Source organism: Cnephaeus nilssonii (assembly GCF_951640355.1).
Source record: "Cnephaeus nilssonii genome assembly, chromosome: 13".
NCBI classification, from domain to species: Eukaryota; Metazoa; Chordata; class Mammalia; order Chiroptera; family Vespertilionidae; genus Cnephaeus; species Cnephaeus nilssonii.
The window spans coordinates 1,589,687-1,647,109 of record NC_137084.1 but is presented as its reverse complement, the minus strand read 5'-3'; the positions used below and the strand labels follow the sequence as shown (position 1 = coordinate 1,647,109).

At 59.0% G+C, this 57,423-nt stretch overlaps 1 protein-coding gene across 2 annotated transcripts; it reads left to right on the top strand.

Annotated features, from left to right (window-relative positions):
• The first annotated feature begins 8,560 nt into the window (after nt 1-8,560).
• On the top strand, nt 8,561-53,681 carry AP2A2 (adaptor related protein complex 2 subunit alpha 2). 2 transcript variants are annotated; one of them, XM_079788198.1, is made up of 22 exons: nt 8,561-8,775; nt 27,272-27,340; nt 32,386-32,528; nt 33,124-33,317; nt 34,256-34,385; nt 36,617-36,718; nt 37,771-37,879; nt 39,710-39,857; nt 40,936-41,104; nt 42,023-42,160; nt 42,594-42,776; nt 43,255-43,352; nt 43,617-43,848; nt 43,917-44,084; nt 47,393-47,553; nt 48,292-48,374; nt 50,222-50,312; nt 51,025-51,147; nt 52,317-52,433; nt 52,513-52,582; nt 52,670-52,804; nt 53,372-53,681. In XM_079788198.1, exons 1-22 carry the CDS (start codon nt 8,709-8,711, stop codon nt 53,447-53,449), a joined length of 2,808 nt encoding a protein of 935 aa, XP_079644324.1. In that variant the 5' UTR covers nt 8,561-8,708; the 3' UTR covers nt 53,450-53,681. The 2 variants fall into 2 exon arrangements, with proteins under 2 accessions (XP_079644324.1, XP_079644323.1); XM_079788197.1 differs by having other exon boundaries at nt 39,707-39,857.
• The last annotated feature ends 3,742 nt before the right edge of the window (nt 53,682-57,423 follow it).

Genomic DNA, 57,423 nt, shown 5'->3' with positions numbered 1-57,423 from the left:
CTCGCCTCCGCAGCTCATGCTCTGCCTCGAAGCCTGTGCGCCTTGTGCGACGACAGCGCTGCAGCCAGGTGTGACCACCAGGGGGCGCCCGAGGCTCCAGATCCACAGCCTGGCGTGGGCGCGTGGAGGAGGGGACCGCGCAGGACCGGCCTCACCGGCTTCCACAATCTTCTCTCTTGGACGCGGGAATCGCCTCTGCAGGCTTTCCTCCTACCCTTCTGGTGGCCGCCCCCCAGCCTAGCCTGCCTCCGCCGTCCCCCACATCTCCCTGCGGGAGTGCCTCTCAGCCCCCGCCTTCAGTCATCATCCAGGGGCTGGTGGTGCCCACACGCTGCCTGGAGCAGGGACACAAAACCCCACATGCGCTGTCTCTGTGCTTGCCTCCAGGAACAGCGGCACCATCTTGCAGGTGCAAAGAGAACCTCTGTCTCAGCTCCCAGAAGGAGGTGTCCGCCCTGGCGTGGCCGGAACGCAGCCGTGGCCAGCAGTTTTACTCACTTGACACAAGCGAACAGATTCCCCACCCATCCCTAGCCGTTCGCGGCAGTTTCCTGCAGAAACCACACAGCTGGTCCCCACCCTGGCCCTGCCCGGCAAGGCCAGGACCACTGCTCAGCTGTTTCCCCATTTCTGCTGCGTGGGAGGCTTCTCCTGGAACGGAACTTTGTTTTCTTCTCTTCCCCATATTTCCTGCCCGTCTTCCCGAGGGTGGTTCGGGCTGGTGTGTGCTGACGCATGTCACGTACCAACTGTCACGTGTCACCGGGCCACTCTGCTCTGTGTTCCGGGCACCCAGCTCAGCCCCGAGGCCTGACCTTTGGGGTATTGATCCCAAGTCAGGCAGAGCTCCGGAGAGGCCCCCACGAGCTGTGCCGGAGGTCCTATCCGTTGTGCCGCCCCAGGAATGCCACGCAGCATCACGGGTCTCCCACTGAGAAAGGCACTTAGTCATGGGTGCCATTGGCTTCAGGGGTCTTTGGCGCTAAAGCACGGTACAATCCACTCGGGGTTCACTCGGGGCCAGCACTGCAGACCCCAAGAGCAGTGGGAGGGCCAGGGAGCCTGGCCCCTGCCCCCTCTGCAGAGGCCTCACCGGGCAGCATTCCGGGGGTCCTGACACAGCTGTCCACCTCCCAGCGGCCACGGCTGGTGCCAGGGCGCCCCCTGTTGAAAGCTGGAAGTGGGTACACCTCGGTCCGCCACAGGAAGACTTAGAGGAGGCCCGGAAAGGCTGCGGAGAGGTCGCCTCAGAGCGGCGGCGTCGGCAGAATTAAGTGGAACCTGGACACATTGGCAGTTTGTGTTCCCGGGACATTGGAGACAACCCGGGGTTCAGCACACGCACAGAGTCAATCTCACGCGTGCGTGAGCTCTTCGGGCGCCGAGATTTTGTGCTCCGTCCAGACAAGCTGACGTACTTAAGGAGGAAGTAAGAGAGACCTCCTTTATAAGTTCGTTTCCGAACGCTGAAAATGCCCAAAGGACTGAGTTTGTGGAGGGGACCAAATACTATGCGGAGGCCCCTTACAAATGACTTTAAAGTCTGCGAGGCTTACAAAGGGCGTAACCGGGTTTGTAACACGGAACTCAACAGGTTCAGAAGTTAGGTTTTGAATGTACAACATCCATAAGGCCTAACTATTTAAATTTAAGGGAAATCTGAGTGTAAGCCCCCGTCCAGGCCGAGGTCCTGGCTCTGAGCTGTGAGCCCGGCGGGCCCCCTCACGCGGCTTTCCTTGTTCCCGCCGTGTGAGGGCAGAGGGCACCAGAGGTCAGAGAGGGCAGGCAGGCCTCGGGGAGCGAGCGGCCGGCAGAGACAAGCCCTCCTGCTGCAACTGGACCCTTTATAGTCGGGGTGCTGGCCGGCCGAGGGTCCCGGCCGGAGGCTGCCTCTCCAGGACGGCCCCATGGCGTCCCTGCGCTACTACGGGGAGCCCAGATGTGGCTGGTGCCTCGAGACCACACCACACCCTGTGGCTGGGGAGCGTCTGTGAGCCTCCCTCGCTGGCCAGGGCTCCTGTGGGCCTTTCCCACTTGCTGAGCCAGCACAAGGCGAGGCCCTTCCCAGCGGAACAACCATGACTTGTCCTGTTTTAACGGAGGCCTTGGCCCAGGGTGGCCCCCAGGGCAGGGCCCAGGCCACTATCACTGGCCATGTCCTGTCACCCCTGGACCCTGACCCAGTCCCGCTTTGAGGCCGGAAGCCCAGGAAGAGGAACACACACACCAGGATTTCCTGCTGCCCAGCGCCCCCCGCCCGCGCCCACGGGGAGACATCCTCCCGGGGTGCTGGGAAGCCGAGTCCAGCGAGGAGGGAGCGGCGGCGGCACCTTCCCCCCGCGGCGCGGCTTCCGGATGGAGCTGCAGGGCCAGCGCAGCAGACTTTCCGTTTGCGCCCCACGTGTGGCCCCGCAGCCCCTCTGGCTTCGGTCGGTGACCGTGACGGGCACCGTGTGCGGTGGGTGTCGGCCCGCAGCCGGCAGGCGCTGGGCCGAGGTGGGCGTCTGCGGGGGGCGGGGGGCCCTGCCCGGGCTGGGCGCCGCGTGGTCAGTCACAGGCTCATCTTACACCTCTCCTCTTTCCCCCCAACCTTAAATGCCGTCACCCGGGAGGGACAGCGTGCGTGCCCAACGGATCCGAGGGGCAGCATTTCGTGGGGTGAACGGTGGACCCCAAAAGGTTGTCCCTGTTCCCAACCCCAGCTCCTGTGAGGCCACTTTGCTTGGCAATGGGGTCTCTGCAGATGTCACCGGGGCCTGGGATGAGGTGGCCTTGCATTTAGGGCGAGCCCTGACTCCCGTGACTGCATCCTCATAGGAGGAAAGAGACGGAGAGCCTCGGCCCACAGACTTGATGGGGGACCCGAGCTGGTGGGGGCAGGACTGGGGTCACGCAGCCCCCAGGAGCTAGAAGAGAGGCGGGAACAGTCTCCCCAGGCCCTGCAACGCCTTGATCTCGGACTTCGGGCCTCCAGAGCGGGGAGAACCAATTCTGTGGTTTGCGGTCACTCTTACAATGGCCCCAGGACGCTGCCCTGGCGATGCCGAGGCCTGACCCGATGTTTCCACGTTGTCTTCTCTCCCAAAGGGGGTTTTCTCAGGCTAACCTTGTTGTTGTTGTCAATCTTCACCTGAGAACATTTTTTCCCATTGATATCCTATCTAATCAAGAGGGAATGTGCTAATTGACCATCACTCCGTCACAAAGATGGCTGCACCCACAGCTGAGGCCAAGTTCCCATAAGGAGCCTTAAAGAGTAATCAGCAGGGACCTGAGGCTACGCCATCCCCCACCCCATGGGGCTTGACAGGGGACCTCAAGGTGCGATTCCTGTGCTGGTGCTGGGCTAGGGGACCTCAGGCTGCTCCCCCCGCCCCAGCGCCAGGCTGGGGGACCTCAGGCTGCGCCCCCCCACCTGGCGGGGCTTGATGGGGGACCTCAAGACACGTCCCCTGCCCCGGTCTGGGCTGGGGGACCTCAGGCCACGCCCCCCATCCTGGCGCTGGGCCAGGGGACCTGAGGTTCCGTCCCTTGCCCGGTGGGGCTTGACAAGGGTGGGACTGGCCAGGTCTGCATCTAGCCCAATGGGGAGGGGGGCCGGCCAGGTCTGGGTCTCATGCGATTTTGAGGCGCATGTGGGTGGGTAGGGACTTGACTCTGGGTCCCGTGGTGTGCCCCAGACTCTGACAGGAGGAAGGTTTTCATATACATTTTACTAATTTTCTCTCATCTCTGATACTTCTATTATAGAGAAAGGGCAAATAGCAATATTAAATTATTTCCTCTAATTAATCCCCTTTTAATGTGCACGAATTTCGTGCACCGGGCCACTAGTGTGTGTGTGTGTGTGTGTGTGTGTGTGTGTGTGTATTTAGTGAGAGTGGAAGGGAGGGAGGCAGGGAAGGGGGCGTGAGAGAAACATCGCTGTGAAAGAGACACATTGATTGGCTGCCTCCTGCATGTGCTCCCACGGGCGGGGAATGGAACCTGCAACCCAGGAGTGTGCTCTTGAACGGGGATTGAACCCACAACCCTTCGGTGTGTAAGCTGATGCTCTAACCACTGGACGACACTGGACAGGGCAGGCTAATCTTTTTAAAAAATATATATTTTATTGAGGAAGAGAGAGAGATAGAGAGTCAGAAACATCGATGAGAGAGAAACATCAATCAGCTGCCTCCTGCACACCCACTGGGGATGTGCCCGCAACCAAGGTACATGCCCCGGACCAGAATCGAACCCGGGACCCTTCAGTCTGCAGGCCGACGCTCTATCCACTGAGCCACACCGGCCAGGGCGGCAGGCTAATCTAAAAATGGCACATGTTCTGCCCTGGCTGGGTGCTAGTGGTTGGAGCATCGACCCGTACACCAGAAGGTTGTGGGTTTGAGCCCCAGTTAGGGCATGTGTGGGAGGCAACCAACTGGTGTTTCTCTCACATTGGTCTCTCTCTCTCTTTCTCTCTCTCAAAAATCAATAAAAATAGCCCAGCTGGTGTGGCTCAGAGGTTGAGCATCGACCCATGAACCAGGAGGTCACGGTTCGATTCCTGGTCAGGGCATCTGCCCGGGTTGCGGGCTCCATCCCCAGTGGGGGGCGTGCAGGAGGCAGCCGATCCATGATTCTCTCTCATCACTGATGTTTCTCTCTCCCTCTCCCTCTCTCCATTCCTCTCTGAAATCAATAAAAAAAACATTAAAAAAAGAAGAACTTGACGTTCCTTGGAAACAGGGTCACTGCAGATGGAGTGAAGCCGTTCACAGGGCGGGCCCCGAGTCTAAAGTGACTCGAGTCGTTAGAAAAAGGGGAAATTGGGACTGAGGGCCGGGCACGGAGGGAAGATGCCGTCTCTGAGGAGAGGCCGGGCCTGCCCCTCCCGCAGCCCCGAGGGGCCAGCCCTGTGACCCCTCCAGCGCAGACATGCAGTCTCGGCGGACACACACAGGTGGCCATCTCCCAGTCCCTCTCTGCATTAGATCCAGGAATTTCTGGCATCTCAACCCTGTTTGTTTCATTTTAACACATGTTTTTATTGATCGCAGAGAGGAAGGGAAAGGGAGAGAGAGACACCCATGATGAGAGAATCATGGATCGGCTGCCTCCTGCACGCCCCCCACTAGGGATCGAGCCCACCACCCGGGGAATTGAACTGAAGGGGAATTGAACCGTGACTTCCCGGTTCATAGGTGGATACTCAGCCACTGAGCCACACCGGCCACCCTCACTCCAACCCCTAGGCCAGGGGTCCTCAAACTTTTTAAACAGGGGCCAGTTCACTGTCCCTCAGACCGTTGGAGGGCCAGACTATAGTTTAAAAAAAAAACAACTATGAACAAATTCCTATGCACACTGCTAAGTCGGCTGCTAAGCAGGACAGGCAGCGGCGGCAAAAACACCCGGCGGGCCGGATGAATGTCCTCGGCGGGCCGCATGTGGCCCGCGGGGCCGTAGTTTGAAGACCCCTGTCCTAGGCTGCCCGTGCCTGCTCAGCTGACCCAGGTGCTGGCTGGGCTGTCTGAGGGCGACTCCCTGGGAACACGCCCCCTCCCCCCAACCCCCACACTCTGCAGGACTGAACCCCGCCCCCCGTAGTCAGGGAGAGCGCTCTGCCTTTCCCCTCTGGGTGTGACTTTGTGTTGGGACCTGACTCTCCCAGGTGTCAAGGGATGGGCCTGCCAGGGGACTTTGAGGGGACTGAGTTTTCTCTTACAAAGGAACCCCTTCCTTGGGTGTCATGACCGGGTCTTCAGCTACGGAGACAGCTTCATCCAATGAGGGGAGGCTGGTGGGGTGGGCGGGGGGGGGGGGGGGGGAAAGCAGGGCGGGGGGGTCTTGCCCGGGGATCCTCATTTCCCCATTGATGGCCTTGCAGCTCCCTGGGCCCACGCGTGCCCCCCAGCGCCAGCCAGCTTTCCTGTCAGACGTGGGGAGGCGCAGGCTCAGTGCCTGTGGCTGTTTGGCAGCCATTGGATCCAGCTGTGCGTGGCTTTGGGCTCCGCTCCGGGGCTGCAAGATGACAGCCTCCGGGTGAGCAGTTAGGGACCTGGCTCCTCACTGCCCTTCTTCAGGTCCAGCTCGGCCTGAAGCCCCCTTCCCCGCCCCCTCCCCCCTCCCCGAATTGTTGAATTCCTCCCGCTGCACATGGGCCATGGCCTGGAGGCTCTTGGTCCGGCGAGGCCCTGGGCCCCGGAGACTGGCCCTCCCCAAGCATGTCATTCCTGGTGACCACAGGGAGCCACCCGGTGCCAAGGACTGCCACCTCCTTGTCCCTGAATAGGCCTGGGTGCTCAGGCCTCTAGCCGTCCCTGAACCAGGCCACCAACTCCAGTTTTCTGGAAGGGTCACCGTCGGAAACCCATTTCACAGATTATGGGAAGGAAGCCGTGTTCCCGCAGACCCCACCGGAGGCCTGAGGAGGCTCAGGCGTTGGGAGGAGCAAGGCACGGCCAGCTGCCACCGCAGGACACCCCCAGGCCCGCTGGCCGCACTGCAGGCTTGGGGCTCCCCGGCTTTCCTTTCCTCCTTCTCCATGCAGTTGCTGGGCAGGCATCTGTGGGGCCCGCACCTCCCGGTGGAGAGATTTGGCTCCACCCCGCCCTCGGGAACCGGGCTGTGACGGCAAGGGGCTACAACGTAACCCATGTCCAGTTGACACAGTTAAAGAAACGCAACTGTCCCCGAAACCGGTTTGGCTCAGTGGATAGAGCGTCGGTCTGTGGACTGGAAGGTCCCAGGTTCGATTCCGGTCAAGGGCATGTACATTGGTTGCGGGCACATCTCCTGGTGGGGGATGTGCAGGAGGCAGCTGGTCGATGTCTCTCTCATCGATGTTTCTGGCTCTCTATCCCTCTCCCTTCCTCTCTGTGAAAAATCAATAAAATATATTAAAAAAAAAAAAAAAGAAATGCAACTGTTTCCGCGCTCAGTCCAAAGGGGCCTGACTGAGCAGAGATGTGGGCTGGGAGGGCCTCGCGGGCTCGGGCCCGCAGCTGGATGGTAGTAAGTGATCTGGAGGGCTTGCCCGGGCCGACAGGTGTGGGGCTTCCTGATGGCCACCTGTGTGTCTCCTCAGGCCCTGAGATCCCCCACGCATGTGCGTGCGTGTACACACACACACACACACACACACACACACACAGACACTCGCTTCCCAGGAGGTTTGGGAAGCCCAGAATCACCCCTGAGAGGAGGTGGGTACCTGCCCAGCCCTAAGCCTCTCCTCCGAGGAGACCTCCACCGCAAGGCGGGACTGGCACTCTGTCCACGCTCCTTGTGGCCCTGGCTGCGGGGGGTGGGGGTTGGTGGGGGTCTGCTGCTGAGTCCCCTGGTCTCCTTCTGTGGGGATGCAGGGCCTGGGGGTCTCCCTGAAGCCCTCTGCTGGCCCAGCTCTTTTTTTTTTCCTTTTAAATATATTTTTATTGTTTTCAGAGAGGAAGGGAGAGGGAGAGAGAGAAACATCAATGATGAGAATCACGTACCGGCTGCCTCCTGCACACTCCACACTGGGGGTTGCGTCTGAAACCCAGGCATGTGACCAGGAGTTGAACCGTGACCTCCTGGTTCATAGGTCGATGCTCATCTCTGCCCTGGGACACGCTGGCTGGGCAGGCCCCGCTCTTTGGGGGGCCTGGGGAGGTGGTGAAATTGCTGCTACCTAACGATTTGGGTCTCTGCAGGTTCCGGTTTCCCTCAGGGGTCCGGAGGCCCAGAGCCTGGGCGGGGCGCCTGGTCTGTGGGAGGGGCCTGCCCCTCCTCCTCCTGGCCAGAGTCCACCCAGGCCTGACCTCTCCCCGGGAAGTGAGGACGTGAGCCGGGGGGACAGAGGTCTCCCTGGTGGGGTGGGGCCACGTCCAGGTCAGGGCCAGCTGAGTCCTGATGAAGAGGAGCTTCCTCTTCAAAGCCATGGGCTTCACAAAAGGCGGGCGGGGCAGGGCCACCTGCTCTCCAAACGGACTCCCTGGGCGTCCATGCCAGCCAAGGCCCGTGCCTTGCTGCGGTGTGGGCCACAGGGGCTGTCCTCTGCCTCCACCTCCCTGGGGTGCAGAGGCCACTGGCCGCAGCAGTGGCCAAGGGCCCTGATTGGGCATTGAGGGATGGGACTGCAGCCGGGCCCTGCGGTCACCTGCTGCTGTCATGGGGTGGGGGCGAGCAGACCTGTCCCTTCAGGTAGGGCTGGCTCTGCAGGGCTAGGGCGATGTGCATCAAGAGCTCAAAGCTCTGCACACCAGCCGGGCCAGTGTGGCGCAGTGGCTGAGCGTGGACCCATGCACCTGGGGGTCGGTGGTTCCGTCCCCGCTCAGGGGGCGTGCAGGAGGCAGCCGATCGATGTTTCTATTTCTTTAAAATCAATACATTAAATAAAAAAGGCTCTGCACACCTACCAGCCCCCCAAAGCCGGCAGCCAGCAACCCGAACCCGCGGCTCCCAGCGCGCGCGCGCCCGCCCGCGGCGTCGGCCTGCAGGGGGCGCCCGCGCGCCGGCCTGACGCGCCCGCCCTCAACGTGCGCGCCCCCGCGCCGGCGAGCGTGCGCGTGCGTGCGGACGCGAGCGAGCGTGCGTGCGTGCGCGCGCGCGGCGGCGGCGCCCTGAGCGCGGCGCCGGGAGCCTGAGGTGGCTCGGCTGAGGCGGCTCCTCCGCGGCGCTGCCAGCTTCCCGCTCCCCGCTGCTCCCCCCGGCCTGCCGGCCAGGCCGCTCCCCGGGGCCCCAAGATGCCGGCCGTGTCCAAGGGGGACGGGATGCGGGGCCTGGCGGTCTTCATCTCCGACATCCGCAACTGTGAGTGGCCGCGGCGGCGGACCCGGCCGCGGAGGGCGGGGGGCGGGGGTCCGGGGGCGCCGACCTAGAGGGCGGGGGCCAGGAGGTCCGGGGGTGCGGACTGAAAGGGCGGGGCTTCGGGACTGGGGTCCGGGGTGTCGACCTAGGGCCGGGGGTCCGGGGACCCGGCGGTCCGGGGTGCGGACCTGGGGGCGGGGGTCCGGGCGGGCGCAGGTCGGGGTCCTGGGCGCAGACCCGGGGGTGCCAACCTGGCGGGGGTCGGGAGCGGGCGGCGCCGGCGGGCTCGGGGCGGGCGCTCGGGGGCGCAGGCGGGGCTGGGGCCCGGGCGGGGTGCGGGCGGGGCGCGGGCGAGGCCCTGGCCGCGGGGCGCCGAGGGTCCTGCGGGGCCTCCGGGCGTGATGTCATCCCCGCGGCCCTCCCCGGGGATGGAGCCTGGGCAGCCCCCGCCGCGCGGGCCCCGTGCGAGCAGCTCTGCGCCCCGTTTCCCGGGCGGAGGGGCTCACCCGCCAGGGCCCCCACCGCGGCCCGGACACTGCCCACCGGGCCTCAGGGACACGCGCGTCCCGCGTGGGAGGACCCACCCCCAGCGGGGGCCGCGGGGCGGGCGGGGGCCCCCAGCAAGCCTGGGTTCCGGGGCAGAAGCCCTGGTTTTCAGGGGAGCCCTTCCGTTTCGTTGGAAAATGAACGCGGAGCCGCCTCGGGTTTGGGAGCGGGTCCGTGACCTCGTGACCTCGGCACCTCGGCCGGAGGCTGGGGCGGGGCGGCTGAGACCCGCCTCCCGCACCTGCCGGCCCGGTGCTCCCGCAGGTGCTCCTGGAGGTGCTCCCGCAGGTGCTCCCCCTTCGCTGTGGACCCGGTTTCCACGTCACAGTCACCGGGGCGTCTGGTGCAGCTGAGCTGGCGCCGCCCGCAGGGCCTTCCCTGGGCTGTGACCCCACCGCCGCCCTCATTTTGGAAGAAATTGGCGGAGACAGAGCTGAGGGCAGGGCGAGGAGATGGGACCCGCCGCCCCAGGCCCGGGCTCTGCGCGCCCGACCGTCCGTCTGTCCGTCTGTCCGTCCCTTCGTCCGTTAGACCAGAGGGGGCCATCGGGATGTTTACACGTGGTCCTGGGCAGACAGTTACCCACTAAGCATCAGCCTGCGGTGCAGGTCAGACATGTCATGAGCTTCCCCGACGCGTGGCAGGGCCGGCCACGTGGCTTCTCGTCCTTCTGTGGCCCTGGCAGCGTCCCAGCCCCGGACTGGAGGGTGCCTGCAGGGGGTGGGACGCCGGGTGCTTGCCGACTGACCTGGGCCAGCCTGGCTCCACTGCCATCGTCTGCTGTGCGCCGCCCTGGGGGAGCAGCAGCCCCGCCTCTACGCTGGGTGCCTCCGTTGTCACAACCCAAAATGCCTCCACACGTCGCCTGTGGGGCCAAGTCGCCCTGGTGAGAGCCACTCGGGTAGACCGGTGAGGAAGACTTCTATAAGAAGGGGTGCCTAGTCCCTCGTGGGGGGCCAGGGCCAGCTCTCGGTCCCTGAGAAGCACCCGTCCGACCACGCTGCCGGTCACCCTCCGGTCACGGCGCTGCGCTTCTCCCGAGCAGGGCCGTTCAGCTGCTGGTGCTGGGCCCATCCACGCAGCTCGCCCGCAGGTGGGGACCACGTCTGTCTTGCTCATCCCTCCCCTGCCCGCACGGCATCTGGCGTGACACATGTGCCGGGTAGATGAACGGACGAGTGAGCCAGAGATTTCACGGAGGAGGTGACTCTCAGGCTGATGGTGACTGAAGGGCAGGCGGCGGGCCACGATGTGCATGGACAGCAGGGGATTAGCATCTAAACTAGTGTGGGTGGGGGGCTGGAGAGGGGATTGGAAAGAGAACCCCGGTCAGAGCTGGTCTGAACTTGACCCCCGGGTGGCAGGGAGAGGGTCTTGATTCTACGAGCTCACTGTGCTCTGGTGAGGGGATGTCGGAGTGCCAGGCTCTGGAGGGATGGCACTGAGCTGCCTGCAAGGGCTGGGCTCCGACTGCCTCTCACCAGCCCCATGACCTGCAGCCACTGGCCACTGAGCCTCAGTTTCCTCAACAGACGGGGTGAAGCATCACTAAGGTCTGTTCCAGCTCTAAAATCGCAGCTCCCTTCTGTCTCTCTCTCTTTAAAGGATCTCATGAGTTAGCATCATTAAAAAATGTTTTAATTGACTTTTAGAGAGAGAGGAAGGGAGAGGGATAGAAACAACGATGAGAGAGAAACACAATTGGCTGCCTCCTGCATGCCCCCTACTGGGGATGGAGCCCCCAGCCCTGGGAATTGAACAGGTGACCTCTTGGTTCATGGGTTGATGCTCAACCCCTAGGCCACACCACTGGGCCCTTCTGTCTTTCTGAACAGCTTTCCTCAGTTACCCCCTGGGGGACCTCACGTTCGTCTGCTTCTGGCTGACTGGCTGGGGACAGGGCACCTCCAAGCATGGGAAGGGTGAGTGGCCCCAGCATTTGTGGCACAGGGAGTGAGCCAGCCCAGTGCCTCCATTCGCTCGACCCTTCCTGATAGACTGCCCCCAGAGCCCCTGGATCAGCTCATGCGCGCTCAGCGTGTGGGAGCGAGGGAGCTTTTCTCTCTTTTTTAATTGGCGGTAAAAAAAACGCTGCTGCTTTTATTTAGTCCCAGTTTTAAAATATTTTTTTTATTTGTTTATATATTAAAAATATTTTTATTGATTTCAGAGAGGAAGGGAGAGGGAGATAGAAACACCAGTGATGAGAGAGAATCATTGATTGGCTGCCTCCTGCGTCCCCCTACTGGGGATCGAGCCTGTAACCCGGGCACGTGCCCCTGACCGGAAGCGAACACCCTTCAGTCGCCGCTTTAGCCACTGAGCCAAACCGACCAGGCTTATAATTCTTTATTTTGAAACAAATACAGATTCATAGGCTGTTGCACAGAAATGGACAGGGAGTTGCCTTCACTCGGCCTCCCTAAGATAGAAGTCTCACTGACAGCACAGTTTCAACACCGGGACGCTGACACTGACACGGGTGCATTCACACTTCACCAGCATTAGTGCACTGACATGCATCGTGTGTGTGTGTGTGTGTGTGTGTGTGTGTGTGGTTCATGCGCTTTATCACGTGCAGCTTTGCGTGCTTTGTGTAACCCCGCTCCATCAAGATACAGAGCTGTTTCGTCATGGCAAAGCTCCTGTGCTCCCCGTGTAGCCAGACACCCCCCGCCCCCCAGCCACTGTCTGTTCTCCTTGCCTGCATCCCTCCCCAAGGGGCTGCGTGAGGCTGTGGTGCGCCCTGTGAGGTGGGCTCTTCTCACTCAGCACTGTGCCCTGAGGCCGTCCAGGCCAGTGCCCTGACTGCACCCCTCAGGCCATCTCGAGGAAGACAGCACTGCTGCGATTGGGAGCGTGACAGTTACTGCTGCTCACTCAGTGACGTGGGACGGCTGTTGGCTTTGACGTGTGCAATGTGGCGAAGGAGAGTCATATGCAGTAGTCGACCCTTGAACAATGCGGCTGTTAGAGGCGCCGACCCCGTGCAATTGAAAACCTGCCTCTAACTTTTGATTCCCCAGAAACTGAACCACAGCTGTCCCTCAGCATCCCAGGGGGATTGGCTTCCAGACTCGTGGGTACCCAGATCTGCGGATGCTCGAGTCCCTCATGGACAACGGTGGAGAGCCGTGTCTAGTCGGCCTCCGCATCCGTGGATTCCCGCTGTGGACGTGGAGCCCAGGGACACGGAGGGCCGACGGTGTACGTGTTGAGAGAAGTCGTGTTAAGTGGATCTGCGCTTGTTGTTCAAGAGGCACCGGCATCACAATGAACGCATGGCCTGTGCGCCGCCAGGCCTGCCGTGAAGGGAGACGTGACGGCCTTCATTCTTGTGAGACCAGCCCCGGTGCCAGCGGGCAGGACCTGCCGCTCGTCCCCCAGCTGGGTGGTGCGGCCACGGTGCGGGGTTGCGCTTGGAGGCGGTTTACTTCATCCCTCCCGGCGCTCCCGAAGATGAAGGGAACACGTGGAGGTGTAATTAGCCACTTGGCAAAACCCTGACCTCTCAGTTCCTGGAGAAAGCATGCGGTTTCGCGGGTTCGCTGCGGGCGCTGCTGACCCGGCGGAGGAACCCTCAGTGCTCCCCCGCTCCTCCCAGACGCGCTCTGGTCCCTGCGTGTCGGCTGGAACGGCAGCTCGGTGCGTTGCATTTCAGCATGACTAAAGTTTAAAAAATGTTATTTGTTCATGAGACCATTGCATGAGTCAGACATTGGACATGGAGAAACCGAACATAAAAATTTAGATTCAGCGTAAACTTCCGTGTAAAAATTAAAGTCGGCTCTTGATTTCCCTGCGTAGTAATAACCATCAGGATCAGGATTTGCCAGTCTGCTTTGTAACTTTTGAAGTTCGGAAAAAAAAAGAAGTAAGGTTCATTTTAGTCTTGACTGTATGGTTTAAAAATGCTGACTTTTTGAAAAAGAATGCTCCTCTGGCATCTTTTCTTTGCACTCATGCATAATCTGCGTTTCTTAGAAGCTGATTAAGGAAGTCTGTGACGGAGGGGGGGCGGGGGGCGCCGCGGGGAGGAAGGAAAGGTTTGGTCCAGTTGGACTTTGCTGCCCAGGCTGGTGGTTGCCGCTCCCAGGAGCTGCCTGCGTGTCCTTCCCATGTCCCCCCGGCTGCTTGAAGGGAGATAACTCTTTTGTGACACGTGGACATGTCCTGGCGATAAGTGTTCTCACGCCGCAGCCTTAGAATTGCTTTTCTTTCCTCTTAAAATGATTTCCACTCTGTTTTTTGGCAGCAGTATGTGTCAGGGTTTTGTTTTCGCAGAGTTATTGGAAAGACCATCTTTGTGGGGTTCAGTGGCATGTCCTTGGCTTTCACAGTATCAAATAGAGTCGGACCGGAGGGGAGGGTTTGAGGGGTTTGCACCAGCGTGACTGGGGAGCGCGACTCTGGTGTCCGCTCCCGGGACGGGCGCTGCACTCCTCGGGATCTTACTTGCTCCTCTCTGCAGGTTCTTGGGATGAGGCCATCCTCCTGTAGCTCAAATTTCAACACTTGGAGGGCTCCAAACATGAAGCGCCTGTTTCTGTAAGTCTGGTGGACTGGTTTGGCCAAAAGGCTGGCTCTGCACTGCCCCACAGCTGTGTGGCCGCCCTGGCTGGCGGAGCTCACCAGGGTGCTTTCAGGATGCGCCAGGGGGCGGGGAGGGGGGGGTGATGGCCACACACCCACACACTGTGCTTCCTCCTAAAGCCTGAGCGTGTGGAATTCTGGGACAGATTGGGCTTAGGTTTTGGATCTGGAATGCCCCTGGGCCTGTTGTGTGACCTACTGTGTGGGGTTCAGAGAAGTGTCCCCCTAAGGAGCTCAGACGTGCACTCACCTTGATCGAGCACCTCCTGAACATACAGGGGAGAAGGAGGCTCCAGGTGGACGAGGTGGGCCCTGGCCCGAGGGGTTCTCTGATTTAGAGGTGGGCAGGTCCTAGAGGGAGGGATGAGGGAGGCGGCACCAGGTCAGACCTTGGGGTGCTTCCTGTTTGCCTGTGGCCTTGTCGCGTTCTTTTTCTGTGGAAGTGTGTCTAGCCCCTTTCCTACCCCATCCAGTGTGATGACACGGATGCAAGGTACACAGGCACAGCCCTCGGGTCTCGCCCTCACTGGTCAGCACGGTCGGGCCTGACCGAAGAGCAGTAGGCTTGGTCGTGAACCCAGGGTGGGAGCTCTGTCAGCCACAGAGGGTGCGGCATGGAGCAGGTTAACTGAGGTTCCAGCTTAACGTGAACGGATGCTACTCACAGGCAAACAGAGGTCACCTGGTGGCTAAGACTCGGATGGCAAAGCTGTATGTACCTGCCGATTCTGCGTTCGCCTTCTTCCAGTCTTCCCGACTTTGGTGTGGAAGCTGACGTGGTTGAAATGTCATGAGACGCAGTGTGTGCCGTTGTGTTGAGGAGACTTTCTGGTCAGAAGTTCAGGTTGGTGCTCCCCATGGAGGTGGGCGCTGAGGCTGAGCTAGAACTGGCTCTTGTGCTGTGGTCCAGGGGGCGGGAGGGTTCGGCCCAGAGGCAGGAAGTGGCCTGTTCTCCACCGGAGACTGAGTTGGGAAGAGGACCCAGAGTGTGGCGATAGTGAGGGGCACGTGGGGGAAGGGAGACGAGTCCTAGCCTTGCCCACGTGCTGCCGTGCCCACAGATGCAGCTGACTCTGGTCCCACCTGCCTTCACACATCACTTCCTGCCAACCCTGCATCGTTTTCCTTCAGCGTTGTTGGCAGAGAGGAGCGAGGTGGGGCACCGTCACCCAGTAATGAGAGTGTAGGCAGTGGGGTCAGAGAGCTTCTGGGTGGGTCCAGTGCCTCTTCAGTGGGGGAGGGTGCTGCAGATTTAAGAAGGGCAGGGAGGCCTGGCCGGGTGGCTCAGTGGGTTAGAGCATCCTCCCGATGCACCGAGGTTGCAGATTCCAAAACCAGTCAGGGCACATACAAGAAGCAACCAATGGATGCGTGAATCAGTGGAAAAACAAGTCAGTGTTTCTCTCTCTCTCTCTGTCTCTGTCTGTCTCTCTCTCTCTCTCCCTCTCTCCCTCTCCCTCTCCCTCTCCCGCTTCCTCTCTCTCAAAAACATTTTATTTTCAAAAAAGAAACAGAAGGGCAGGGATGTGTCCACACGCACCCTGGGCCCCAGACGGAGAGGATCGCCTTTGTGGTGAGGCCGAGACCCTCTCCCCGCCGCATTCCCTGGAGCTCCCTCAGCCTCCGGCGGCGCCTCAGAGCTGCTGGCTGTGCTGGCTGTGGTCACACTTCCCCAGGGGTTCGGACAGCCCCTGGTTCAGTTCCCTCTCCCACCTTTGCCCCTGGGGCCTGCAGAGCCCGAGGTCTCTGCCCAGTGAGGTGCGGTGGTGCAGCCGTCCTGGTCCTGGTCCTCGGAGTTGGGACGCTGACCTTTCTTCCCACCTGCTGGTGTGGTGTGCCTGCGGGTGGCTGAGCTGCAGGCCAGCATCCCCGTGGGCTGCCTGGTGTTTGTTTCGCACTGTAGGGTGCTTTGCTTATCTTTAAAACCCTTCTGGTAGCCACACGGGCTGTTACTCAGGGGGTGCCTGGAGCACTGAGCCTCCTGAGGCTGTGCGGAGCGGGATTTAGGTTTGCATTTTCTGTGGCCAGCCCTCCTCCATGTGATGTGGTTGAGAGAGCAGCTTAAAAAGCATTAAAAACAACACTGAATTGATGTTGAATGTCTTTTAAAATAGCCAATAGAAAATTATAGCAAGAAAATGACTGTTTTGGAACATTTTTGAATTGCATTTATTGCTATTGAAAAATACAGTTCTGTAGCTTTCTCTCTCTTTTTAAAAGTTGATTTTTAGAGAAAAGGGAGAGGGTTAGAGAGATAGAGATATCAATGAAAGAAAGATCATCAATCAGCTGCCCGCTGCACGCTCTAATCATTGAGCCACCGGCCAGGGCGGAAACCACCGTTTCATCTCGTCTGTGCAGGTTTGTCGTTGCCTGAGGTGGGAGGGTCAGTCCTGTGGTTAGACTGGCTTCCGAGGAGCGTCTGGGCTGGTGTTGGAGCAGGAGACAGGCGGTCACTGCGGCATGAGTGCAGGTCAGCACCAGGTGGTCACTGCCACACGTGTCCTTACTGTGGCAGGTGTGCTCCCGGCACCAGCCCTTCATGTATGCATCTGAGCTGCATGGGATACTTGACATTAGTATTGTGATTCTCTCTATGGACGGGGAAACTGAGGCGCAGGAGCCCAAGGCCACCTGACTGCCTAGGAAGTGGTAGAGCCCATGGAGACCCACGTCTCTCCGAACCCCAGTGCTGGGCTAGTTCTGCCGGGGGGGGGGGGGGCAGCAGGTGGGTCAGGGGAGGACTGAGCTGGCGAAGCTGGTGTGGCGGGTTAATGGGAATGATGGGAGCTGTGAGTCTCACGCACTGCGTTTTGCTGTAGAGGAGAGAGAGGAGCTGCTGACCGCTGAGGGCAGAGGGTGTGGCTCTGTGGCCCCAGCGGCAAACCAAGCAGCGCTCCGCTCCGTAGTGCAGGTGGGAGCCGCCCACTTGGCTCAGCAGGACCTGCCTGCAGTCTCCCCAGGTGTCTGTGAGCCCGTCCTCTGGAGACTGGGGTGTGGCTCCCGCCCAGTCCCTGCTCCCTGCGGCAGACTGGCCCCCCCTTTCCTTCTCAGGCTCCCGGAGGCCCTCCAGTGAACCCCTTTCAAGCCATGGCTTTCTGACATCAGCCACATCTCCTGCCTGCAGGCAGTGACCTGTGGGTAAGGGCTCATCTGATTAGACCAGGACGCCCACGCCCACCCACGAGGCCTAGCTGACTCCCTGCTTTAGTCACATCTGCAGGGCTCCTTTTGCCCTGGCAGCTAACTCACAGCATCCTTGCCTTAAGGTGAATGCACTCGTTCAGCAAGCTTACTGAGCGCTGTTTTACTCACTGAGCGAAGCAGGCAGCGATACCCTCACGTGTCTTACATTTAGTGAGGACAGTGAAGTAGAAAGTGTAACAGAGTCCCTTACAAACGACATGCAGAGGAAAATACAGCAGGGAAAGGGGGCTGCCATTTAATAATGTAACCAGGCTCAGGTGTGCCGGCCCTGCGGTGCTGGCCGCTGGGTAGGGAGACCAGTGTGGCTGGAGCAGGAGTTGGGAGAGAGCTGGGTGGAGGGGAGAGGCAGGTGGCGGGGCCTGCAGGAGCCAGTGGAGGGTGAGCAGGGGGCCTAGCCTCGGGAAGGGTCCTCTCAGGCTGTGTTGAGGGCAGGGGAGGGGAGGGAAAGTAGGAGGCAAGTCAGGAGGCTCTGAACCAGGTGAGAAAGGTGAGGACTCCTGGGAAGTGGGGGACTAGAGCCTGTTTGCAGGCTGATGAGGAGGAAGTGGAGCGGTGAGAGAGGCAGAGGGGCAGGTGGAGGTGGGAGGAGGGAGCAGGGTCCCCAGCTGCCAGGGAGGGGCAGGAGGTGGAGGAGAAGCAGTTAGAGCTGGTGGGCCTCCCTGGGCTGCAGGTGTGAGGCCAGCCTGGCGACTGGGGTGTGGGTTCCCCGGCGCCTCGCTGTGCAGGCTCAGGTGCCAGCTGGCCAAGAGCTGCGTTTGGCAGGGAGGGGTTTGCTAAGCAGATGCAGAGATGGAGGAGGAGGGTCGGGCTGATTACGTGCTGGGGTTGAGGCTGGCCAAGAGGGGCTGAGGATAGGGAGGGAGAGACATGGTGGGTCGTAGGTCCTGGGGGCAGTGGGTGTTCAGAGTTTGCTTACCTGGTGGAGGAGCTGAGAGGCTGGGGCTGGTGGGACACCTGCATTGGGGTGTGCGGGGGTGACTGTTGGAGGAGCCGTGGTTGGCGGTGGGTGGGTGGTCATGTGCCGGAGTATTTATCACGAAGGTGGCGCTCCTCCCTGGGTGGGAGAGGGGTGCTGTAGTGGTAACTGGGCAGGTCTTCCCAGTTGCATGCATTTTGTCATTTTGTTGTTCTAGTCTTGTCCCCAATTAAATGTTTTAAAAAACTTAAAGTCCGAGAATGTAGTTTAAGCAGTTGACTGAACACATGACCCTCCTCGTCCCATCCTGGCCCTCAGAGTCAGTCATTCTCATATTATAGCCCTTTCTTCTCTCATCTTTAAAATGTGATTGCTTACCAATTCTAAGTTACATGTTCATACGGCCTCCGAGTGTCCCCCCAGTCATTGTTTATTGACTTCGTACTGTGCAAGATGAGGCTGCCAGTTCCCTGAGCTTCCTTTCCCGCTCTCTAATGCAGCGGAGATCATCCGGCCCGGGGCTGTGGAAGGCCTGCAGAACCACTGGGTCTGGCCCTGCCAAGGCATCGGGGGAGTTAATGACGTGTTTGGCGTTATACAGCAGGCTCATGTTTAAGTTGGTAATTTTGTGTGGCCTGTGAATGATGTTATAACTATCCAAATGGCCCTTGGCAAGAAAAAGGCCCCCCACCCCTGCTCTAATATGTTGCAGTATTTGATCTCATTAATGAATAGCATTTAATTCGTGTCTTAAAATACCCTTCTCAGCTGAGAAGGGCTCAACTTTTAATTTCTTGGAGTTAGCTATTGCCTTTGGCTTTGTTACTTTTTGAGGCACCTGTTGCTCTGCAGCCCCGTTTGGGACAGGACTGTGAGAGCCTCTGTGTGGGGGGACAGCCAGGCAGCCTCAGTCCCCACCCTGGTGGGAACGCCCTGCTGGTTGGGCTGCTCTGGGACTTGCGGCCACCAGGAAGGGTCTCGCTTTTGGCTGGACCTTTTCTTTGGGGACCCAGTTGTCTGTGCTCTGGGCCTGTGCGCATCTGTACTCAGAGGGGGTGCATGTCCTGGTGCAGCTGCGAAAGATGATGCAGGAGCGGAAACTGTTTTGAGATTTTGCATTTTTGAAAGTATTTATTCCTTTCACACGGTGTTGGCTGGGCTGGAAGTCCAGGCTGGAAGTGGCTCTCCCTGGCCCAGCGGTCTGGATGCGAGGACGCTGTGCTAGGCGTGGCCGGACGGCCACACTCACTCTGGAAACTTGTGCTCTGGGTTTGGTTTTTGTTTTGTCTTTTGACAATTTCCTTTCACCTTCTCTTTCTCAGTAATCTGATAACAGTAGAAATTCAGCCTCTTGCCTTACATTTCTGATCTTTTCCTCTTATTTCTCACCCTCTCTCTCTGTGGTGCTCTGTTCCCCAGGCTCTCAGCTTCGTCCTCTGGCTCTTGTTTTGGATTTTGGATTTCTGCTCTCACTGTCTTAATTCGAGGGCTTTCTTATTGTCGGAGGCTCCTTCGGTGGCATCTGGTCCTTAAAGCCGAGTCTTCTCTTGTTCTTGTCGGAGTGCTGGCTGTTTTGGAGTGTCCTCTGCATGGCCTCTGTGCGGGAACCCCTCTCTTAGGCTTGTTTTGGTCTCTGGACGCCCGTTGGTTGGTGTCCGTCCACTAATAGGTGCCAGCGCCGGCCAGCATGTGCAGGGCTCCGGCACGGTGCCAGCTGAGGGTCTCTGCAGCCTTCCTCGGAGCAGCCCGCAGTCTCGCCTGGTTGGGGGTGGGTGGTGTAAGCCTGCCGCTGTTCTGGAGGGGCGTCTCCATCAGTGAGCCCGCCATGCAGCGTGCTTTCCCTGGTGCGCTGCCTCGCACCCAGCCCGGCGCCCAGTCTCACTGGGCTTGGCACTTCTGTGTTCCCGCTGGGGTTGCGGGGAGGGGCCTGGCTCAGGGTCTGGGGCGGGCCCTGCTGCTCCTTCCATGGACGTCCAGCCCGTGACGTTGCTCCTCAGGCACCTGGCACCTCCAGTTCCCCATCCCTTCAGGTCTCTGTCCGAGCGGATTTGCTCTTTACCGACCCCTCTTCCCTCCTGCAGGCCGCTGGTCCCAGTTGCTCTGTTAGGCTGTCACTTATCGCATGACCAGCTCTGTCCATGTCCAAAGTTGTGATACAGTCTTCTCCTTTTAAATATGGTTTTGACTAATTTTCTATATTACACACACGCACATACGCACACACACATACACACCTTCATGACCATAAGGCCATTATTTATACTTCGGATTAATCACTGCGTGAGAGAAGGCCTTGGGAAAGAATAATTTAACTTTTCGTACTTTTTCTTTTTAATTTTTAAATGAAGTAATAACACCTTTTATTAAATCTAATTTGGACAGCAGTTCTCATTGTAGAGCTTGTTCGTGTGTTTCTAATGGAATTTTAAAGAGAACATGGGATTCTGGGGCATTTACTCTGGTTCTGACCTGAAGCAAGCAAGCGGAGACCTCGTTTCCCGCTGTGCAGAGCGGGGCCTGCTCCTGTGGGTTAGTGCGCTCTCTGAAACCCAGGAAGCAAAGCGAGGAGGTGGGCGTCGAGAGGGCTTGTCTCCTACACACCATCTGGGTGGCGAGCAGTTGCTTGTCGGTAACGGGATACAGTGAATGGAAGTTTCTCTTTGTGGTTACCCAGTATTGATCGCCACTGCTGTTGATAATGAGTCACCAGAGGAGCTTGGATACCTAAGTTTCCAGAGTTACTTTAGACCCTGAACTTCACCTTTTAAAAATAGAAATGTCTTTTAGAACATGCTTCCTGATGGACAGGGGACGAGGGGCCCCAGGAGGCCTCTAGGAGTGCTGCCTTCTGAGGGGAGAAACTGGGTGGCGAAGAGCTGGTTCTGCTCAGGGCGTGGGGCCAGTGCAGCTGGAGTGCGGGGGGCGGGGGCGGGGCAGACACGGAGCCAGACTGCTGGGCTCTCAGGCCTGGCAGCGAGCCTGCGCCTCTCCGCGGGAGTGACGGCTCTGATCATATGTACAGGATGCTTGGCTTCTCCGTGGGGAGTAGTAAGGGAGGCCCAGTGGAAGGGGAGGCTGCTCCAGTCTAGATAAGAGGTGTTGGTGACAGTGGAGGTGGTGGGGATGGAGCAGGCCCTTGGAGGAGGGGTGGGCGAGGCTCTGACAGGCGGCCGGGGGAGGAGCTCAGAGGCACTGTGTGGATTAAAGAGCAGAGATTGGCAGAACGATTTAAAAAACACATGCTCCAACCATACACTGTGTTCAAGAGGCACTATAGATGAAAGACACAATGAGAGATACCAGAAGAGAGCCGAGCGGCTGTGTTAATATCAGACAAAATAGACTTTAAGGCAAAAATTGTTTTTAGGGACATAGAAGAACATTTTATTTTATTTTTTAAATGTATTTTTATTGATTTTAGGGAGGGAGGGAGGGAGGGAGAGAGAGAGAGAGAGAGAGAGAGAGAGAATGAATCATGCATTGGCTGCCTCCTACATGCCTCCCAGTGGGGATCGAGCCCGCAACCTGGGCATGTGCCCTGATGGGGAATCAAACTGTGACCTCCTGGTTCATAGGTTGATTCTCAACCATTGAGCCATGCCAGCCGGGCTAGAAGAACATTTTATAATGATAAAGGATCAACCCCTTGAGGAGATTATAGGCATATCTACACCTAATTACAGCCCCTATATACATGGAGAAGGGAGAAATAGACAATCTAGCGATGGTGGGAGACCTTAACCCCCTATTTTCAGAAATCAGTACCACAATTAGACAGGTTAGCAGTCAGTGGAAGACTCACACACCGTAGGCCACCTGCCTTACCAGACATCCACAGACTCCCCCTTCCCAAGGAGAGAAGACACGTCCTCTCAGTGCACAGGAATGCCCTGCAGGATAGGCCATACACTGGGCCTCAGAGTCTCAACACATTTCACAGGACTGAACGCACACAAAGTCTATTCTGCAACCACAGGAAGAGTGAGAAGCCAGGAGCCAGGAGGACATTCACAGACGTGGACATTAAACAGCCTCCGATAGAACCAGCGGGGCAAAGAAGACAACACGAGGGAGATTAAACACACTTGGAGAGGATGAAAATAACACGCAATAGACCCAACTGACCAAGGGAAGAGAGAGGAGGCTTAGATGACTAAAATCAGGTGAGAGGAGGGACTTTTTTAGTGAATTTTCAGAAGTAAAAAGGAGTGTAGTGGAGTACCATGAATAGTAATTCTATGCCAAAAATTAGCTAACTTAGATAAGATGGAGAAATTCCTAGAAAGACATAAATAACTGAAACTGACTAAAGAAGAAAAATCTGAACAGGCTGATAACAAGGAAAGAGATTGAATTAGTAATTTAAAAACTTTCCACAAGAACAAACCCTGGCCCAGATGGCTTCATGCATGAATTCTACCAAATACGCCAAAGATCAGTTCCAATCTTTACAAACTCTGAGAAATAGCAGAGGAGAGAACGCTTCCCAGCTCATCCTGTGAGGCCAGTGTCCCCAATACCAAAGCCAGAAAGAGAATCGCAGCCAGACCAAAGGCCAGCTTCTCTGTGAATGCAGACGCCCAGCCTCAGCGCAGTGTCCAGGAGGCTGTTGTGCAAGGACACAGGGATTGATGGGAGAGAATTGAGAGTACAGAAATAAACCTTAAAACATGCTCAAAGTCACTAATCATCCGAGAGATGCAAATCAAAACGACAATGCGGTACCACCTCACACCTGTCAGAATGGCAATCATCAACAAATCAACAAACGACAAGTGTTGGTGAGGACTCTGAGAAAAAGGAACCCTCGTGCACTGCTGGTGGGAATGCAGACTGGTGCAGCCACTGTGGAGAACAGTATGGAGTTTCCTCAAAAAACTAAAAATGAAACTCCCATTTGACCCAGTGATCCCACTTCTAGGAATATATCCTAAGAAACTAGAAACACCAATCAGAAAGGATATATGCACCCCTATGTTCATAGCAGCACAATTCATCATTGATGAGAGATAGAAACAGCCTAAGTGCCCATCAGCAGATGAGTGGATTAGAAAACTGTGGTACATCTACACAATGGAATACTACGCTGTGGTAAAAAAGAAGGAATTCTTACCATTTGCAACAGCATGGATGGAGCTGGAGAGCATTATGCTAAGTGAAATCAGCCAGTCAGAGAAAAATAAATACCACATGATCTCACTCATTTGTGGAATATAATGAACAACATAAACTAATGTGCAAAAACAGATCCAGAGAAGCATCGATCAGACCGTCAAACCTTAGAGGGAAGGTAGGGGAGGGTGAGGGTAAGGAGGAGAGATCAACCAAAGGACTTGTATGCATGCATATAAGCCTAACCAATGGACACAGACAACAGGGGGTGAGGGCATGAGTGGGGGGGAAGAGGGGGGGACAATGGAGGGGATAAGGACACATATGTAATACCTTAATAAAGAAAAAAATTAAAAGAGAAAAAAAGAAACCTTTACATTTCGATCAGTTGATTTTATTAAAATATATTATTATTATTATTTTAAAAAATATATTTTATTGATTTTTTACAGAGAGGAAGGGAGAGGGAGAGGGATAGAGAGTTAGAAACATCAATGAGAGAGAAACATCGATCAGCTGCCTCCTGCACACCTTCTACTGGGGATGTGCCCGCAACCAAGGTACATGCCCTTGACTGGAATCGAACCTGGGACCTTTCAGTCCACAGGCTGACACTGAGTCAAACCGGTCAGGGCAAAATACATTTTTATTGATTTCAGAGAGGAAGGGAGAGGGAGAGAGAGATAGAAACCATTGATGAGAGAGAATCATGGATCGGCTGCCTCCTGCATGTCTCACACTGGGGACTGAGCCCACAACCCAGGCATGTGAACTGACCTGGAATCGAACCGTGACCTCCTGGTTCATGGGTCGACGCTCAACCCCTGAGCCATGCCGGCCGGGCTCAGTCAGTTGGTTTTTGACCAGAGAGCCAAGACAGTCCGGTGGGGAAATGAGTAAGTAGTCTTTTAAGCCAGTGGTGCCGTCACGACTACGTAAACCACATGCAAAAGGATGGAACGACCCTGACCCCCAGCACGCTCCGAGTTGACTCAGGATGTCAGCCCTAGTGCAGAAGCCGAGGCCATAGGACCAGAAACAGGAGTAAGTCTTTGTGAACCTGGGGAGTGGCTTCTTAGATGTGACAGAGGACAAGTGACGAAAAGGGTGAATTGACCAAAAACGTGAGGAGACAACCCAAGAATGAAAGTGTTTGGAAGGACTGTATCCAGAATATTGAATTAAAAAGAAGACAAAGTATTTGAATTTGTTTCTCGAAAGTAGATATCCAGATATCCAGTGAGCACATTAAAAGCCATCAGGCAAATGCAAATCAAAACCACGATGAGATGCCGCTTCACCCCCCCAGGATGGCGGTGCTGAAGTGACAGCAATGACAGGTGTGGTGGAGAATGGGGCTGCCCTTCGGGAGAGCAGCTCGTCACTCCTCAAACGGAAAGCGCAGAGTGACCATGAGGCCCGGCAGTTCTGCTCCCAGGTGTGTCCACCCAAGAGAAACGAGAACGTGTTCACACAGAAACCGGCCCATGAATGTCCATGGCAACATTATTCATAACAGCCGAAGAGTGCGTGGCATGTCCACGTAACGCGATGTTCTTCAGCAGTAAGAGGGATGGCGCACTGGCCCTTCCTGCCGTGAAACAGCGAGGTGGAAGGAGCCCTCGGAAAGGACCCTGGGAGACGTTCTGTGGGGGGCGCAGCGGGGCTTGGGAGCCGAGGGGCTGCTGCGCGCTGCTGCCGGCCGGCTCTCCCTGGGGTGACGCACTTTTTACAGGGCTGGTCGTGGTGGATGCACGGCTCTGACTGGACCAAAGCCAGGGAACCGTGTGCTTCAGTGAGTGGATGGGGCGATGTGAGTTATGTCCCAGCACAGCCGATGAAGGCATCCCGGGGCATGGGTCAGGGTCGCCCGTGGCCTCGCCCTCTGGCATGATGCCCTCTGACTCGGAGAGCAGTTAGTCCAGTTGTTGAGGAGTCTGCTCCAAGGCCTGTTTCCCGTGCTTTACGGGAAAGGTGAGTGTCCTGTGGCCACCACTTTGCGTGTGCTTCTTGCTTGTTCTGCTGGGTCCTCCTCACGCCCACTGATGGAGAGGCCGAGGCACGGAGAGGTGGCGGTGATGCCCAGGGTCAGTGCAGCCCGAGACCTGGCGGGCGGTGTGTCCTGGCTCAATTGCGGAATTTGCTCTGTTGACCACTGTGCTGCCCACCCTCAGGATAATGTTAGCAATGATATCTTCCTTCATAAATGCCTTTTGGTCATTTAGGGCTTCTGATGTACTCAGTGAATTCATTTTATACAAAGATGAAGTCTTCCTTTAGACCAAACTTGACTGTGAATTTCAGACTTAGTACTTTAACCTGGGCGGTAGGCTCCTGCACTCGGTGCTTCCAGGATAAGATACTGCCCGTTGGCTGGTTCAGCGCAAATCAGGAGAAAGCACTGGCTAGCGGGACGGCCGTTCTGAAACCCCAGGAGCTTTAGCAAGCCCCGTGCCCAGGCTGCATTCTCCGCTGCTCGCTGGGCGCACGGGTGGCTTGTTTTTGGGCAGAGGTTGCGGCCAGTGCAGGTTACTCATTAGCCAGCAGAGCCCAAGTCCATCGTGGGTGCCTGTTACGAACTTGGCGTCTTCAGCGGCCGACCCACCTGCCACATTTGAGATAGAGATGGTGCAAGGTGGCACAGAGGTCAGACGGCAAGCCTGGTGAGGCCTGGCCCAGTGCCGGTTGGTTCCTGAAGTCCGTGTAGGGCAGTAAACCCTGTCCCTCCCCAGAGCAAATTCTTTATCTGAAAACGAGCTTCCTGCTGGAGCTGCTCCCGACAGTGTGGGTGGCTGAGTTGTGTGAGCCCTCTGTCTGGGAGGAGAGCAGCTGGAGTGAGCATGCGCTGGCGCCCCGGAAGCCTACCGCCGTGCCCAGGCTGCCCTTGGCCCGCGGGATGGTGGCCTCCTAACGATGTGATTCCATGTGTCAATCTGTGGGTTACCAGTCACCCCCGCCACACAGGGCTTCCGTTCCCGCCTCCCCTTGGAGCGCTGCCTGTGACCAGTGTAGCACTTTGCTCCCACAGAATTCCCCTGGGGCGCTTGCAGGCTTTGACACTTGGGAGTAGCCTTGCTGCCCGGACTAAAAGCGAAGAAACCATCCAGTTACAGGCTCATGTTTGTGGGCTTGTCCTCCTGATCCTCATGCTGCTGTTGCCACGTGAGGAGGGCATCGAGGTGACGGCCCCGTTAGTGGACATACCAGAGAGAAGCACAGACAAATTCCTGTGCACCTGTGAGAAGCATGCACACGCACACACAGAGGCATACACAGGCGCGTACATAGAGGAACACAGAGGTGCACATGCACACATGGCGCACATAGTGTGCACACAGAGGTGCACACTGGCGCACACAGAGACACACAGACATAGGCATGCACACAGAGGCACACAGGACGCACATAGGCACACACATAGGTGCACCAAGGCACACAAGTACACACAGGCACACACAGGCACACACAGCTACATACAAAGAAGCACACAGAGGTGCACACAGAGGTGCACATAGGCACACACAGAGGCACATACACATGGGCATGCACACAGTGGCACAGAGAGGGGCACACATATGCATGCCCTCCTGTGCACGTGCTTCGTCCATGCTCCACGCAGGCTGTGAAGTGAAGGCACGCGTGTGTTTGTTGAATTAAGGCCAACCTAGCAGTAGGCCAGGGTGGAGCCAGAGCTCGACGGCCACTGTGTCCTGGAGAATCCCGCACCTCACAGGCTGCAAAGGCGGCGAGGTCAGTTTGTAGGGTGGTGGGCTTCATCAGGAGAGACCACCGGAAGCCTGAGTAGGCGAAGGTTCATACCGTAAACATGACCTGCACAGCCAGGCGTGCCAGGAGTAAATGATGAGCTGGGAAAAGCCCAGCAGGTGTTTGCGTGCTTCTCGTTCCAAAAATGGGCAAAAAGGTGAACGAACGCTGGCGTTTAGGAACTTGCCGCCCGGACTGGAGGCCTGGCCCTGCCGCCCCCGCCCTGGCCGAGGCAGCTTGCTTTGCTCGTCGGGCTTCTGAAAGCAGAGATTCTGCCTTTGACGCTCCGTGTCCGTCTCACCAGGGAACGGGTGCGGGTGGAGAAGGCAGTTAAAGAAACATATTTGTGCTCTCTTTTAGGCAAAAGTAAAGAAGCAGAAATAAAGAGAATAAACAAGGAGCTGGCAAACATTCGGTCAAAATTTAAAGGTAAGTGTGTGGGAGCCCTTCTGTGAACTGCTCTATTGTACGTTTATGTAGGAGGGATTCAGTCTTTTAATATTGTCTTTTTTCCCCCCATTTTAAACCAAAGCTAAGGTTTTAGTACTGTTACTCTCATGCTGTTAGAAGTTAAGCATGTTTGAAGTCAGGCCACTGGTTATTCTCGACCTGTTTGACTTTTGTGTAGTCGACCAGACAGCTTGGTCCCTTCCCAGATCCCCAGCTCTCCCCGGAACTGGGGGGAACTCTCGTCCGTGCCCCAAGCATGTGAGCCTGCCGACCCCGCAGACCCCGCAGTCCCTGCAGACCCCATATGGGCTCGGAGTGGGAGCCTCAGATCAAAACCTGCATCCTGAGGCCACTGGTTCCTGGTTCGGACTTTTGTCAAGTGATTCGAGCACTTCTTATGCCAAAGCGTGCTCTGCCGTGTTGATGATGCTACCTGATCCACTCAGGTTGTGGGGACACACTTCCCCGAGCACCCACCTAATTTTGAAGGAGGTGATGTTGATTTTCAGCCGTAAGGACTTATTTGTGAAGCCTTAGCCTTTAAGCCTTAGTTTTCAGTTAATTTGACAGGTTGGGGGCCTGGCTCCAGTCTCTGGCAGACTTTAGAGCCTGGCTGGACCGCGGTGAAGGCGGGCTGGGGCCAAGCCAGGAACCCGGCACAGGAGACAGGATTGCTTGGCGGTGGCTCCCTGTGCTGCCAGGTGGTAGGGAAGTTAGCAGGGCTCGGGGGTTACTGACTGGGGTGCCCGCTGACCCCGGGGGAGTACTGTGTTGCCAGGTGATGGGAAAACTAGTGGGGCTCGGGAGTTGCTGACCCCAGGGGAGTACTTGCAGCCAAGCCCAAGGCTGCTCTCAGTCCATGGAGCTCCTGAGATCGTATGTGAAATGGTTTGCTTATGTGTGTATTTATGAGGGAGATGTCTGTAACCTTCATTGCTTAAACATTTTAAATTTACCTTTTTTTGTTAAGACTTCATTTTTTCAAAACAGTTTATGCTCCCAGCAAAATTAAGAGGACGGTACAGAGATTTCCCAGGTACGCCTGCCCGCCCCCCCCCCCCACAGGCTCCCCCCATGGACGTCCCCACCAGACGGTGACTGCCTTTCAGTCATGAGCCTGCACGGCCCGTCATCAGCACCCAGAGTCCAAGGAGCATCAGGCTCATCATACTGCTGGACATTCTAAGGGTTTGGACAGAGGTGTCCACCTTTGTGGTGCTGCTGCCCTGACAACCCCGTGTCCCCCCTGCAGCCACTGAGCTGCTCCGCCCCCACAGCTCTGCCTTTAACAGAGGGTCAGAGTCGGAGTCGCAGACGGCTTCTTTCACGGCCTCTGCCACTCAGCCACATGCATCTAAGTTTCCTCCGGGTCTTTTCCTGACCTGATAGCTCATTTCTTGTTAGCGCTGAATACCATCCCACTGTCTGGATGGGCTCCCACTTATTTACCCCTCGCCTCCCGCAGGCCCTCTCGGTGCTCCCAGGTCTTGGCAGTTGTGAGAAAGCTGCTGTGAGCGTCCATGTGCAGGTTGTTGGTGGGCATGAATTTCGGCTCCTTTGGGGAAACACCAAGGAGCACAGTTGCTGGATCTGACGGCGAGAGCATGTTTGGTTTTGTAAGAAACCACCACCTGCCTGGCCGGGCGTCTGCACCATCTGCGCCCCCAGCACAGAGCAATCCCGCTGCCCCGCGCCCGCCCAGCGCGGGGGGTGCCAGTGCTGGATTCTGGCCGACTGGTGGTGTGCAGAGGTGTCCCGTCGTTTTAATTTGCATTTCCCATGTGACAGACGCTGTGGAGCAGCTCTGTGCCCCCCGGCCTCCTGTGCACCTCTGCTGTGGCCTTGATGGCTTTCACTGCTTCCTGGAGGGAGGGATGTCAGTGGTGGCAAGGTCTCTGCTCTGAGGCTTAGGAGCTGTGTCACCTTGTCAAGTCCCTTAACCCTTGGTGCCTCTTTCCCGAGCTGTAAAATGGGGCACTGATGCCCCCCGGTGGTTTGTCCGTGAGGCAGACCCTTGATGGGATCGCAGGACTAGTGAAAGTGCAGGGGGAGGCCGGGTGGGTGGGGGCGGGGAGGCAGCAGGTGGAGACGTGGGTCTGCCAGTGTCCATCTGCGCCTTGGAGTCGGGCATTGGGTAGGAACGTGGGAACAGTGAGTCCCTTGGCCACGCCATCACTTAGTCGTGGCTGGAAAGCCCAGGAAGGCAGACTGCCAGCGGGCCCGTCAGCTCCCCACTGAAGGGAGGGCCATGCCTGCTGCCCGGATGGTCTGCGTGTGGACGCACATAGACGCCTGTTTAGGACGGGAGTCCTGATACCTGTTAGTCATGTTGTTATGGAAAGTTCTGGCTCTTCAGATGGTGAATCTCCCGGCCGTCCATACAGATGCTTTGGGACAGCACGATTGTGTTGTCTCCTCCGCCTTCATGCCTCTCAGCCCAGCCGGCCTGCGTAGGGAGAGGCTGCCCCTGTCTGTTAACCAGTTGGCGTTAACTGAGCGCGCGTGCGCCCTGACTAGTAGCAAGCACGAGAACACCAGCCCTGTCTGCAGAGTGTGCTCTGGGGACTTGTACCCCTTACGGCAGATTAGATGGTCTAGATCCGTGCTGTCCCTAGAAATACTGTGCAGGTCACACGCAGACACACGCAATTCCAAACGTCCTAGGACTCCCGGTAAAGAAGGAAGGGAAGGCAGTGAGCTCATGCATTTGACCCAATAGCACACCTGAGCCCCACTGCAGCGTGAACCGGGCAAGGAGAACCTTGCGTGTTTCAGACTCCCACCGAGGCTCCGGCACCGGGTGTGTGCCTCGGAGCCCACCCTCTGCAGCAGCCGCGGCTCAGGTGCTCGGGAGCCACTGCGGCCCAGACCAACCCTTGGACTGAAAACAGCCTAAAGAGAGACACAGAAACCGCCTGGAGAGCCTCCTCGAGGAAAAGGGCAGCGACGCTGGGCCGTTCTAAGGAGGGGCCCGCAGGAGTGCCGCCGCGCTGTGCGCCTCGACAGGCTCTGACCCACCCGGAGACACAGCAGGAAGCACCTCTCCAGGGCAGTTACCAACCAGGTGACTCCCCCCAGGGCACTTGGCAAAGTCTGGAGACATTTTTGGCCGTCACATCTCGGGGTGGGAGGGTGCTGCTGCCATCTAGTCGGGGGAGGCCAGGGAGACTGCTGAACACCTTCGGGGCACAGGATGGCCCCCAATGTGAGCAACCTGGCTAGAGGGGGAAAAGCCAGAGCCACCCAAAGTGGAGACCCCTTCCACTGTCAGCGGGGACCCCAAGGCAATGCCTCAGGCAGCAGTGACGACATGAGCCACCCTGTCACCATCAGCGGGGCTGCACACACTGGGACGCCCTGCAGAACCTGAGGCCTGGACTTGGTGAAGGTGAGAGAAACGGTCCTGTCTGGGGAGGTGCTATTACAGCGCTGCCTGGCCTTCCTGCAGTGCGCTCTCCGGGGACGAGGGCTACGCCAGCGCGGAGTGCGGAGGACGGGCAGGGAGTCCTGAAGGCGTGGCCAGAGCAGCAGAGGCAGCAGCAACAGCCACAAAGAGAACAAGGCTCACCGCTCAAAAGAAGTCATCAACAAACCTGAGAATCTCAGAGGAGACTCGGAAAGTGTAAAAGGTGACAGCAGATTTTGAAATAAGACCAAATGGAAGTTCTGGAACTGAGACCTGCAGTCCCCCGGGAGAACTCCATGGCTGGTGTCACGGCAGGCCTAGCTGGGGAGAGACTCGGGGCTCTGAGAGGCAGGAAAGGAAATACCTGTCCTGAGCCCGCTTCTGCTTCCCTTGTCCCGTGAGCCTGTGCTGTCCGCTCACTCTCCCGGCGCTGCTCAGCCGTGCAGTGTCCCGCTTCTGCAAGGGCCGCCGGGGCACGGGCCTCAGACAGGCGGACGGGGCACGGGGTACAGACAGGATGCCTCTGGTTTGTGGCCATCCACCCTCCTGCTCTTGGCTTCGATCCTCATGGTAAGCCAGGGACATGGCTGTCACTATCATCGTCCCCATTTACAGCTCAGAAAGCCTCGATTTGACAGTTTGGGATTGCTGGAATTAAAGACCAATACTGAAACTAACATTTTGAGGCCTGTCTTAGACTGGGCAGTCAGGAGAGAAACCTCACTGAGGGCCACAGGGGCGCTCACTGTAAAGAACACTGACGCTACTAAGGTGCCGCTGAGACACAGGAGGCAGTGGCCTCTGGGGCTGAAGGAGTCCTCAGCTGTCTCTCCAGCGCCACCTACCGGGTGGTGAGGGAGGCGCGTAGGGGATCTGCCCTGGGCCCGAGCACCCAGGGGGCCTGTGGAGCTGAAGTGGCACTGATGACAAGTTCTGCAGTTGGGAGCAGGCCCAGCGGTGCCCTGGAGCGGCCGCCAGGATGCTGGGCACACTGCGGCCTGGCCCTTGCTCCTGGGGGGCCGGGAGCAGGTGCTGGAGTATTTGGGGAGATGCTGGTGGAGCCAGCCCATGCACTCTTTTTTTTTTTAATATATATTTATTGATGTCAGAGAGGAAGGGAGAGGGAGAGAGAGATAGAAACATCAGTGATGAGAGAGAATCATTGATTGGCTGCCTCCTGCACACCTCACACTGGGGATGAGCCTGCAACCCCAGCATGTATCCTGGACTGGAATCGAACCCAGGACCCATCTCCGCAGGCCGACGCTCTACCCACTGAGCCTAACCAGCTAGGGCCGCATACACTTTCTTGATGGGATGGACACGTGGGCTGTGTGGCGCGAGCAGGGCTTTTGTTCCCAGGCCTGTCGCTGGGAGCAGCGGGGCAGAGCCCCTGGCGGTGCGGAACATGTGCGCGGTGCCGAGGCAGGAAGCGTTAGCGTTGCTCTCGAGTTCAGAGGGGAACCTGCACAGTGCCAGGTGCGTCTGCACCCAGTGCCGAGGTGCCCTTTGTGCCCAGCACAGGGCCGGCGTGCATCTGGTGGGGCCACTGCCTGTGCCACAGGCCACTCCTCCCTGCCTGCCTTGTTCCTCTGAAGCTCTCGGCTTCCCTTCCTAGGTGACAAGGCTCTTGATGGCTACAGTAAAAAGAAGTACGTCTGCAAGTTGCTCTTCATCTTCCTCCTGGGCCACGACATTGACTTTGGGCACATGGAGGCCGTGAACCTGCTGAGCTCCAACAGATACACGGAGAAGCAGATTGTGAGTGCCGCTCGGGGCTGGAGGGCGCAGGGCTCTCATGGGTCTCCTCTCGAGACCAGACGAGTGTGGAGGAATCACATGCCCGCTGCCTGGGGAGCAGGTGGACTTGGGGTGACACGGGCTGGAGTTTGGCCTGGGTGGAGAGGGGGAGCTGCGGCACAGAGACAGATTCAAGGGGGGACAGCCCTCAGCGGGTTCTGGAAGTCACCCAGTGATTTTAGTTACAGTCGAGGCAAGCCCCTGCCCTCTCAGGACGGCAGTGAGTTCGGGGTACTCACCCATCATGATCAGAGGCAGTGGGACTGGGGGGAAGGCCAGGCCACGGTGTCTGATTCCCGTGGGGACGTCTCACTGCCTCTCAGGCTCCTCCTTCAGGACTTCCCCTGCAGAGTCGGAAGCAGAGACTTGGCCTCCGTAACGGAAGTGGCCTCACCTCCCGGCCCCGCGCACACCAGTCCTGCACAGCATGTCTTAGCGCAGCCCGCCGCTAAGGGATCGTGCCAGGCTGGTTGTGGCTGAGGGATCTGCTGGTGCCTCCGGGCCACGTGGACCTAGGTGGCTAGGAGCTTTCTGCTCTCTTGTCTTTCGGACCCAGGGGTACCTTTTCATCTCGGTGCTGGTGAACTCCAACAGCGAACTGATCCGCCTGATCAACAACGCCATCAAGAACGACCTGGCCAGCCGGAACCCCACCTTCATGGGCTTGGCCCTGCACTGCATCGCCAACGTGGGCAGCCGGGAGATGGCCGAGGCCTTTGCTGGGGAGATCCCCAAGATCCTCGTGGCTGGGTATGCGTCCTGCTACTTGTTGAAAAATGCCTCTCAATAAATCAACTACGTAACTTCCTAGAGAATTTACAGGACGAGTTAGTCTCTGCAGTGTACGTAGCGGAGACGAGGTGCTGATTAGACGTTAGGAAGAGTCCAGTCCAGCTCTCCCGCCCCCTCCAGGCCCTCCCTCCCTCAGTCAGGGATAAAAGAGCCGAAAGGGAGGTGAATAGTAAAGACAGCCCTCAAACCCTCTTTCCTCCGCGCTTCACCAGCTGGCGGGTGTTCGGCAGCCCGCCCTGGAGCACTCCCTGGTGGGCCTGGCGCAGATTGGGCTGGGGGTGGGGGAAGGGCATAGACAGCACCGGGAACGAACATTCTGTGCCTTCAGCCAACATTCCTGCCAGGACAGACCCCCCAAGGTGTCTGCAGGGGTCCCCACCGAGCCTCCCGGTGCTCCCCAGCCCAAAGCCAGGCTTTTCACTGCGGCCACCCGAGAGGCGCAGGCATTGGGGCCACTGGCCCTGCTTTCTCAGTGCTGGGGGCCGGCAGGGGGCAGGTGGACAACGCTGGGAGGGCGCCTGGCGGTGGTTTTGGAGATGGAGGAAATCTCCAGGTTGACCGAAAAAACGTTCTCAAACAATAAAAGAGATCGCTTCCCGGCCTTTTGGCTAAGGTCAAGTGCAAACAGTGAGAGGAACATTATCTGACTACCTGCACAGCCAGGGCCACCTGCAGCAGCTGGGGCGCTAGGGCCGAGCCTCGGGGAGAGGGCTCTTTCCCGCGGTCCGTTTAGGCAGCTCTTTAGAGCAGACTCTCCCTGAGGCCGAAGCGCTGTCCTCTGCGTGTCCTTCCAGCCGGCCCACTGGCCCTCCGGCTCGGTTCTGCTGGGGTGGGTGTTCTCGCAGCTCCGGGCCGTGCGAGCTGTGTTGTCCGTGACCGCTGGGTCTGTCTTTCAGAGACACCATGGACAGCGCGAAGCAGAGCGCCGCCCTGTGCCTGCTGCGACTGTACCGGACGTCTCCCCACCTGGTCCCCACGGGCGACTGGGCGTCCCGAGTGGTGCACCTCCTCAACGATCAGCACTTGGTAAGTGCCTCTGGACGAGCCCTCCCCCCAGAAACCTTTGCAGGAATGGCCACTGTGACGCAGTCCGCGTGGCTGCTGTGTCAGGGCGGCACACACAGCGCTCCTGTCGGGCCCCCTGCCTGGGGGGATGAGTTGGACGTGGTCTCTGGCTCACCTGGAACTCGGCGTTGGGGGACCACCCGCAGGCTGGGTGCAGACAGCAAGCAGAGGTCAGCTGTTCAGTGAGGGCGTGCCCGTGTGTGGACAGGACTGGGAGGTGGAGAGCGATCCAGTGCCTGTGGTCAGACCTCCACCCTGGAGGGGCGTGTGGGGACAGCACATGGGAGGCAAGGTCAGGTAGGAGCAGGTGCGGGACAGAGTGGCCTGATCTTGCCTGAATTCTGCGGCATACGTGAGAGAATCGGACTTCAAGGGAAACAGGAGGATTTCCCGCTGAGCAGAGGGTATGAGTATGCTGGGTGGTTACTACAATTTTTTCAGAAGAGAAATCGACCTTAAAAGTCAGATTAGAAACAGTCATTGCATGGAGATTCCGAGGTGAGAGCTGGCTGTGGCGTGGCAGCCCGGTGAGCTGTCCCTACACCAACGGCCCACGCACACCGGGAAGGTTTGTGTCCGGACAGAGGCAGCCCTTCCTCAGGACGGAGCTGGGCGTCTGCCGGTGGACTTGGCAGCCATGCACCCGGCTCACACCGGTCACTCAGGGTCAGACTCTGCCAGGGACGTGGGAAGCAGTGCTGGAGGCTGGGGCTGGGAGGCTTTAGGTCACAGGTCGCCCGTCAGGGGACCCCATGAGGCAATGGGGCTTTCCCAGCTTTGCAGATGAGGAAACTGAGGCTCAGAGGTTTAGCAGCTTCACACAGACCCAGGCTTGAACCAGGGGTGACGAAGGCTTAGAGCTGGGGCCTGGGGCCTCTTCCATCCCAGAGCCCAGGTGGTACAGGAGGAGGCAGAGGACTGGAGGGGTGGGTGTGTAGCATGGCTTCCTGGGGCTCGGTACTCTGTAGACGCTGTTCGGGTTCGCAGCTTTCTGGCGGTCGTCACTTCCACCTCATCAGGGGAGCTCCTGCAGCCACAGGGCTCAGATCCTGGGCCCTCGACGTGAATACCTGCCCAGGCTCAGAGCCTGGGGGTCTGCAAGCAGCGGGGCACCTCCGAGTCCCGTGTCCGCCACAGTAGGCTGCCGTGCAGCAGGGGCTGGCCTACAGCACCCTTTCCACAGAGCTGCAGGGACGCGGGAGAGCCAAACCCTGTACCGGGCTCAGGAGCCCAACCAGCTCTGGTTGGTGGGCTGTCCGTCTGATCCTGTAGGACTGGTAGGGGAACCAGGCCAGGCCCAGACTCTGGCCTGGCAGAACCTGCCCGTTACACGGAGTTGGTGAAAGCTCTCTGTCTGGCCTGGGGAGTCTTTGGCACTTATCTTGCCCAGCAAGGACCGATAGGCAGTTAGCACGTCTCTTCTGTGGCTCGCTCTCTCCCCGGAAAGCCGAGCCCGCACAGCCAGGCTCCGATGAGGTCGCAGGGCGCTGCCTTCTCCTGCTCTGTCCCAGAGTCCGGGTGGGGGTGGGGGTGGTAGCAGGGGCGCACCTGACCCCAGGGGAGTTTGCTGAGCTGATTTGTTCGCATCTTCACCGGGAAGTATTGTTCATTTTGTCTTGATCTTTTTATATTTGTGAGAAAACTTCTTTACTGAATCAGTATCTTCCTGCGAGAACCAAGACCACGGGTTGTGCTGGGATGGCGCAGACTCCTGTGCTGCTGGGAAGGTCCCGCGGGGGAGGGGGGCATTGGGCCTGGTGGTGCTTTAGGGGCCACCCACTTGGTGGCAGAGAAGCAGCCTGGGCCACGTTCACAAAGGGGCCGAGTGGGCTTTTTCAGTTCCTTTCCCACACCTCACTTTTGGGTCATGAAGATTCAAGTGAGGCTGCAGATGATGCCTTGGGGCACAGTCCACACCCAGGCAGGCGGCCAGGCGCCAAGGATCGGGGGCTGCCCTCTGCTGCCCCGCCCTGGCGGGTGGGCTGGAGTGTGGGGACTGCGTGTGCCATCTCCACCTTCAGAAATAGCGTGGGCCGAGCCAGTCGGCCGGAGGTGGCTCGTGGGCTGCCAGTTTGTTGCTCTTAGTTTATTTAAAGTTGTATCTGAAGGATGGCTTTAACACGAGAGGTTTAACAGCTTCCGGTATTTTGAATGGAATCGAAATGCATAGCGTGCGTGCATTTTCCTTCCAGGGCGTGGTCACTGCTGCCACGAGTCTCATCACCACCTTGGCGCAGAAGAACCCAGACGAGTTTAAAACCTCCGTCTCTCTGGCCGTCTCCAGATTAAGCAGAGTAAGTGTGTGCACGGGGACAGAACTCAGGGCGGGTTTTGGTCTCAGTTATTTTATGCAATTAATGTATTAGTTTAGTTTTTAGGATGCAGGGTATTTGGCACGGTTTGTAAATTCAAGAGTGAAAAGCTGGTAGTTGGTTAGCTTCCTTTCACCCTTGAGGCTGTTGAGAACTGTCCGTGTGGGAAGGTGCCGGAGCAGAGCCTGCCAGCCCCGGCTCTCACCCGGCGGCGGGGCCGGCCGTCCTCCTGTGGGCCGTGCGCGGTTTGATTTCATGTAAGTGGTCGAGCAGCGTATGTTCTCATGTGCTTGACTTGTTCTGGTCAGCCTCGTGGGATTACATTTGTTTTGTGTGCTTTCCATTCACTTGATGCCGGGTGGGATTTGCGTGAATGCGCCACAGCCGCCTCTTTATGACTTAGTGTCACACCTGGGAGCTCTGGCGGGGGGGTAGGGGGGGAGGCTCCCTGACCTCCCCAATGCTGGGCTGTGGGAGTGGGGACAGTGTCTTGGGGACAGTCGTGTGTTCGGAGGGTTGATGAGTGTCTGCCCTGCCAGGGCCATGCTGGAACTGCGAGTGAAGGAGGCAGGTCCCCCGCCCTCGACGGGCTCATGGTAGGGGGCACGCTTGGGGGACAGGGGTGTGGGGCTGGGGTCAGGACACCAGCTGCTCCCTTCTGAGGGACCAGAGGCCTCCCTGTGTGCCTCTTTCACTTTCCGGTCCACAAAGGAAGGGCTGAGTTCTGCAGGCGCGTGGAGTTCTGTGCCGAGGCAGCAGCAGCGTAGGTGTGTGTCCCGGCAGGATCACCATCACACAGCAGCGCTGCCCCAGGGAGGCGGCCGCTGCAGGGGGAACCTGGGACAGCCGCGCCCCTTCACCTCTCAGTACAGAGGAGCGTCTTAGATATTTTTAGCACATTGAATGAGACCAGGTTTTCGGTCAGTGCGTGACCTGTGGAACCAGGACCAGCGTGGCTTTGTGTGGGTCCCCGCAGTGGGGGCTCCTCCTGGGGACACCTGCCCGCAGTGTCTCACACCTGTGCTGTTTTACAGATTGTGACCTCCGCATCAACAGACCTGCAGGATTACACTTACTATTTTGTCCCGGCTCCCTGGCTGTCAGTCAAACTTCTGAGGCTGCTACAGTGCTACCCACCCCCAGGTATGGCCTCACACGGACAGGGTCAGCTCAGCCCCTTAGGGTTAGATCTTTTGTTTGTTCTCTTTAAAGTCCTTTCCTGCCTGGCAGTGGTTGAGCGTTGACCCATGAACCAAGAGGTCACCAGTTCGATTCCTGGTCAGGGTACAGGCCCAGATTGCAGGCTCGATCCCCAGCAGGGGGTGTGCAGGAGGCAGCTGGTCGATGTTCCTCTCTCATTGATGTTTCTATCTCTCCCTCCCTCTCCCTTCCCCTCTCTCTAAAATAATCAATAAAAACATAAAAAAAAAGTCCTTTCCTGCTGCTGGTTTTTGTCCTGTGGATCCCTCTGTGAGGTGGCCACGCCTCCTGGTTTCCCAGAGAGAGCTAGTGGAGAGCTGGCAATATTGTTACGACCTGGGATTATCTCTGCTTCTGTACACTATCAGATCAGTGCAGGGTTTGAAACAATCTTTTAAAATAAAACTTGACACCTTGAGAAACTTTGTATCCTAAGTTGTCAGTAATCTGTGTAACCTTAACATACACATGGAGGAGGGGGAGGAGGAGGATTTCTGTGTTTGTTTCATTGGAAAAGGTGGTTGATTTGAACAGTACTGTAGGTCTCTAGAGACAGAAATCTTAGTTGAAGAACAAACATGAAAATGTTGTTAGATACTCCCAATCCCTTCTTTAAATATTGCTTTGTGGTTGCAACCTTTACATTGGAATCGCACTTGTTTTTATGCAGGGTGTTTGCTAATGTCAAGTACCAGCTGTACCGAGTGTCTTTTATTCCAAGTACGAACCACACAGCCTCCCTGGGCGGGTGCCCTTTCCACTCCTCAGCCCCGCAGACCTTTCCTGGGAACTGGCTGCTGCCTCCTCCTCCTCCTCCCGAGATCTGGGGACACAGACTCAGACCCCCACCTCCCCACTTGCCCAGAGGTGTGATTGCCTCGTCCTCCTTTCCGTCCCAAGGTTCCGATTCTCTCTCAGTTGGTTCTGATGCGTTGTAGTTTGGGAACCTCCATCCCGCCCCCCGCCGCGTGCCTCTAAGTTCAGGTCTCTCGGGGCCTCTCAGGGGCCCTGCTCTGTGTCTGAGTGCACAGGCGTCCTCTCTGACACGGCCAGTTTCTCAGCCCGCGGAGGTGGTGTCTCTGCAGACATGTTCCCGTGTTCTTCTAGTTGTTTCCGATGTTCCCATAATTTGTTGCTTTCTTATTCTTTTTGATCCATTGTTTCTTCTGGTTTGAGTAGAAACTTAAACATTTCCTTCTCTATGTATTGTTTCTTGTAACATTTTCTTTATTTCTGTTGGTAATAGCACAAGGAAAAAGTACTTTTCCCCTTTTCCCTAGAGCTTTTTTAAAAAAAATTATCGATTTTAGAGCAAGAGGAAAGGAGAGGGAAGGGGGTGGGGAGAGAGAGCGAGCGAAATTTGTTGTTCCTTGTATTTTATTTATGCCTTCATTGGTTGATTCTTGTATGTGCCCTGACTGGGGATCAAACCTACAACCTTGGCGTATCAGGACGACACTCTAACCAGCTGAGCGACCCAACCTGGGCCCCTAAAACTTCTATATATCACGTATTATGTCCATGTACATGAGGTTTTATCTTCTCTTCACTTACATAATCTACATCTCAGTAAGTGTTGTGTGTGTGATTTCATTAGAATGTAAGTGTAGTTACCCCAGCTACTAAATCGTCCTATTTTAAATGGAGCTACAATTTGAATGGCCACTGTTTCTCCCCAGTTTGAGGTGACTTGCTAGTGAGGACCCGCGGTGTGCAGTGGGGAGGGAGGGTGGGCTGTGGGAGCTGCCCGACGGCTGTCTGTTCGCCCAGAAGACCCTGCCGTGCGAGGCCGCCTGACCGAGTGCCTGGAGACGATTCTGAACAAGGCCCAGGAGCCGCCCAAGTCCAAGAAGGTGCAGCACTCCAACGCCAAGAACGCCGTGCTCTTCGAGGCCATCAGCCTCATCATCCACCACGACAGGTGAGCTGGCGGCACCTCGGCCGCGGCTGCCCCCAAGCAGGTTTGAGACGTGGGCCTCCCAGATGCAGGCAGCGCTCTCTTCCTTGTTGACCTCAGGCCTGGCGGGCAACCTGGCGTCCGGTCCCCTCCCAGTCCCCCTCCCTCCCGCAGGCCCTGGCGCCTGGCCTCGCCCTCTTCCCCAGCAGCGTCTACTCCTGCTCGGCCCCTCTTCTCTGCCCTTCGACCCTCAGCACTGTCACACCGCCTCTCTGTGAGGGCCTCTGCTGTCTCTCCTGGGCTCCCCACCGCTGACGGGAAGGACGGAGCGCCCGTCTGTGTGTCTCCTTAGCTTTCCTGTGGCACGGTCACCGGGGAAGCGTGGAGATGACCGTGGTGTCAGCGCAGATGGGCGGAGGCAGTGGGGTAGCGGGAGGGCTGCTGCCTCGCCGTCTCTGTAGCTGCTGCCGTGGCCCTGCCTGCACGCGGCCTCGCGCCTGCTGCTGGTTCTGGCGCTCTCCAAGAGCAGCAGCGCGGCCGCTCCTCCACACACGTGCTTCCCCTGACCGAACGCAGTCTGTTAACACCTCAAACAACCTTCCCACGTGAGCAGAAGCTTTTGTGTCTTCATCAAACGCATTTAAAGAGCAACAGCATCATGCAGACAGAGCCAGGAGTCCATCCCATTGCGTGGCACTGGTCCTTAAGTACCCACCAGCCTCTTCTCTACCCGTGTCTGCACACTTACCCTCCAGAGCCCCCATTGTCAGGGCACTTGTCCAAGGTTCCCTGGGCGGTGATCTCGGCTGAGGTCACATTCCTGGCCACAGCCTGCGGGAGCCCCGAGGTGGCTGCTGTGCACTCGGGTTGGGGTGCAAGGGTGGCCCTGCTGTCAGCAGCTTTTTGGAGTTGATGGGATTCTGTGCTTGGAAAAGCTCCCGTGGGTCTCTCCCTGGGGCGCTGCCAGAGGGGATGGACAGCTGACTTGGTTTACGGTTAAGGTTTTTGCGTCCAGGGGGCCGTGGTGACCCTCAGCAGTGGTGCCTTGAACCTGCCGTGCTGAAGTGCACGCGGCCCCACTCACCACTGTCCGTCCCCGCAGCGAGCCGAACCTGCTCGTCCGCGCCTGCAACCAGCTGGGCCAGTTCCTGCAGCACCGCGAGACCAACCTGCGCTACCTGGCCCTGGAGAGCATGTGCACGCTGGCCAGCTCCGAGTTCTCCCACGAGGCCGTGAAGACCCACATCGAGACCGTCATCACCGCGCTGAAGGCAAGTGCTCCGCACCGGGCGCTCCTGCCCGCGCGCTGGGCCCCGGGGGCCTGCACGTGCAGCTGCGCTGTGGCCCAGCCTCTGCCCTGGCCTGCGAGTGCCCGTCAGAACGTGCAGCATCTCACACGTGCCACAGGCACAGGGAGTGTTGGAACCAGGAGAAAACAGTTCTTTTGGTAGAAAGATGAAGTATTTTGTCTTTGTCTCCAAGAAAACTCACTCTTTGCAAAAGAAAATTAACTTTTTTCAAGGAATTAAAATTCCAGACTTGGAAGAGCCAAGTTGAGGCTGTTTGTCCTATTGTCAGACACACAGCGTCCACAGCGTTCCCCGATGTTAGCCAGCACCCTGGAGGGCTTGGAGAAGGTGGGGGCTGCTGAGCCCCAGTTCTGGCCCCGAGCTTAGCGTAAGAACAGGCTCGACTCCATCGCTTCGTCTTTGCACGAATCTAACAGACATTGTTGGGCGTGATTTGAACGGGAGGCCCACAGGGTTTGGAGCAAGCCTCGTGCTGCCCTGGGTCGTGCAGGCCCGGTGTCGTGTGCGCTCAGTCCCGCGAGGCTCCCAGGCGCGCCCTTGCTCTGCACGTTGCCTGGCCAGCCCGGCTCCTCTGCTGCCCTGTGCTGAGGGATCATGTGCAGGCGGGGCGGGACGAGAGCAGCCCTGTGACCAGTTCCCAGGCGACACGGAAGGGGCCGGTCTGTGACCACACAGTGGACAGGCTCTGCCGTCCCCTAGGAGACGGAGCTTGATTCCGGCCAGTGCAGGGACGAGGGGGCAGTGAGTTGGGGTGAGGGCTCTGCTCATCATAGCCTGTTGGGGATTTCTGCATTCGGATGGTGAGTGAGGGGAGCCCAGAGTGAGGGTCAGGGTTTGGTGGAGGCGCCTCCCCGGGCTCTTCACTCTCCTTGTCCTCAGACGGAGCGGGACGTGAGCGTGCGGCAGCGGGCCGTGGACCTCCTCTATGCCATGTGCGACCGCAGCAACGCCCAGCAGATTGTGGCCGAGATGCTGAGCTACCTGGAGACGGCTGACTACTCCATTCGAGAAGAGATCGTGAGTTCTGACGTCACTGGCCCCAGATGCTTGTGAATTTCAGCGAATTATTTCCTGAGAGGGTGGGTCTCCCATGGAGAGTGGAGGGGAGACTGGCCAGACAGGCGGGCTGGAGCCCGAGCCCCACAGTGCGGCTGCTCCGCGTGCGGGTGCAGGAGGCAGCCCCGCCTGCCTGGCTGTGGTCAGGTCCGCCCTCGTGCGCTCTTGCAGCTGCACTGTGTCCTGTGTTCCCAGACGTTGTCGTGTCTGTTGCTGGAGGGCCGCAGGCTTCCGCAGGTAGCCCTGGGAGCCTTCCGCTGCCTGGGCTCCTTTGAGAACCCGGTGGGAGTGCCCACCACTGAGCATGGCTGCGGAGGTTCAGTCCTGAAGCCCCACGTGGATGCCCTGCTGTTATGGGCCGCGGGCACCTACCCTGAGCGGCCGCCCCCTGCAGGTGCTGAAGGTCGCCATCTTGGCGGAGAAGTATGCCGTGGACTACACGTGGTACGTAGACACTATCCTGAACCTGATCAGGATTGCGGGCGACTACGTGAGCGAAGAGGTGTGGTACCGTGTCATCCAGATCGTCATCAACCGGGACGACGTGCAGGGCTACGCCGCCAAGACAGTGTTCGAGGTACCCAGCTGGCCCGGGGCGGGGCGGCCCCGTTGTGGCTGACTTCCTTCCACCTGCTGCTGACTCCTGGGGGCCCAGCTCTGTTCTGTTGACCCTGTGCTGCACCGTCAGTCCTCCTCCGTGGAAGGGGGTCCTTTCATGCTGGCCGGGTGGAAGTGCCACGGGAGGGCTGTGTGTTTCCTTGCTGTCGGCTCTGGACTGGGGCTCGCGGAGAGCGGGCACCCAACCCTAATTCCCATGTCACTGACCACCTGAGCGCAGTGCCCAGGGCCGGTGCCTCGGCTTCCACCCTGAGCTGGGGGCCTTGAACGTCAGCTTTGGGGAGCACGGCTCTCGTTACAGGTGGGATTGGCCACACCGCTGCCTCTGGGGCTGCTCTGCTGCTGCACCTCTGCTGCGTGGCGGGAGGGCGGGCTCCTGCCAGGAGGGTCCTCCCCACGCTGGCTTCTTCCCTGACTTCCCGCTCACTGTCTCGCAGTCGCTGCAGGCCCCGGCGTGCCATGAGAACCTGGTCAAAGTGGGCGGCTACATCCTGGGCGAGTTCGGGAACCTGATAGCTGGGGACCCGAGATCCAGGTAAGACGCCCCTGGGGAGCCGGGGAGCTGTGCTGGGCTGTGCCTGCTGGGTCCTCACGGTGGTCTGACCTGGCCGCGGGACAGCCCAGAGCAAGCCACCTGCACCTGGCCTGATGGCTCTGTGCCTGTGAGCTGCACACAAACAGGTCCTGTTGGAAATGCAGATGTGGATGTGGGGTCCCTGCGCATTTGCTGGGTGGAGCGGCCCTGTCCCTCCTGGGGACCCTCGCGCTCAGCTCCCGCCATTTCTCTCCTTCCCGCCAGCCCACTGGTGCAGTTCAACCTGCTGCACTCCAAGTTCCACCTGTGCAGCGTCCCCACGCGGGCCTTGCTGCTGTCTACCTACATCAAGTTCGTGAACCTGTTCCCGGAGGTGAAGCCCACCATCCAGGACGTGCTGCGCAGCGACAGCCAGCTGAGGAACGCCGACGCGGAGCTGCAGCAGCGGGCCGTGGAGTACCTGCGGCTCAGCACTGTCGCCAGCACCGACATCCTGGTGGGTAGACCTCGGGGCGCCGGCCCGCCCCAGCCGCGCCACTGTGCTGACCTGGCTCCACCCCACAGGCCACGGTCCTGGAGGAGATGCCCCCGTTCCCGGAGCGCGAGTCGTCCATCCTGGCCAAGCTCAAGAAGAAGAAGGGCCCGGGCACCGTGATGGGCCTGGAGGAGGGCAAGCGGGAGCGAGGCCCCGACGTCAACGGGGGCCCTGAGCCGGCCCCGGCCAGCGCCACGGTGGGTCCCTCCCTGACGCCAGCGCCTGCCCCAACTCCTGTGCTGCCCGGCCCTGAGATTTGGGCCAGCGTAGCCTCTGTCTGCTGGGGAGAAGCTTTTGTTAAGTAGAAAGTGTGCGGAAGCCTGGTGGTGGCCCCGCACCACCGCCTCAGCTTAAACCTGCTGGTTTACGATGGCCCCACCCGAGCTTTCTCAGAGGGTTCCCGGTTGGATTGGACTAGAGCCGCTCCTGCTGCATAGGACGTGCTGGAGCCTCGCACATGCACAGGAGCGTCCTTTCATGCTGGCCGGGTGCAGATGCCATGGGGAGAGTGGTCTGTTTCCTTGCTGTCTGCTCTGGACTGGGGCTCGCAGAGAGCGGGCACACCAACCTGGCCCCACGGCGGTCCCCTCGGCGGCGACCGGCCCGCAGGACCCAGCATCCGCCTGCCCAGATGAAAGGGAGCCTGGCGAGCTTGGCTTCCTCCCCGGAAGCGGTCCAGGGATGGGAACAGTGCAGCTGGCCGGTGCCAGGTGGCCTGTGTGAGGACGGCACTCGGTGCCCGTGCCATGCTGGTCAGGAGTGGGCTCGTGTCCGAGCCCTGGTGCTCCTGGGCAGGGCCCTCGTGTGACCCCCTCCACTTGTGGGCCCCATAGACCGGGTCCTGCCCCTCAGGCCGAGGACGCCGAGAGCGAGGCCTTCAGACCTGTCAGGCCCCTTGCCCGGGCCTGCTGCCTTCTCTCCAGACGCGCCTCCGGCAGGCCGGCCCCTGACCGGTCCCTGCTCTGCGGCAGTCTGAGCGTCGGACGCAGTGGTTTTGGAGTGAACGATGAAGGCGTGCTTTGTTCCTGGTGCTCGTCCCCTCCATGGGGCTCTTTGCCTTTGACCTTGTCCTGGGGCCCGGAGTGAATCGAACCTGAAGGCAGCGCAGGGCTGCTGACGCCGCTTGGGAAGGGGTCACAGAGGTCGTCCTGCTGCCAGAGACATCGATAGCCTGGGTCCTGCGTGATGTGGTTTGTGGAGGCAGCTCCCACGCGGGTTTGCTTATGCGCTGCAGTTTCCATGGAGACAGCAGCAGCCCTGCCTGCACAGAGGTGCTGTGTCTGAAGGAAGACTCCTGTGAAGGGTGGGGGGCGGGGGGTGGGGGTGCGCAGGGGGTGGAGCGAGGGACTCCTTCCGGCTGCGTCCAGGAGAACCATGAAGGCGGTCTGCTGGGGGCAGCCAGGTGTCTCCTTTCTGTCCGGCAGCTCTGCGGGCGGAGTGCTCGAGGCAGCCCAGGAACTAGGCTTGAACGCATTTTGACAATTGTCACGGGTCTGTCTTATTTGACTTTTTGAGATGTGTATGTGCCTTTCGGCCACACTGTTTGCCCAGCTAATGCCCAGGATGCAACGGTGCTTGGTGCGTGCGCATGGGAACCCGAGGGAGTTAGCAGTGAGCTCCACTTGGAAAACGGAACCGTAACAAGATGTAGAATGCCTGGGGCAGGTGGGGCAGAGGGCCTCTTCCTGGTCAATCCAGTGCCTTTTATTTTGCGTATTTGTTTATTTTTATCCTCATCCCAGGATATATTTTTATTGATTTTAGAGGGAGGAACATCAATGTGAGAGAGAAACATCGATCGGTTGCCTCCTGTGCCCGTCCCACCGGGGAGCGAACCCACAACCTTTTGGTGTGTGGGATGATGCTCCACCCAACTGAGCCACCCGGCGAGGGCTGTGGGGCTGCTTTTTGCTGTTGTAATTCTTTACTGTCGGAGTGAGCAGGGGTGACCTGTGCAGACTGGGGCCAGGTGGGCTCCCCGGGAGGTCTCCCAGTCCTGAAAGGAGATGGCGGAGAAAAGGCTGTGGTCCCTGCATGCCCTGGGGCCTCCCACACGACAGCCTTGCTATGTCGGTTGTGAACTGTGTGGTATGTGTTTGACTTCGTTGGACAGAAGGGGTTTCTGCTTTGAAAAGCACCGGCACTGTTGTGGAGGAACCAGCGGTAAGATCCTACAGCACTGGCAGAGGGGAGAGGCCCATTCTGTCTGCAGACGCGTGGTTCTCAGCCCAGCGCCAGGCTGCCTCCCACCCCGTCCCCTCCTGGGGGCACAGCGTGGCAGCAGCTGTCACAGGTGCCGGGAGGGTGGCCGTTCCATCCAGACCCCCCTGCACTGCAGACCTTTCTCATGCTCTTGACAGCTTCTCCGAGTGAAGAATTCAGTCTGTCCCGTCGGCCCGGGAGCCTCTCACACCCCGAGCCACGCTGGCGCTCAGGGCAGGCGGGGCTACAGCCCACGCAGAACCGTGCGCACTCTGCGGGATGTGCGTTTTGTAGCTTCCTTCATCTCGTGTGTGGTACCAGCTGCCCCACAGGCAGTTAGCTCTTTAGAAGTTCTGCGCGGCTTTAACTTGATCTGAAAGAGAAACGAGCAGTTGTTTACACAAACATCGATTCCCATGCGTGAGTGCTGAGTGTGGCTGTGCCGGGCAGCGGGGCGGGCGAGGCCAGTGCTGGCGGCGCCCACGTGCTGCTGATGAAAGGGCTCCGCCTCCTGCAGCTCTCGGCCGCCGCACTCCCGGAAGGGGGAGTCTTACACCCGAGCAGAAGGACGGCGACAGCAGGCAGGGCCTCAGGCTGTGGTCTCAGGTCTGACAAATCTGATCTCAGATTTGACCTCTGAGTGTCCAGTGGGACATTCTGGTCACACAAGACGAGTGGTCAGGACGCAGTGGTTCACATCCCTGGTTCTTGCCTGTGACGTGGACCATCGGAACCCCACACGTTTGGCGGGCGGACACCCCAGAGGTGCAGGCCCCAGGGCGAGCTCCCACTGTGGGGCCGGAGCTCCCGGGAGTGAGCGTGGGAGACCCTCACCCAGGCTGTGAATCAGTGTGAGATGAGCGCTGAGCGGCTTTGTCAGTCTTTGTCAGGGTTCAGAGCATTTTCTTAAAGGTTCGTTCTGTGGGCGTTGCTTTGCCCGTCCCCCTGAGACAGCAGCAGTAACGGAGGCCTGGGCACGGGGCGGCCCCTCTCCAGCGGGCAGTGTGCACGGGCTTGCTGCTCCGAGCAGACATTGCATGGATCTCTTTCAGGACATTTCCCAGTTGTTCTCACCCCGGACTTGGTGGGAAAGGGGGCGCTTCTGTGGTGTGAGGTGGGCCCGTCTGCACCGTGTGACGGTCTCAGGCCCAAATCCGGGGCAGTCGCATTCCAGAAGCGGCCACAGCCTGCACCTGCCGCACCCCACAGCCCCGTGGCGGCCGTGGGAGGGCGTGGCACTGCCCAGCTGGCCTCTGCGTGCCCAGAGGGCTCCACGCTGACCCTCTTCTTCCCTGTTTTCCAGTCCACGCCTTCTCCGTCAGCAGACCTCCTGGGTCTGGGGGCCGTGCCCCCTGCGCCCGCAGGCCCACCCCCCTCCTCCGGCGGGCTGCTCGTGGACGTGTTCTCCGACTCGCCCTCTGCGGTTGCGCCTCTCGCTCCTGGCTCCGAGGACAACTTTGCCAGGTAGTTGATCTCCTGCTTCCCGAAGACAGACACCCTGTCTGCTGCTGACCCCTGACCCGGGGCCCGGTCAGCAGGGCGGAGCGGGCAGAGGTCCTTCCTGCCAGGGCCCTCGCAGGGGAGTGAGGGCCTGTGGTGCTGGGCGGGCTTGCTGTGACCGCCAGGTCCCGGTGTGATTGTGGTTTACGTTAGACGAGGCCAGAGCACTTGAGCCCCGCCGGGACGAGTACAAGTAAACTAACACTCGTGTTACTGTCCTCCCCCTGATTCTGTGCAGTGTAGGTAGCATGTAGTGAGCAACCTGGCCCTCCTGCGCAGTGCTGAGTCACCCTGCCTTGAGGAGCGGGGGTGGGGGGTGGGTGGGGGAGGGGGAGGGGGGCCATGCTGTGGAGGGGGGCCGCCTGTGTGTTCCCATAGCCCAGCATGCTGAGGGTTGTCCCCGGGTGGAGGTTGGTACTGGCTGTCCAGCGGGGGAGCTGTGGTCCAGCCTCGGGGTGGGCCTGGGACCCGTGCGCAGTGGGGGGCAGAGGCCCGTTCCTGTGCTCACTCCCGCTGCGGCGCCCCTGCTGTCTGCTCGCTTCCTTCTCCGGGGGGCGCTCTGCACGTGTCCCTGGGATTATTGCCTGCTTCCCTCCCTCTGTCCCTCGGTCCTTTTGGCCTCAGTGCCCGCTGGACCCTCTGTGAGAGTACATCTTCGTATTGTCGGGGTGCTGCGTGACTCACATGCTGTCCTCTCCCCAGGTTTGTCTGTAAAAATAACGGTGTGTTGTTTGAAAACCAGCTGCTGCAAATTGGACTCAAGTCTGAATTTCGGCAGAATTTAGGTATGTGTTTTGATTACTTAATGAAAACTTCTCTTAGAGGTTATGGGAGGAAATATTTCCAAGTCATATGCCTGATAAGGTTTAGGTTGAGAATACGTAGGTGCTTCAGCTCAAAAGACAGACAGACAAGCAGCCTCGTTAAAGTCGGGCAGGGACTAGACATGTGTCTCAGGGGGCGTGTGGGGGCGAAGGCACAGGGGAAGATGCTCCACGTCGCTAGTCATCAGAGAAATGCAGTCAAAGCCACCGGGAGCCCCCAGTTCCCGCCTGTCAGAGTGGCCCCATCCCAGGGCCCGGCTAGCCAGTGCTGGCGCGGACAGGGGAGGGAGCCACTGCAGCCGCTGCGGGATCCAAAATTCAACAGTCGCCCAGCCAGGTGCTCAGCTGTTGGAGCGTCGTCCTGTACGACCAGAAGCAGGTTGTGGCTTGAGTCCCGGTCAGGGCACATACCTAGGTTTCGTGTTGGATCCTCAGGTGGGTGCGCACAGGAGGCTACCATCAGTGTTTTTCTCTCTCTAACCCTCACACTCTCAAAATCAGCAAACATAGCCTCCGATGAGGATTAAAAAAGAGAAATTAAACAGAAATACCGCATAACCCAGCAATTAAACAGAAATACCGCATAACCCAGCAATTCCACTTTTGGGTACACCCCCCAGAAATTTGAAAGCAGGGTCTTGAAAAGATACTTGAACCCCATGCTCACAGCAGCATTAGTCACAGTAGCTAAAACATGGAGGCAGCCCGAGTGTCCGCGGACGGAGGATGGATACACAGCATGTGGTCCATCCACACACGGAATCCCACTCTGCCTTAAAGAGGAGGGACCCTGACACCTGCTGTAGGGACGGACCGTGAGGACGTTGTGCTGAGTGAGTAATCCAGACCCAGAGGGACAGACCCTGTGTGACCCACCGAGGGGTCAGATCCATAGAGACAGGAAGTAGATGGTGGGTGACGGGCTCGGGGAGGGGCGGGAGTGAGTGTTTAACGGGGACAAAGTGTCAGTCTGGGAGGATGGCAAGTTCTGGAGAAGGTGGTGGTCACAGCTGCACCACAGCGTGACTGTGCTCACGCCTGAGCCGTGCCCTTAGAGATGTGAAGGTGGTAAAAACAAGTGAAAGTGGGAGGAAAAGGAGAGAACCAGCATGCGCGCTCCAGGGACCTGGGGGTTGCGAGGACTCACACTGTCACCTCAGTGAACATGGTTGTGACACTTTTTCTTGCTTTGATTTAGGTGGCCTCAGGGGCTTCCCTGGGTTTGGGTTGTTGATTTTCAAAAATATGTATATTTTTATTGATTACAGAGAGGAAGGGGGACGGAGAGAGAGAGAGAGAAAGAGAAACATCAAGGATGAGAGAGAATCATGGACCGGCTGCCTCCTGCACGCCCCCCACTGGGGATGGAGCCTGAAACCCTGGGCCTGTGCCCTGACCGGGAATCGAACCCTGCCCTTCTGGTTCACAGATCGACGCTCAACCACTGAGCCCCGCCGGCCGGGCTGGGCTGTTGATTTTTAAGTTGTGGGAGGAGCGATGTTGAACTGCTGGCTCTTCTGGGAGTTGGCGGCTCACTTTCTGTTCTGAACTTGGAGGGTATAGACATGTGTGCAGAGATTCGTGTAAGATCTCTGTCCTAAGGGCAGCGTCCTTAGTGTCCACCACGCGAGTCCAGGGCTCCGCGCAGTGGCGAGGACACTTGCTGGGTGGCGCCCGGGTTCCTGCAGGGGGCGGCGGCGCAGGTTGTGGGGCAGGGGGAGCCCAGCACTCGGGGTGTGGGGCTCTTGGTCTTTCTGTTACTCCTCGGGGTTTGTGTGAAACGTGTTTGAGACAGACTTTCCTTCTAGGTCGCATGTTTATATTTTATGGGAATAAGACCTCCACGCAGTTCTTAAACTTCACTCCAACGCTGATCTGCTCAGACGACCTTCAGGCCAATATCCTTGGTTCCGCCTGCCCCCGCCCCTGCCAGCAGCCCTGTGGGTGCGGAGGAGGGTTGTGAGCAAGGCTTTAAAAAAGACGGAGTAGCCAGACATTCCCAGGTGCTGCCCTCGTCTCAGGTGCTGCTCCCACTTGACAGGCAGCGTCCACTCCTGGCTCTGGGCTCCCTGAGCCCCTGTCCCACTCGCTTCTCTCTCCTGTGGCGTCAGTAGTCCCCTGAGCTCTGGTGTCCTTCTCGGCGGGTTTCCAGGGTGCTGCTGCCGGACACCGCGGCCCCCACTCGCTGGGTGAGCTGGTGTCTGTTGAGATGGAGGCTTGTCCCCCAGAAAGGCAGTGATGTGGGAGCTCTTCCGGCCAGTATGGCATCCCCTTAGTGTCCGCCGTTCTCCCTCCCGGGTGGGCTGGCCACATAGTGGTGGCGAGCAAGGCCCGGCTTGACCAGAGGGGGGCGCTACCTGCCCACTTTTATCTCGAGACAAGTGCATTTTAAACGTAGCCTGTTCAGGCTGAGTGTTTCAGCATAGGCATTAAAAACACTTGTACGTAGGGTCCACTCTACTAAAGGTTTCGTCCCAGATCAGTAGTGTGAGCACCACTCTTCTGAGCCCCTTTAGAAGGTCTCTTACCGCTGGGCTGCCTGGGCCCGGGGAGTGCAGGCTGGCTCGGCTCGGACCACTTCCCTTGTTGAAATGGCCTTGACATGCACACACCTGAGCCTGCAGACCAAGCCCGTGGACCCGACAGTGGATGGGGGCGCGCAGGTGCAGCAGGTTGTCAACATCGAGTGCGTGTCGGACTTCACTGAGGCGCCAGTCCTCAACATCCAGTTCAGGTGAGAGCCCAGGTGGGGTGCTGCTGGCCGGCGGGGTGTCCCAACCCTGGCTATGGCCTGGAGCTTGAGGGACGGGCTGGCCTGCGCGCAGCTGTGTCCCTGGGAGCCATTCGTCCTTGCTCAGCTGCAACACCAGCTACCGAGGGTGGAGGTGGGGGAGAGCGAGTCCAGACCCTGCGGTGCCTGCTGGCGTGTCATCTGGGGCGGGGCTAGCAGGTCCCCTGTGCCGCTGCTTGCCTGCTGCCCCGGAAGTCCGCTGCAGGGGGGCGTCCCTCCAGGCCTCATCTGCTGTGAGCGCTTCTGCAGACACACTGTTTTGGTTGCCAAAGAAACCCACACTTATTTTTGGTGTTGCTACTGGTTCATTACTGTTATTTTTCATTGGCTACAATAGAGTGTACATGGTCAACCAGTTAGTTCTCTGTTAGGTGTTCGTAAAGTTACATTTTTGGAAAAGCATGTATTTTTTAAAAATATTTTTTTTATTGACTTTTAGAGAGAGAGAAAGGGAGAGGGCTAGAGATGGAAAGAATCATCGATGAGAGAAACATCATCAATCGGCTGCCTCTTGCATGCTCCCCACAGGGGATTGAGCCCACTACACGGGCATTTGCCCTGACCAGGAATTGAAACAGTGACCTCTTGGTTCCTGGGTCGACACTCAACCGCTGAGCTACACCCACGGGCATGGAAAAGCTTATTTTCAAACATCAAATACACAGAGAACTGAAGATCATATACTTTGTAGAATTGAGGGAAACAGGCACATTTTCTTTTCATGAAGAGAGGAAAAACCCGACACAATTTCAACTGACTTGGAGTGTGGGCATGGCCTGATGGGGAAAGTGAGGGGTGCACGTCCTCGGGGTTCGCCCGCAGCGCTCGGCCAGAGCAGTGTGTCCACTGAAGGACAGGTGGCCAGGAGCAGGCGCGAGCGGTGTGCGGTCCTGTCAGTGACAGTGCACGGGCCAGATGGGCCACCCTCCAATCACGCTGCCCCTGTGGACAGGACATCCCCTCTAGCGGGGTGGATCGATGAGGCGCTGAGTGGGAGTCCCCCACCTTGGACCGCAGCCCTCTGTGCCTGGAGATGGGCAGCAGGGGCTGGGCCCCAGCTGAGTGGCAGCCCCTGCTGCCCGTGGCGCTCCTCAGCACTCTCTTGCTCACAGGTATGGCGGAACCTTTCAGAATGTGTCCGTCAAGTTGCCCATCACACTCAACAAGTTTTTCCAGCCCACGGAAATGGCCTCCCAGGATTTCTTCCAGCGCTGGAAGCAGCTGAGCAGGTGAGCCGGCCCCTGTGCGGGGCGGGGCGGCTGGGCCTGTGGCCCCTCAGCGGAGGTCTGATGCTGGTTTGTGTCTCAGTCCCCAGCAGGAGGTGCAGAACATCTTCAAGGCAAAGCATCCAATGGACACAGAAATCACCAAAGCCAAGGTGACGGCCTTGTTCACGGCGCTCCCGGGGCGGCCCTGTGTTCACCCTCAGCTGCAGTGTCCCAGCTCTCCCGTTTCCCTTGCACAGATTATTGGGTTTGGTTCCGCACTCCTGGAAGAGGTCGATCCGAATCCTGCCAATTTTGTGGGAGCCGGCATCATCCACACCAGAACCACCCAGATCGGGTGCTTGCTGCGCTTGGAGCCGAACCTCCAGGCCCAGGTGAGGCCTCTGAGGACATGGCTGCCTACTCTGCGTTGCTTCATTGTGTGATGGCCACAGGGAGACAGATCCTAGTGTGGGGTCCTGAGTGCCCAGGGGAACCCCCTACCCTGCACACGACATTCCCATCCCACCCAAAAGTTCCACGTGCCCTGGCCGCCAGCTCCGCCTCCCCTCGCGGCAGTGCGGCGGCAGTCCTGTGGCCTTCCTGCCGACGGACCCCTGGGCTGTGGGCCAGAGCTGCTGCGGGTGCTCTGGGCAGGCCTTTGTGCACACGGCGGGTGGGACGCAGCGAGGAGCGCGCTCACAGGCCCACGTGGGGCTAGTTGATGAGTAGCTGCCCCTGCTCTCCGGGGGCTGAGATTGCCCCCCAGCAGCGGCTCCTGTGCACACCGGCACGTGCCACCTCAGGCTTCCGTTCAGCTGCGGCCCAGTGTGATATGCCCGCGGCTCTAGAGCTTTGGGCGCCTTGGGAGGGCCAGGGCTGAGCGGGGGAGTGTGAGGCGGCTGCCCGGGCTGTGCACGGGCCGTGAACCTGGGCAGCCCTGACCTGCCTCTCTGTTGCAGATGTACCGGCTCACGCTGCGGACGAGCAAGGAGACCGTCTCCCAGAGACTGTGCGCGCTGCTGTCGGAGCAGTTCTAGCCCCGCATCTCCTCGCCTCAGCCACTGTCTGCACAGCCGCGCAGGCCCGCCCAGCCTGCCTCGTCCCTCAGGGTGGACGGGACAGTGCGCAGTGTGAGGGGAGAGGCTGAGCCTGCACCGCAGTCGGCCTGCCAGGTCAGGAGGGCGGCCCTGGGATCCGTTTTTATAGAAATCAGGACAGTTCTGTGGTTAAACCTACAAATTAAAGGGAAACTAGAAGTTTGAATGAAAATGGATAGTTTCTGAAACTTTATCAAAATACCACTGCTGTGCTGCTGCTCCTCTCTGCTTCTCGAAGGAAGGCAGCAGTGTTTCGTCGTGGGGCTCAACCTTAACCAGGCATGCGCCTGTTGTGGGGGGAGCCGCCAGGGCAGGAGGGGCGTGATGAGGTCCCCATGTGGCCTGGCCCTGTGCTTGGGCCTTGGGGCCTGAGCCCAGAGCATGCCGGCTGCAGCGCTGAGCATGGCTCTCCCAGGGCGGGATTCGCGGTCTAGACGAGGGGACCTCTGTTCTGCCTCCCCACACGTGCATCCCTCTGGGTTCGGCTTCCTTCCAGCACGGTGGTCCCAACGGGGTTTGCAGCACCGACTGCGCGGGGGAAGGCATGGGGGGCTCTAGAGGGCGTGTAGCTGACCTCACTCAACTTTGGGCTTCACCGTCGTGGCCAGGGACTGGTTCCCATCTGTGATTAGAGGGTTAAATGTGACCAGCAGAGAAGATTCTAGAAGGCAAGCTGGTCTCTTCCCTTTTGGTAGCCTTAGGCCGTCAGTGCCGTTGTCCCTGGGTCATAGTTGCAGCCAGTGCTGCAGACCTTGGCTGGCATGGGTGCAGGAGGGGGTCACCATGCGCCACTCATCACTCGGCTCTGATGGTGGTCACCCCGTCCTGGCCACCACCCTGCACGTCTGCACCCTGAGCTGGCCACCCAGTCACCCAGCCAGCCAGGGCCTCTGTTCTGCGTGGGGCTGGTGCGCAGAGGGCAGCAGCTCAGCCTGGCAGGTGGCACCTGAGGGCCTAGGAGGAGCCAGGGCTTCGTTGGTTTCCCAGTTTCCCAGCAGGCACTGGGCACCCCGAGAGGCGCCTCAGACCCGCATGAGCCTGTGCTGTGGTGTGGGGCCCGGGGAGGCAGAGGCACGGAGGCGCCTTCTGGGTCTGGGGGCAGCCACACTGCAGGCACCCCACCAGGTTCCCACACCCATCGTCAGTGTAGCCGCTGCGTGCGTGCTCTGTGACCCACAGACACCCGAGTAACCAGCACCTCCGTGTGCGCCTCTGTGTCCAGGGGTCCTTGGAGGGACACGAGTGGCCTTTTAGTTTCCCTTTAATTTGTAGGTTTAACCGCTGGCGTGGCCGGCCACAGAAGTGACGCTCCTTGTGCTTCTGTTCAAGCTGCTGGCGGTGCGCGGCGCTCCGGCACTGCCGTGTGGCCCGCCCGCCCGCGGGGCTCTCCCGTGTCTGTCTGCGCCCTCCCTGGAGCGACGCCTAGGCTGAGTGCCGTTGTGGGAGTGAGCCACCATGAAGTACGCTCCTGCCAAGGGACAGGCAGCACCAGGACCGTGACAGGAACGTGTGTGTTGTCCCAGGAGGGACGGGACAGTGACGGGAAGGTGGAGGGAAAACCCCCCGCATGCAGCGGGAGGCCCCTTCTTGGAGGCTGTGCTGGCCATCGACCCCATGACGCGGCAGGGCGCCTGCCCGGGTGGGTCATCCTCCAGAGGAGCGGTCGCCAACCTTTCGGACCTCACGGACCACCAGTTGGTGACCGCTGCTCCGGAGTGTGGCTGCCCGGCCACGGCAGAAGCGTCAGTGCGCTGGAGGCGATGGGCCTTCGCTCTGCACGTGGGTTCAGGGTGTATGGTTGAGCCTCTGGGTCCTCCTGCTGGGCCCCCGTCCAGCCTTGGCTCTCCTCTGGGCAGGACGTTTGGGGTAGTCTGCCGCCTGGAGGCCGTGGGTCTAAGGGTTCCTCCTGGGGAACGAGCCTCCAGAGCTCACGGGGGGGATGACCCCACCACAGACTGGGAGCAGGATCTCACAGGAGGGAGGCTCCCCAGGAGAGTCCCGAGTGAGGGAGGGACCCTGGAGGTGGGCCCAAGGAGGGCGAGAGGGCCTGCGGGGGCGGGTCCTGGCCTCATGGGGCAGGTGGGGCTTGGGGTTCACGGGTGCCAAGGGGCATGGAGACGACAAGCAGAGCTCAGGGTGGCCTCGTGCCTTGACCAGGGCCAGTTTATTTGTCCTCTGTTCACGGGGGTTTGTCGAGCATGGCGCTGGGACCCCCTCCCCAGGGTGAGCTGTGTTGGTGGGCAGGCTGGTACCCTCACTTCCCTTCCCGACTGCTCGGCCCTCTCCTTGCTGCCTCTTCCCTGCTCATCGGTGCCCTTCCTCGGGCCCCGGGGTCTGGCTGGGCAGCTGCCCTCCAAGGCCGGGCGGCAGTGTGGACGGCTGGTGGACGTCCTGAAAGGCTTGTGTGGGGTGGGCCAGGGTCTGTGGGACCTCTGCCCGGAAGGCCTTCCTGCAGGTGCCTGGATGAGCTGCACCCCAGGGCTCCGAGGCCAATGCCTAGAAAGGGGCTGCTAGGCACAGCAAGCGGGGGATGGGGGAGTGGGGGTCGGGGTGGGGGTGGGGTTGGGAGCGGTGCTTCATCCTCTCACCAGGGGGGCTGGCCCCTGGTCTCTGCAGCGCCAGGGGCCACACGTGCAGCGTTTGAACACTTGCAGCGTGAGCACCAGCTGCTTGCCCGGTGCTCCGGGGTCTGGACAGGGCAGGACCAGCTGCTTCTCGTAGTAGCCAAGGGGGTGGCAGCAGCTGCAGAGGGTGTCCACTTGGTTGGTGTACGCGTTGAAGCTAAAGAATTGGCCGAGGGTACATGGTCAAGCCTGCGGCCTCGGGGAAGGATCCCCATTCCTCCCCATCCACCCCAGACAAGGGCAGACGCCGGCAGGGGCCTCAGGGCGGGGCCTCTGTGGTTGATCTTCCCCGCTGTCGCTGTCACTGTCGGGGGGTGGGGGGGTGTCAGCTGCAAGGGTGGTTGAGACGGGGCGGGAGATCCCGCTGGACCTGCCCGACCACCCCCGGGAGCCTCTGTTGGGTGAGGCGGCTCCAAGCTCGAGCCCAGCAGTGGATGGAGACTGCCCGCTGACAGCTCACCTGGCGGAGGAGGCGCACACACCCTCGCAGCGGGTCACTGTCACGTTGGCCGTGCACCCCTGGTAAGTGACCTCCTCCTCCAGCTCCCGCACTCGGCAGACCTCTGAGGAGTGCAGGCAGGCGGTGAGACGCCAGCCCCAGAGCCAGTGGCGGTGCGGCCCCTCTGGGTCGGTACCTGGCCCTCAGGAGGTGGGGCTGGCGGACCTGCGGGCTCTGGGCCTGGGCTCCTCAAGCCCTATCTGTGTGGGACGGGGAGTGATGCCGGCCCAGGGAGCCAGGAGGTGAGAGGAGACTGGGCCCCATGGGGGCCGGTCGGCACTTACCTGGGCCCTACCTATGCTGTCTCTCCTTGTCCGAGCCCCCTGATCTCAGACCTCACCCCGGGAATAAAGCCTGCTGGTCTCCCCCGAGGTCCAAGGCTGTCTCAGGGGATGAGGCAGATTCCCACGCTGCTCCCCAGCCTCCCCAGCCACCTCCCCTCCCAGCTGATACCTACCTGCGGGCATAGGTGTGTCTGGTGTGCTGGGCTCCGAACCTGCGGGAGGGCCGAGGAGAGGACATCAATGTCACCATATGGGAGCTTCCTGCAGGGTCTGTGGTCCCTGAGCGGACCCATGAGCTTTGACCTGCACCTAGGCCTTTTCCCAGGAGAAAGGTGCCACTGTGGGTGTCACTGTGAACAGCCCTGCCTGGGGCTTGTGAGGGGAGCCCAGTCCAGGCAGTGGTTGCCGCGGAGGGAACACCCAGGAGGGAGGGGAGCGGCGTCTCTGGAGGACAAGGTGGGTGCAGCTGGCCTGGGTGCAGAGGGCAGAGTGCACTGGCAGAGGCTG

What these genes read in the sequence shown, in the direction of transcription:
- AP2A2 (XM_079788197.1), top strand. Translation starts at nt 8,709, where the DNA reads ATGCCGGCCGTGTCCAAGGGGGACGGGATGCGGGGCCTGGCGGTCTTC. An exon ending in TCCTCAACGATCAGCACTTG is followed by an intron (nt 34,386 to 36,616) that starts GTAAGTGCCTCT and finishes TTTTCCTTCCAG; the next exon opens with GGCGTGGTCACTGCTGCCAC. An exon ending in TCAGACGACCTTCAGGCCAA is followed by an intron (nt 50,313 to 51,024) that starts TATCCTTGGTTC and finishes GACATGCACACA; the next exon opens with CCTGAGCCTGCAGACCAAGC.